At 36.8% G+C, this 56,744-nt stretch overlaps 4 protein-coding genes and 1 long non-coding RNA gene across 6 annotated transcripts; 2 read left to right on the forward strand and 3 right to left on the reverse strand.

The window, feature by feature from the left end:
• Positions 1 to 730: 730 nt before the first annotated feature.
• Positions 731 to 10,652, forward strand: dcun1d4 (DCN1, defective in cullin neddylation 1, domain containing 4; the record flags this gene model as incomplete). The annotated part of the gene is given in 12 exon segments (XM_079474848.1): positions 731 to 776; positions 779 to 826; positions 2,536 to 2,606; positions 3,875 to 3,914; positions 4,103 to 4,190; positions 4,973 to 5,061; positions 5,319 to 5,389; positions 5,500 to 5,591; positions 6,469 to 6,577; positions 7,367 to 7,471; positions 8,010 to 8,112; positions 8,208 to 10,652. Coding segments are annotated over 12 exon segments (918 nt in total). The 3' UTR covers positions 8,264 to 10,652.
• A 354-nt stretch (positions 10,653 to 11,006) lies between these two features.
• Positions 11,007 to 14,950, reverse strand: LOC306904767. Of its 2 annotated transcripts, none has more exons than XR_013787662.1 (4): positions 14,770 to 14,950; positions 14,443 to 14,557; positions 14,227 to 14,295; positions 11,007 to 12,636 (listed from the first exon to the last, which is right to left on the reverse strand). It is a non-coding gene; the product is annotated as an uncharacterized lncRNA (long non-coding RNA). The 2 variants fall into 2 exon arrangements; XR_013787663.1 differs by having other exon boundaries at positions 14,443 to 14,531; positions 14,770 to 14,945.
• Positions 14,951 to 16,640: 1,690 nt separating this feature from the next.
• lrrc66 (leucine rich repeat containing 66) lies at positions 16,641 to 28,087 on the reverse strand. Its single transcript, XM_079474847.1, has 5 exons — positions 28,011 to 28,087; positions 26,205 to 26,633; positions 23,979 to 24,148; positions 23,264 to 23,606; positions 16,641 to 23,144 (listed from the first exon to the last, which is right to left on the reverse strand). Exons 2-5 carry the CDS (start codon positions 26,620 to 26,622, stop codon positions 17,752 to 17,754), a joined length of 6,324 nt encoding a protein of 2,107 aa, XP_079330973.1. The 5' UTR covers positions 26,623 to 26,633; positions 28,011 to 28,087; the 3' UTR covers positions 16,641 to 17,751.
• Positions 28,088 to 28,631: 544 nt separating this feature from the next.
• Positions 28,632 to 33,140, reverse strand: sgcb (sarcoglycan, beta (dystrophin-associated glycoprotein)). The gene is made up of 6 exons (XM_079474087.1): positions 33,089 to 33,140; positions 31,640 to 31,849; positions 31,135 to 31,320; positions 30,856 to 31,047; positions 30,378 to 30,509; positions 28,632 to 30,258 (listed from the first exon to the last, which is right to left on the reverse strand). The coding sequence occupies exons 1-6, from the start codon at positions 33,101 to 33,103 to the stop codon at positions 30,052 to 30,054; spliced, it is 942 nt and encodes a 313-aa protein (XP_079330213.1). The 5' UTR covers positions 33,104 to 33,140; the 3' UTR covers positions 28,632 to 30,051.
• Positions 33,141 to 33,710: 570 nt separating this feature from the next.
• Positions 33,711 to 40,420, forward strand: spata18 (spermatogenesis associated 18). The gene is made up of 12 exons (XM_079475303.1): positions 33,711 to 34,096; positions 34,822 to 34,927; positions 35,465 to 35,580; positions 35,744 to 35,841; positions 36,077 to 36,172; positions 36,877 to 37,011; positions 37,094 to 37,325; positions 37,477 to 37,635; positions 37,784 to 37,959; positions 38,129 to 38,252; positions 38,819 to 38,890; positions 39,392 to 40,420. The coding sequence occupies exons 1-12, from the start codon at positions 34,010 to 34,012 to the stop codon at positions 39,440 to 39,442; spliced, it is 1,452 nt and encodes a 483-aa protein (XP_079331429.1). The 5' UTR covers positions 33,711 to 34,009; the 3' UTR covers positions 39,443 to 40,420.
• The last annotated feature ends 16,324 nt before the right edge of the window (positions 40,421 to 56,744 follow it).

The following is a 56,744-nucleotide window of genomic DNA, read 5'->3' on the forward strand; positions in this document are numbered from 1 at the left end:
AAGCCTTGTTTCACAGCTCTCATAAGTCTTTACATTCTCAGCCTTTAACTTTGTTCTTGTCTGACTTCGTCATTCCTGAGGTTTGGTTTCTGTTGAAATTCAACAACATACAAGAAATTAAAGACACACAGTTTGCCCTCATTGTTTTACTCATGTCGGTATATCGGTCTGTCCATTTTCTGCACATTTTATCATTAAACAATGCAAATCCATTTTTACATCAGTGTAAATCAATATCCCACATCTTCTCATAAAATGAAATAATAATTAAGCATCTGTCTGCCTTTCTTCAATTTATACATCTTGCCATTTAAAACCAACTTTTCTAAGTTTTCAAAGGGATGTTTAGGAGCACCGTAACGCATACTGCATTCACAAACAAATTGCAAGTAACTGTCTCGTCTGGTAATGTTGTATTGTGCTATTTCCATTGTTAAGTGAGTTCAAGTGGGTTGTCTGTTGCGCAGCTGAGCCAATAGCATGTCATCGTGGGTTGGCTTTCTTCTATGCACGAGGAAACTATCATAAGTGATGGGTTCGGACGTACTTGTCGGCCAATAATATGCTCTGAGAGGAGGGAGTATAAACAAGCATCAACCAATCCTGTCCGTATAAAGACGGTAAGCACGCAATCCTCTCTGCGCGCGTTATTTGACACGCCTCTCGACCAATCGTTCGCAGATATGGGCGTGGCGACCACGATCGTCGTCCACCTAAATCATTTGTGGGCATGTATAATTTTGACGTGTCCCGCCCACTGGCCGGTCTGCAGACTCTCGCACAAATACAGTTGTGTGTTTCATAAAAATGCACTCAGATGCGTCAAGTAAGTACAACAGTACATTTTCAAAGCTATTCTTATGCTGGCGACCAGTGTTGACATTTAAGACCGTGCTGTATCCTGACAGGTCGACGTGACATTTTGTAACTCGCCCGGTTCGCTTTATTGACGCATTTGGGAGTAAAGTAGCCGTTACCGGAGAGAGCATACAAATCATTAGATTGACTCTGAGCTTGCTGGCGCTCTCTCTTTGTGTGTGTACTCCGATGTCTTTGGTGCTTACAAGCGACAGCGAGCTTGCAAGTGTTGTCGCAGGCGTTGCATTTTGGGCTTAAATTTGCACGAGTATTTAGACACTTCGTGAAAGCAATCTGAGAGGTATCTGATTCTATATACACAATGCACGTATACACTAATTACCTTTAATACCCAAGTAATCTAAGGGTGGCCATCTCTTCACAAGTGGAACGAGCAACGCAAACCCATCGAAAAACATGTCAAAGGGTCAGTTAAACGGGTCAGTTTTTCGTGGAAATGCGGAGGAAAATGACAGAGGCTGAGAATTTTGACGCAGTTGTGTAACATTTTAGTGCTTGAAAACATGTCGTGTGTGTTTTTGCGCATTACTGTACGCCTGCCCGACATACCAACTACGTCTTGACTTGGAAAATGTACGATTTGAACAAGAAAATATGTCTTTTCTTTGCATCATTTGGGTCGGTTTCATCAGTTGGGGTGAGTGTCAGGAGAGTACTGATTGAAATTATGATTTGGGGAACTCTGGGAAATGTGGTTTGTTCCGCCGAACCATTTTATTGGCAAACGCGGGCGTTGTACGCCAATTAGACTACATCCCCCAGAAGTCGTTTAGACTCTCCAGATACTTTGTAAAGTCGTTGCAAGTTGTGTGTGTGTATATAGTTATATGTTATAAATGTGGCAGATCCGGTCTGAAAATCTTCATTTAGAGCGAATACAACACAGAGCTGCGAATGGTTTAAACGTTAAAGGTGTACATTTGTGTAATGCGGTTTCCTAAATGTTTGTTGTGTTTTAACGTTACATCTGCTGGTATTTCTGATAACTGCGTCACAGGTTCACAAATAGTCTCATATTATATCGAGTTTGCTTAAATGTAATGCACTAAAATAGATTGCGGACATTATTCGAAACGTATCTATGATCATATCTAAATGTATGTTATTTTGGATGCTTATGCTCGATTATTGCTGATATATAAGGCCTCTATCACGATAGTTATTTTTTAACCCGGATAACGATCATGCATTATGGAATTGTATTTTGTGCGAAGTATATCCTATGCATACGTCATGTCTCTATAGTGAATCGTTGCTGGTTTTCCGTTTCTCTGTAATAAATGCTGTGGATGAGATGAAACCTAATTTTCATGCTCCAAATATATAGTTTACCTCCATCTTAACGACGAAACCATATCGTTTAGTGTAAGAAAGAGAAACAGAGGATTTGAATGCTTCCTATAGATGTGTATATGTTTTATTATAAAATCTTTATGATCTCGGATGTCCTCTCCTGTTTCCATCACTCTGCAAGCTGACTGAGAAGATGCTTCTGTCCCCTATTCCTAACTTGACATACAGACCGATGAATGTAATAGTGTGTACAACGATACATATATGTTCCACTTCTAAGAGCCCATGTACATACTAATCGTATAGCTTACATATGTACATGCCAGGAGTAACAGACATGTTTTTTTTATATCTTCCTCCCAGATTTCCAGCTGAACTCCCATTTGTCCACACTGGCCAGTATCCACAAGATCTACCACACCCTGCACAGGCTGGTGAATATGACCGCCGTGTGTTGCACATTATCATTAGTTTGGGGTTTTAAATGCAAGATCTAAACGAGGAGCATATATACATAGAGGGCTTGTGCCATCCACATGTGTGTGTTTTGCTTGTCACTGTGAGCAGAGAATTGATTGTTGATTCTGACATATCAACATGATTCAGGTACAACAGGAAAGTCAACAGAGAGTTCACTGATCAACATATGTGCCTTTCAGTCCATACAAAAGTGTACCAATGTGATAATGTTTCACATGTATTGAATTATGCTAATTCAGTTGATGGAAACACGGAGGGTTTTTCCCCAAAAAATCTTTACGTGTTTGTATATGTGACCCTGGATCACAAAACCAGTCTGAAGTAGCACCGGAACATTTTTAGTAAAAGCCAAAAGTACATTGTGTGGGTCAAAATTATAGATTTTTCTTTTATGCCAAAAATCATTAGGATATTAAGTAAAGATCATGTTCCATAAAGATATTTTGTACATTTTCAACCCAAAATATATAAAAACTTAATTTTTGTGAGTGGATGGCCTGGTACAGTGCCTCGGATTAACAACTTCAAAGGTGATTTTCTCAATATTTAGATTTTTTGCACCCTTCACTTCCAGAGTTTTACACTCTTGTATCTCCACCAGATATTGTCCCATCTTAACAACCAATATATCAATAAAAAGCTTAACTATTCAGCTTTCAGTTGATGTAAAAATTGACCCATAAGACTGGTTTTGTTGTCCTGGGTCACATATGTGAGAACGCAGAAAACAATTATTGAACAAATGTGCATGTGATGCTCGGCCTCCAAACTGTTAAAACATCAAATTGAAGAAAAGGAATGATTGGCAGAATTGGAAAAGTTGGTAGATTACGTATCACCCCTGATAGATTGTAGGAGTCAATTATTGTTATCTTTTATTAAGATGCGAGAGCTGACAGTGCTGTGTTGTACACAACTGTCTAGCAGTGAAGGATATTGTGAGACACTAGAGATTCAGACGGTCAATCGTGTACCGTCGGTTGGATCATAACAGACATTTACATAAATAACTACCTTCATAAAAGCTTATTCTGACCGAATTGTGCTCTCCATGAGCTTATTTCCAGAACCCTCATCCACAACGTCTTATCTGTGAGAAAGCTGCACCGACAGCATCTGTAAAGGTTACAGCTTAGGAAAATTAAGACTTTTCTGCTGCACCATGTTGTTTGAGTGAGAGAGATGAGTGAGTCTGTTGAAAGCAGTTTCTTTCTCTCTGTAGAACCTGACAGAAGACGTCGGCCCAGAGACCAACGCCACAGGTAGTGACCTCACATCTAACTGGCATGTCCTTTATCTTTCCAGTATTGTAATCTAATAATACTATGCAAATTCTCTGCAGCAATAATTCGTTTAATTGTCACTGCAGCCAGCTGCAACCACAACACCACATCTTATGTTAACTACAAGAGTCACTTTTTTCATCTTTGTATTTTCTCTCTTTCTCCAGCCTGCTGCTCCAGAGCCATGCCCCCCAGGAAAAAGAGAAGACCCACTGCTGGAGATGACTTGTCTGCCAAGAAGAGCAGACAGGACAAGTATGTCCCAAAAAGCCTGTTCATCACCCATTCATGCATCTTTCTAGCGTTTTTTCCTCATCTTTATTTTTCCCTTCTATCTGTGTCTTGACCACCTTCTCATTCACCTAGTCTTCCACACACTCATGATGTGCTGGCATCATCTACCCAGCATTTGATTCAAGGCTAAATAAAGCTGCACATTTAATTCAAATTGAACAGAAATTGTGATAAGCTGTGACAAGCAATGAGTGGTTTATAATAATGTGAAAACTGTAGAACTTGTCTGAACAGCTCTGGGGTGGTGCATTTTTTACTTTAATTTTTTTGCTAGTGTTGTTTTACTATACAAATCTTGCTTTGGTGGTTTTAAAGAATTAGAAACGGTTGGATTCATTGTCAACTGTACAGTAAGCACAATGTGTATAAAAGGGACCTTAAATAATTTTCACTCTAATTAAATTTTGAGCCATGATATCTAAACGGCTAAAATGCTACATGGGTGTCATATTGCAGATCAATTTCATGTTAATCACTTTTTTAGTGGTGGTCTACTGAGGCACTGATAGTAATAGTAATTTAAAAATAATCCTCAACATAAATAGCAGTCCAGTTTTAAAGAACAGGGACCACTTGTGCTGAAAGTGAACTAATGTGTTTTATTTCCACTTGCATTCATACTGACATGGCTCTTTCCACGCCCTCAAAACCAAGCTTACATATTCACACCTGTCAATCGCTCCATTGGTTCCTATAACGTGTGTATTTATGGCCTTTGCAGACTTCTGCTTATTTCTTCACAGTGTTTACAGAAAGCAGGAGACTTTACAAATCCAGGAGGCTGAGGCTTTCTCTAGCAAGAGATGTCTGGAGTGGTTCTATGAATATGCAGGTACAGGCCCAAATTTATAAGTTTTTCATCATGTAATGGATGAGTGGTTCTCAAACTGTTTTATGGAAACCATGAGAAACGTAGTGGTTCTCAGATTATTACTTTCTCAGAAAATTACTTCTAGGAAAGATTGGCATTAGGGTGCAGGAAGATCATAAATTGGTAGATTGACAGATTTTGAAATATTATTTTAAAATGATATGCATAATTTGTATATAAAAAAAATGTGATCAGACACAAATGTGTGTGTGTTTCAGGGTGTGATGATGTGGTGGGACCCGAGGGGATGGAGAAATTCTGTGAAGACATTGGAGTGGAACCAGAAAATGTTAGAAGCTGATCTGATTTTAATTTGTATTTTAATCTGAATTTAATCTAAATTTTAATCTGAATTTTCTTTTTCATCAGTGGTAATTGAACTGTAATGTTTGTATGCAGGTGGTGATGCTGGTATTGGCCTGGAAGCTTGATGCACAGAGTATGGGTTACTTCACTTTACAGGAGTGGCTCAAGGGAATGGGCTCATTGCAGTATGTTTGGCTAAATATGAACACAACATCCCTTCTTCTGTGTAACACTGTCAATTTAGTTTTATTAACGCTGTGTTGCTAAATGCATTGGGTGATTATCTGGGATAAAAGATAAGGTGAAGGCATTAAATTGATCACTATATGTTACCCTGGACAACAAAGCCAGTCTTAAGTGTTTATTCTTTTTTTTTAATTGTGATTTTTACATCATCTGAAAGCTGATAAATAAGAATTCTATTTATGGTTTGTCAGGATAAGACAATATTTGGTTGAAACATAACTATTTAAAACTCTGGAACCTGGGGGTGCAAAAAACAAACATATTGAGAAAATGGCCTTTGACTTTGATAATCAGATGAGCTGTAGCAGGCCGTTGCTAAGAAGAAACATGTTTGTTTTAATGATCCGTTTTGTCTTACTGCTGTAATGCCGTTGTGGAGAACAGGAACACGAAAGCTGAATGCCTAAGCTTTACACAGATACCAAGCCTGAGTGGGTTATTCTCAAAGAGCGGGCAGCAGCTGGCATCTTGTCAGCGATTTTGCTGCATCCACTCGCAAAAATAAAGTTTTTATATATTTACGGTAGGAAATTTATAAAATATCTAAATGGAACATGATCTTGAATAAATATCCTAATGTTTCATTGGCATAAAAGAAAAATCAAAAATCTTGACCCATACAATGTATTTTTGGCTATTGCCAAATTTACCCATTCTACTTATATGACAGTTTTTTTGGTCCAGGGTCACAAATATTGATATGTATTAAACTATTTTAATACTGTTGCTACAATGTTACAGTTCTTAGAACATTAAAATGTTTAGTTTTGCTACATTCCCAACATTCACTTTTCTTTCTCTTCCTTTTTTATGCAGGTGTGACTCTACTGAAAAACTCAGGAACTCTCTAGACTACCTGAGGTCTGTCCTCAACGACGCCACCAGTTTCAAGCTCATTTACCGATATGCCTTCGACTTTGCCAGGGTAAGCGTGTGTGCATTAGGACAGATGATTGATGAACACCAATTTTCTGCCGCTGTACTACAAACATCACTGTTAAATGCTTGCTTGTGGGTGTACATCTGTGTCTGTTTTGTTTCATTGTTTTTTATGTGCAGCGGAGAAGCTCGAGATTTTTGAGAGATGCTACTATTTTGGGCTTCCCCATCTCTTTGTCTGCTCAGCCAAAGTATTTTTTGTTCTTGATTTATAATTTTTCTGTTTTATTGGTGCGAGCTGTGAAGTGAACGGAGCTTTGCTGAGCGAGACTTTTACTGGAGCCATTCGATAGGGCCAATAAAGTGGAGGAGACAAATAAATAGCTTGTGGCAACCTTGAATGGATAACGTTACGTTTATAGATAAAACTGAGTTGTTAGTATCTGGGCTCATCCTGTATTGACCATTAAACCCACTCTTCTACAGTAATGCTGCATTTAGTATCGCTGTGTAAAAGGTTTTGAAAATGAAAATCTAGTTGAATTATCTGGTTATCTTTTCTTTTAACAACCGGACATGGAGAAATTGACAAGCGCTGTTAATGTCATGCAGGATTTACATTCTGTACTGTAAGGCATGTGAGACAAAGACAGAGAGAAATTTGAGATATTAGGTTATGACTATCGTCTCTGTAAACCAAGAGTCTTCTAGGAGCCAACATAAGGAATTTCTTTGGCTTTAGAGTTCGTTTACAGGTCGATTTCCCTCCTCCAGTATTTGTTTTTCCATATGAATGTTTTGTAATAATGCTCATTTTGTTTCTCCCCCCTTGCAGGAGAAGGATCAGAGGAGTTTAGACTTGAATACTGCCAAGTGCATGCTGGGACTTCTGCTTGGGAAGACCTGGCCACTGTTTCCAGTGTTTAACCAGTTTCTAGAAGTAAATATGAATTCATTATTTTTTCAGACTCATTTTAAATATTCTACCCTACTAGTCAAAAGTTTGATCACATTTATTCATTCTTATCTAATATTAAATGCGATAATTCTCTTTCTGTGTGTAATTTTACAGTGACCAAAGAAAATGTTATACAAATCAAATATATTTTAGCCTCCACAAAGCCTCAACACACAACCAACTTCATGTTGTGCTGTGCTTCTTTCATCGCTTGAACGCTATTATATTATGGAAATAAGGTTTTGTGTATTGTCCTTAATATTTCTTAAGCAAAAGATAAATTAAAAGCGTCTGCTTAACTAATACATGTAAATGTAAAGTTGGACACCTGTTATCTGTTTTTGTTTTTTATTTAAATTGATTTATAAATCAGTTAATCAAAATGTTTTTTTAAATCATGCAAAACTAATTTAGTCAAGTATGTCCAATCTTTGACAGGTAACATGCACAAATATTTGCACATTTGCAACGGTCATATATTTCTTGTTTAAATCCTTTTTTGTTCTTTGCCCCCCCACAGCAATCTAAGTATAAGGTTATAAATAAAGATCAATGGTGCAATGTTCTAGAATTCAGTAGGACTATCAACCTTGACCTCAGTAACTATGACGAGGACGGGGCTTGTAAGTATAAGCAGACACACTTAAACATTTCTTTATACCTATAAATACTGTACATTCTCGAATAGATTTGCATTCATGCGATTGTCTCTGTTCAGGGCCAGTGCTGTTGGATGAGTTTGTGGAATGGTATAAAGACAGAGAAATGTCGTAGCGACAACTTCCCCGTTCACCTCCATCACCAACTAGAAATCAATCACCACGACAATGACGACAGAAACGGCTTTGAAACAAACATCTAGAAAACAAAGTACAAATGAAAACCGAAGAGTTTGGGACACTGTTGGTGGCCCCTGGCAGTGAGGGCCAAGCGTATGAGTGTTTGCATAGAATGTAATTAATGCACATGTTTGTATGTTGCCCTTTTAGCCAGGGCCATAGGAGGGTCACTGGTGGTTGTGTGTTGGAGAAACAACATCCCACCAGCGTCACCTAGCCCCTCTAGCCCACATTGCATTGTGAGCAAGCACACGGCCAGCTTTTTGGCCGCCTTCCCACCCCACTGTGATGTTTCATATTGCTGTGAATGTTTCCACAGGCTCTTGTGTGGAGGATGCATAAGACAGGGTAGATAAAACTCCCATATTGTCTGAGGTCTTAAGGAAGGAAGGAAAAAGTTAGAACATCTGCTTGGCTGTTTTACTGAAGTAACCTGTGAGAGTGTTGCTCTGCTGATGTGGTCCAAACACTGTTTACTATGGTTTGCATGTTGGAAGATGAGGACAGTCAGAACATGCTACCATAGCTATATAGTGACCTTTGCCATTCTTTTTTTAGTCCGGTCTTACCGGATTTTGTTGTCACTTAATAAATGCACCACATGTAAGCGTGTAGGTGACATCATGTAGAAGCACTTCCTTTGGTGTTTGTATCAATATCACAACACCGGTTTCTTTTCTTATTACTGATTACAAGTTCAAAGAGAAGAGCTTTCCTGGTCACATGTGAAATAACGGAGGCTATGCTTATTCCTTACTTTAGTCAGCCTTGGCTACAAGTATTAACAGTTTACCAAAATATACTGTAAAACTACAGGACATAAAATATAGATTCACAATGTATGGCTTACAGATAATGGAACAGTACCATTGCATAGGGAGCAGAAAAACATATGTAAACTTCACCCACTTGTTCTAGACCAATCTGTGATCTGTGCTCCATACCTGTGATCTGTGATCTGAAAGAGCATGGGAAGCGTGTTAAGATGTGCTATTGGAATGTGGTCCGGTGCTAAGGTTAAGTTACAGAGTGAGTGTATGTCTTCCCTTTTAATATCTACTGTACGTAGAGGCCAGTGTTCATTTTCTTCCCAAACAACACGCACACCTGGGTAGATATGGCCGTTTTGCCAAAGAGTGCAAGCAGATTCTTAAAGGTACTGCTGTTTATATTCACTGTGTCACTTGATCACATTTAATTGGTTCTTGATCAAACTTTTAGCAATGTAACGACACTGGACATAATACAAGATAGGAAACAAAAAAGATGGGCAGCAAGAAAGCGTTAAAGTGCACTTTTGATTTCTGTGATAAATTGCCACAATAATTGAGTAGATAATAGATATCCCGCCTTAAAGCGCTGATGGTTCTCTGGACACACCCTCTTCCACAGATCTTGTGGACAAATGTGATCACCTTAACCCATAGTGACCAATGCCTAGCTAACTATTTAACATTCTAGTTATGGTTGTAAAACTGTTAAGTTTTGTCTATGGCTTTGGCGTGAAGCTTATAAGTATACTTGTCACCCGAACCAGAAAAAGGCATGCATGCATTCTGCAATTACACTGTAAAAAAAAAACCCGTAAAAAAACGGTAAATCTCTGGCAGCAAAGTTGCCAGAGGTATTCCGTCAAATTACAGTAAAAGAATGTTTTTCAAAATTACATGCAAAAACCGTAAAAATACAGAGAATATTTTACAGTCATAATTCGTTTAATTACAGTGTATTACTGTTAATAATTGTTATTTAACTGTAGAAAAACAGATAAATTGTGTGAAAATACATTAAAAACAACTACCTTTCAGGTTAATCTCTGTAAATATATGGCTTTTATTTGTTACTTTATCAAGTTTCTCTGTATTTATACAGTAATATTCTTTCAAAATACAGTTTATCTTTGTAAAATAAGTAAAAAGACATGTAAGAAAACGTAATAATTATGTGAAAATACAATAAAAACAACTACCTTTCAGGTTAATCTCTGTAAATATATGGCTTTTATTTGTTACTTTATCAAGTTTCTCTGTATTTATACAGGAATTTTCTTTCAAAATAATGTTTATCTTTGTAAAATAAGTAAAAAGACATGTAAGAAAGCGTAATAATTATGTGAAAATACATTAAAAACAACTACCTTTCAGGTTAATCTCTGTAAATATATGGCTTTTATTTGTTACTTTATCAAGTTTCTCTGTATTTATACAGGAATTTTCTTTCAAAATAATGTTTATCTTTGTAAAATAAGTAAAAAGACATGTAAGAAAACGTAATAATTATGTGAAAATACAATAAAAACAACTACCTTTCAGGTTAATCTCTGTAAATATATGGCTTTTATTTGTTAATTTCAAAATACAGTTTATCTTTGTAAAAGAACTAAGAACAATCGATAAAACCCCAATAAGTACATAAAATCAAAGACAAAAATATTACATAAATATATTTTTAAATTATTGGCCATTGCAAAAATAATCATAGTACGTTAAAAATACCTTAAAATTAGCTACATACATAATCTGTAAATTAAGGTATTTAGTTGTCGTTATATGAAACAATATTTTGTGTTAAAATATAGCCAATCTAATGTATAGTAACTAAGAAATGTTGTTTCTACCAGTAAAACAAAATCTATAAAAATGTAATGGGTACCTCCAATAAAACAGAACAGTCATTTTAGTGAATTGCAAACAAACGTTTAATGTTAATTGGACAGTAGAAATACAAGCAGAGCATGAAAAAATAGCTACATTATGATAATTAAGTGATTGTCAAATAAAATGTTTTAATGGATAAATAAAAACATTTAAAGGAATTAAAATACACAATATTTTGAACTATGCATGGGTCTAAATAAAGTGTTTTCACTATCCGTATGAGTGAGTGAGAGTGAGTGAGTGTTTTTTGCTATTTTGATGGTAACTTTTTTTAAGACACTAACATGTCAGCCAGAAGAATCAATGAATGAATATCTGCTAAATTTATTTTACAAATTTACTGACACTGTAAGGTGATGCTCACAGTTAAATCATACCAAAGCTACTTTTATCATGGTTCTCAAAGAAAAGCATACCCATAGAGTAGGAAAGGCCTTCCTGTATTACCAGACAGATATTAGTGAACTTCTGTTTTTTTAAAGCAATTACTGAAACATTTTCTTGGTCCAGAGTTAAAAATACTTTTTAAAGGGTTAGCTAAAGTGAACAGGTGCTTCTGTTTTGAAGTCCATAAAAGTGCATCTATCCATCATAAAAACAATCACAGGGCTCTGGGGGGGTTAAAGATTTAGTTCACCTCAAAATTAATTTCCTGATAATTTACTCACCCCAATGCCATCCAAGATATCCATGCCTTTCATAAGTGTAAAAGAAATTAAGTTTGAGGAAAACATTTCAGGACTTTTCTCCACTCAACGGACTTCAAACGCAACCAAAATGTTGAAATCCAAATCAATGCAGTTTCAAGGGATGTGCACGATCGCACCTGAGAAATAGGGTCATAAAGTATCTAGCGAAACAGTTTTTTTTTATTAAATGAACAATTGTGGTTAAAAAGTATATAAATGTTTGTCTTGTGCTGGTCTGCAACGCGCCAGGCATTATGTCATCACGTTGGAAACGTCGCAATTTTTTTTAAATAAATAAAAAAAGATGTCGGACGATTTTGAAATTGGAGGACAAAATGAGATGGAATTTGTCGCACTTCCCTGCCTTTTTAAACCGGAGTACACCGATAAATGACATGACGGGTGACGATTCCAACGTGATGACGTAATGCCCAGCGAGGTGCAACACAAGCACAAGTCGAATAATTGTGGTTAAAAAGTATATACATGTTGTGTGTCTGTTTTTTTTTTTAAATTACCAATCGTTTCGCTAAATAAGACCCTATTCCTGACGTCCACAGCCATTTGAAACTGCATTGCGATTGAATTCCATTGTGTTGATAAAAATGCTGAAATGTTTTCCTCAAACTTAATTTCTCTTCCACTGAAGAAAGAAAGACATGGACATCTTGGATGGCATTGGGGTGAGTAAACTCAAGAAATTCATTTTGAGGTAGACTAATCCTTTAATAAAGGCCTTCTGAAGCAAAGAGATGCATTTGTGTAAGAAAAACATCCATATTTATAACTTTATAATCAAAATTATCTAGCTTCTGCCAGACGACCGTATGCATTCATATGGTGTCAGAAGAATCGTTCATCATAGATTACACAGATTTCAGATTAAAAACAGTCCCCTATTTCCACACCTGGGTTGTCATGGTCATCTGATGTAGATCCACAAGCACAGGTTTATCTATAACCTGAAATCACAAAAGGAGGACATATTTTAAAATACTATTTAAATTTAGGGTTAGGACTTCCCCTATCCATGAATGACTCTTACATAGTGCACCTTTAAGGTGTAATGGATTAGTTTAAGCTTCTTTTAAATTTACAAACTCATTATGGAGTAAACACTGATACCCCTTTTCCACCAAGGCAGAGCTGGTCTGAACCAGCACCCGGTTCTTGTTGGTGGAAAAGGGGTATGAAACAACCTGTTATGATTGATATTAAAGGATTAGTTCACCTCAAAATGAATTTCTTAAGTTTACTCACCCCAATGCCATCCAAGATATCCATGTCTTTCTGTCCTCAGTGGAAGAGAAATAACGTTTTTTTAGGAAAACATTTCTGGACTTTTCTTCACAGAATGTAGTTTAATGGCACCCAATGTTTCTCAGTTCATATCCATGCAGTTTCAAAGGTCTTTGAAGTGCTTCAACGGGCTCAGCACGATACCAGCTGAGGACGAGGGGGTTTTCTAGCGAAACGATCGATTATTTTTATTATAAAAAAATTATATACTTTATATACAATAGTTCGGATTGAGCTCAAGACTGAATAAGCCGGGAACTACGACATCATGCTCAACGGCGCATGCACGTGCGGAAGTACCGCACCACTGTTTACAAACTGAACTTATATATATGGGTACAATGCCGGTGCCATCCAAGCATGAGGACGTAGTTCCCAGCTTCTTCAGTCTTGAGCTCAATCCGAACTATTGTATATAAAGTATATAATTTTTTTATAATAAAAATAATCGATCGTTTCGCTAGAAAACCCCCTCGTCCTCAGCTGGTATCGTGCTGAGCCCGTTGAAGCACTTCAAAGACCTTTGAAACTGCATGGATATGAACTGAGAAACATTGGGTGCCATTAAACTACATTCTGTGAAGAAAAGTCCAGAAATGTTTTCCTTTAAAAAAAAACGTTATTTTTCTTCCACTGAGAAACGAAAGACATGGATATTTTGTATGGCATTGGTAGTTCACCCAAAAATGACATTTAGCCTGTGATTTACTCACCCTCAAGCAATCCTAGGTGTATATGACATTCATCTTTCAGACAAATACAATCGGAGTTATATTAAAGTGCCCCTATTATAGAATTTTGAAAATTACCTTTCATAGCTTTCGTGTGTAACAGATCTAAGTGAACGAAAACATCCAGAGTTTCACTTTTATCACGGATAGATGCACTTTTACACCCATTCACTTCCATTATAAAGCTGGGAAGAGCCAGGGCATTTGTTAATATGAATGTATTCGTCTGAAAGGTTATATACACTTAGAATGTGAGTAAATCATGGGCTAATTTTCATTTCAGGGTGAACTATCGCTTTAAGACTAGAATATGCAAATGATTTATTATGCTAATGAAACAATTACAATGCCATACGTATTCACTACATTTAGAACCTACACCATGTGCAGGCCTCACCACGTGCGTCATGCACAGCACGAATCATTCAAATGGATTCTTAAAACACTATGTACAATACATGTTTATTAACAGTCAACCAGATCTATTTTCTTTCATAAATTTTAAATTATCAAACAACATACCTGTTAACAGACCACATCATCAGTGGATCAACGGGGCAATGGCTTCTCTCTCATGCTCTCCTGTAGACACTGGGCGTAATAATATAATTATAAGCACATTATGAATTTCATAATCTTATTACAATTAAACACTTCATCACAACCAACACGATCAAATGCTGTTATCACTTAAATCACACTGGAGCAAAAACTTGCATTAAATAAAACTCAGCTTACCAGAGAAACGTCCTCGAGAAAAACAACGTGCATGCGATCGCACGTTGTATGGAGAAACCCCGCGATGTTTCACCGATGACGCTCCCACTCTAAACGAAGACTCGAAGAAAAGTTCCTTTAATTTAACGTTATATTCTCTTACTTGTGAACAGTAATATGAACAAAATTGTGTGAGATTCATTAATCCATTTGAATTATAAAACAGAAAACAACAGTAGTATAACAAGTAAATTCAAGAAAATTATACAATAAAGGGGGAAAACTATTCAAATATTTCACACCAGTTACAAATGCATACTTTTTATATCGCGCTGAAAACACTCTTACCTTCGTTCGAAACGCAGGAGAAAACATTACATTCCTTATTCCAAAATGCCAATGCAGCTCGATGATATCCGAGGATGGCTCACCTAAAAGCATTGAATTGAAAACACCCGCGCAAACCCGTTGAGAAGACGTCTCTGACAACCGTTTGTCAATTCAAATGTCTAAAACATGTGACCAAATCATTGCTCTTTCAGCTGTTATGACCTATGACACATTCGACGTTGTGGGCGGGAATTGGCGGCAAATTTGAATCTGTGTCGCACACAAACAACAAGATGCATCTGAATAAACGTGTGAATGTTAAATAGTTGTATGGAGTTGAAAGTAGAATAATATTATTTTCATTATTCTGTGGAAATATTTTTCAACAAAAGTTACAATAACAATTTTTATATATATGTGCAAATACGTAGTAGCAATATGTTTTATATATATAGTTATATAGTTATATATAGTTTAACCATTAGGATTTGTTGGTGTTTTTCTGTGCACGTGTAAAACATAGGCTATCTGGAAAATTCCACAAGGAAAGATTCTGTTGGTGCTCCCGTATGACTGTTGGCCCCATACTTCACTACATCCACCCTATTTTTCAACATGGACAAAGCAATTTCATACGAGATAATTTAATGTATGAGACTTCGGTTTCATTAGTCACTAGGTTAACAGCCTGAAAAAAACAAGAGTGTAGTAAAAAATTACTTGTGCTTTATGATTATCGTGTGTTTATGATTATGATTACGAACTTTGTTATCACTTGCTGCACTGGATAAATTAAAATCTCTGAGAACTGTGGGTAGGATAATTAAGTGTGTTAGGGATGCTTTGCCCCATGCATTGTCTTGCATGAACTCAGCCCTGGTACATGGCACAGTAAACAAGAGATGATCTGTCAAATTATGATTGATGCTGGCGTAATACAATGTTTTGTATGAATAAAATGCTTCAGAAATATGGAGTTGTCTAAGTTCTGAAATTTGAAATTGTAAATTTTATAATAATCATTGAAGGAACCATGGACAACAAAAAGTTAAGCTCTTTGAGAACTTTGATCCAGGAGACATAGGCATTGCCTGCCAGGGCATGGTGAAACCCTAAATAAACCACATTTTACATTGTTGATAATTTATCAAAATAATATAGTTCATTTGGAGTTTGCTATAATGTGCTATTATTATATTAACAGACATTGCACCCTGGAGAAAGTTATTCCTGGAGGGAACATTCTCAAGGGGGATACATTTAAAACACTTTCAATTCACTGATTTATGTAATTTTACATACATTTTTGTCATGAACAGGAAAATAATCAATAAAACATTTACAATAATTGTCTGTAAAAATACATCTTTTAAATCTGTAAAAATCAACTGTAATTTTCTGTAAAAATAAATTTTTAATCTGTAAAAATAGTATGAAATGCCTTTAAAAAACATAATTTTTATGTAATTGTTATTTACAATGAAACACTGTCATTTTAATGGTAAAACTTTTAATTACAGCAAATATCTGTTAAACAACAGCATTTTACTGTTTAATGAAAAAATGGGGAAATTCTGTAAAAAAATACAGAATATTACCTGTAAAATAACGTTTTTTTTTTACAGTGTAGAGCCGTCTTTGTGAATGAATGAGATTTTTTATGGTTGTTTTTCTTTTTTGTACAGGTATTTGTAGACTTTTTTGTGCTTAGTTTTGTTATCTGCAGTCATGCAGTCCTAACGCTTAATGAGAAACATGATCGTGTGATGGTATTTAGAGCTTAAACACACCTGTAACCTCATATGTTGAGAAGTTCCACTCTGCATTGCCTATTCCACCATCTCCACCAAGTGCTAAACTACCATCTGACTCCACAATCTACAAATCCATGACTTTTGAGTTTGTTTGAAGTTTAATGCAATAAAAAAATTGAAGTACATACATTTTAATAATTGTCAACCTTCCTTAAAATGTAACCAGGAAACAACTGTTAACGACAAAGACAAGATGCGTGTTTAATTGTTTTTTCCAAGGTAACGTCTTAAATTATTTTTTAAGTACAAAGTGCATCCGACCAGTTTCTGAGGAATTAGCAGTCTATGTATGCTGTGCATGCTGGTCACAATCCATCTGGATAGTATCTTTGGACACACATCACAGTACCATTCATCTGCACCCGTTTGTGCCTGAGGGACATTTATGAAGGATTTGAACTTTGAGCTCAGAGTTTCTGTATGTGGTTATGACTGTTGTTTTTGTTGGGGGACTATGTAATGCAGAGGGTTGAGCATTCTCATCTGACTGTATATATGTATGGATGTGTGTACATGTGTCTGTTTTCACTGTAACCTATCTACATATATAAAGGGGTTTATTAACTAAACATGTAGTAGTAATTTTAACCTGTTCTGAATTTATATTAGCTATTTGGAAGTGTCCAATAGGGCATAGTTCCACCATCATTGTGTTTTTAGTGATTAACTCTTGACAAATGTTGACTACAAATTTATACCCTCATCATGATTTATTTATTTTCAACTTTACTGAAAAAATGGACAAAATGTGTTTATAATTATTATCATTCTTGCATAACTATCTATATAAGTTTATACTATTTTCTTAATATGTAATACGCTCTTCAAAGAAAATGTGCTTAAAATGGTTCTCCATAGTGCCATAGAACCATTTTTGTTTGCCCAATGAACCATGTCTTTCTTACCTTTTATATTCTACAGAACCCTATTTATACTATAAATGATGTTTTGTGGAACAGAAAGGTTCTTTGGATGTCCTTATGGAACAATACATTCCAAAATGGTTATTCTGTGGCATTGTGAAGCACAAAGCGAGAATACAGAGTACAACACATGAAATTTAGACAGTTTAGCATAATAGATAAACTTAAGTGTATTTACAATACAATCCCACAGTCCCACTCCAACACCCCTTAGTTATACAAAGCCTGCATTTTAAGGATTAATTAACATAACATTCTTAAATCTAAATTAAAAATTCTTTATATTTTGTATTTACAGAGTCTACTGGTGACTTTGAACTGTGTGCTGAAATATTCTTAGTCTTAAGACCCTGCAAAACTGGGACTGCAGCTACCTCAGAGCGACTGTATGTGACTCTATTTGCTGTAGATGCACTGCCATAATCCACCTGTGAGCCACTGTGCTGCTTGACACCCTCTTGTTTGATGGAGGACAGAGAGGTGATGCCAAACTCTTCCATCGCCTTTCTTCTTTGCTGAAGTAATCGCCTCCGTTCTTGCCTTTGACGCACCTCAGAATTTTCTCTTAGATACTCTCTTGCATGTTCTTGTTCTTGGTAGGAAGGAAGAGGTGTTTGTGGAACTGTTGGTGGATTGTTTTGTGGTGGTGGTACATCCATAACCACATGTTCAACTAAATTTCTGCTGGCGCTAGAGAAGTAACCTGACTTCTTCAATTCTGGTTTTAGGCTAGTCTGTTTTATAGACTGTTTTGTTTTGATGTTGTGTTTGTAATGGGATTCAGACATCAGTGAATCAGAACCAGTCTTGATGACCAAAGCAGATCCTTTTTTCATTGAGCCAGGAGGTGATGTCTCAAATGATGGACTGGACCATCTTGTTTCTAAATCTGCCTTTGCTTTAGGTGTAGAGTTTGTTTTTATTGATGTCGTAAATAACTTGTTGAGTTCTGTGTTGAGTTTGATATCGTCAACTGAGCGGTTGGCAGGGAAAGAGGGGTCATGTTGTTTGAACTCAATGTATCTTTTCACCTTTGGTGGCTGACTGATAGATGCCCCAATTTGTCTGTATGACATGATATTACCATCATTTGTAGATGGTTTAACATCTTCCTTAGATGAAGTACTTGACTTCCTCATTTCTTGAATTCTCCCAGATATTCCAACACTTTGAGAAGTGGATGGCTGAGCATGGAAATGTCGTTCAGGTTGTGTAAAATTAATATATCTTCTGACCTTTGGTATCCTTTCAAGATATATTCCTGTTTGTCCTCTAAAATTGTTGTCCGTAGCAGTTAATGTGGTATCGTCCTCAGATGAAATGCTCTGTCTCATTGTTTCTATTGTGTTCTCACTGGTGGCTGGTTGTACATCAATCTTAGCTGATTCGGTTTCAGTCACCTTTTTGGATTTTACAGATGGCAGACCTAGGGAATCTTCAGATTGTGTGAATTTAACATATCTCTTTACTTTTGGGATTTTTACAAAGGATTCACCTGTTTTTCTAGTCATATTATCATCATTAGTAGATAGTTTGACATCAACTTTATCCTCAGATGAAGTGCTTGGTTTTCTTGTTTTATGAACTACAACAGATTTGGTGACTCTCTGAGAAGTTGTTGATGAAGCAGGGAACTGACTCTCAGGCTGTGTGAAATTAATATATCTCTTAACTTTTGGTATTCTATCAAGAGATGCTCCCGTTTGCCTAAATGCATTATCTTCTTGTGCAGTTAGTACATTGTCATCTTCAGATGAAGTGCTCAGTTTCCTTGATTCTACTTTTGTTTTATTCTCAGGTGTGACATGTAATTTATTCAAGGTAGTAGGTGGTACAACTGAGAGATAAGGAACATGTTGTTTAAATTGAAGATTTCTCTTTACTTGTGGTAGTCTATCTAACGAAACGCTTGTTAGACCAAATAATTCGTTATCCTTTGGTGTGGGAATAACTCCCTCTTCAGATAAGCTGCTGGACTGCGATGATTGTATCACTGCTCCAGTTGTGGCCTCAGTTTTTGTTGAAGGGCTGGATACAGACAGAGTTGGGGAAGTATGTTCCAAGTGTTTAAATGCAATATATCTCTTCACCTTTGAAACTCCATCAGAATATATTTTCTGTTCTTCCCCAGGTATCAGTTTCCCTTCATCCTCAGATGATGATGTGCTTGATCTTCTTGCTTCAACCATAACCTTTTTATTGATTGGGGAAGGTGATGGTGTTAGAGTTTGAGAAAGCGGTTCAGACTGCTTAAAATGAATGTATCTTTTAACTTTTGGAATTTTGTCAACAGAGACCTTGGCTTGTGTGAAGTAACTAGCTTCCCCGGGGGATGTGTCAACTTTTGCATCTGTTTTCACCTCTATCTCAGGTGTGACATTCTCCTTTGTTGAGGATTGAGACAAAGATGGCCGATTTGAGGAAGGAGGTTTGAACTGTGTAAATTCAATGTACTTATTAACCTTTGGTACTGTATCAAGATACACACCTATTTGCCCAAAGACATTATCTCCTTCACGATCAGATTTTAAATTTGACTTAACAGGTGTGCTTGAACTTTTCTCCACCATTTCAGATGATGATGAACTTGACCTCCTGGAAACAGGTGGTGCCACTACTTTTGCTGGGATGCTTTGTTTGTTCACTTTATGTGTCGTTGAAGATGGTTCAGTGCGTGAGAATTCAATGTATCTATTTATTTTGAAGTTTTTAATTTCAGTAGATTTTACATCATCTTCAGATGAGGAGCTAGATCTCCTTGACTCAGTCTTTGCTATCAAGTCAGCTGTGACAACCCCGATGGTTGAAGGAGGAGCAGAATGAGAAAACTGAAGGTACCTCTTGACTTTAGGTAGGTGGTCATGCGATAAACTCTTTCTCAAGATAATGGGCTCTTCATGCTGAGAACTGATTCTGCCTCCCTCAGAGGAGGAACTTGAGCTGGATCTTATGGATTTTAATTCTGCCCTTTCCTCATGTGTGTTTCCTCTCCTGTCTGCAGGATGAGATGATAATTGGTCTGATGATTGAGGATCATAGATAGTAAACGCAAGTGATTTTGTAGGTCTTTTTAACTGATCAAAAGACAATCCAATATCGGCAACGAAGCTGCCCTCGTTGGTGGTTTGTTGTACTGTGTCCTCAGTTAACTTGGAGTGTGTTTTGTAAGACAGATCCAGAGCTTCCCCAGTTGACCCAGTTTCATTTTCACGTCTGTTAAAGAATCTAGTACCTAAGAGTTTTAGTCTTGCTAGACCTTTAAGTTGTTTCTTCTCAAGTACATCTGTGTTGCTGGAGGAGTTATCAAAGTCAATGTAGAGCACTGTATCTGTATTTTCGTCTGAAGTGATGAGTTCTTTTTTAATCACAGGTTCAGTTTTGAACTCTAGTTTTCTTGGGTATGCTAAAAATGTATCTTCATCCTCACTGGAACTCTCACTACTTGTTCGTTCAGTGTCACGGCCTCTGTTAAGTGTGCTTTGATTTATCCTATAGGTAGGATGCACATTGTATAGTGGCAGTCCCTCAGGACTGAAATTTGATGGATTTCTCTGATCAGTCAGATGTATTTGTCCCGATATATCAACCTTTGTCGTGGCCTTAATTTTAGGTGAAGGACTGGAAACTAATAGATTAGGTTCACATTGCTTAAATGTAATGTATCTTTTTACTTTCGGTAGTCCATCAGAGGACATGTCTCTTTTGCTGAATAATTTATTTTCCTCAAAGGTCAGTTTTCCTTCATCCTCAGATGATAATGTGCTAGATATTCTTGCCTCCACCCTAACATCTTTAATGATTGAGGATGGTGAGGGTGCAAGAGTTGGAGAATGAGTTTCGGACTGCTTAAAATGAATGTATCTTTTTACTTTCGGAATTTCTTCAACAGATACCTTGACTTGTGTTAAGGAACTAGGTTCTCTAGGGGATGAGTCAACTTTAGCTTCTGTTTTCAATTCTATCTCAGGTCCAACATTCTTTTTTGTTGAGGAAGGAGACAATGATGGCAGCGATGAGGATTGAGGTTTGGACTGTTTAAATTGAATAAATCGCTTAACCTTTGGAACGACATCGACAGACACATTTGCCCAGCTACCAAATATACATTCACTTATCTTCGGAGTCTCATCAATATGCATACCCTCATCAACAGTTTCTTCATGAGTAAAAGTCAAATGTATGTCTGATGGGTCCAAGGTGATGGTCTCTTGTCTGATAAAAATACCAGCACCGGGTTGTGACTCATCTTCAGGAGTCCATTCTGAATCTGTTTTCCTGTACAATTCCTTTAAGATCACAGATTTCTCCTGTAAATCTGGATTTACAGTATAACTGTTTGGTTCCTCACTATCATCACTTTCACTCGAACTAGAGGAGCTTAATGTCTCACGCTTCTTTACATCATCAACAGAGACTTCTTTACCAAATGGTATGTCAACCCCAGGTGATTCTATGTTGCCTTGCCTTCTTGTGTCCTCGTCATCTATGGGGTGCCCTAAAGCAGAGCTGGAGAGATCTCTTTCAGACTCTTCACTGAAAGAAAAACTCTCTCCACTATCATTCCAGAATTCTGTGTCCAAACCATCAACATTCTGTTCTGTCGAACTTTCTGGCCACCCTGACTCTTTAGTAAATCCAAGAAACGGATCATCTGTTGTTGTTTTAGTGACAGATGCAGTGACAGGAGGAGGGTCAATGCTTTGTTCAATGGATTCCCGAACTTCACCTGAAAAGTTTTCAATCTGAGTTTGTCTTGAGTGAGAGGATGATGATGATGAAGAAGAAGATGATGATTTACTGCTCAGTCTGCTTGGTTGGTAAACATCACCATCAGGAATTGGCTCAAATTCCAACACTGTGTTTGAGTTGGGTGCCAGTGTTTTATTGGTTGTTACCAAAACATTAACTTCGCCCTCCTGTGTTGACCTGCTGCTGATGCGGTTTGCTCTTCCTCTGTGATGATCCATCTCAAGGGCCTGCTCTCTCCATTCAGACTGTTTATTTTTCTCTGTATTCTCATATACATTCTCAACCTCTGTGTTGCTCTCAGAGGAGCCATCTGAATGGACATCCTCTACGGTGACATAGTAAGGCTCGTTACTGCCTTGGTCCCCTACTTCTGTGATTTCACCAAATGTAACTCTTGATCCCACTTTTGTGACTCGTTCTTGGTCACCTGCATCAGAATACCCTTCATTCGCATATACCTGAGACCCTGTGGAAGAAGCTCTAGATGTTGTTGGTGATGGACTGGATTGTTTTTTTGATCGTATTCTCCTCCATAATTTGTCTAAAAGTGGTCTCAAAAGAATACCAAGGATAAAGGCCACAATGAATGTGATGAAGACAGAGAGGCAGACAGCAGTAACAAATTCTGAATGGGTCTCTGTTCCTTGTCGTGCCAAAGGGTTATTCCCAGGCACATTTGAATTGTCTTGCTCAACACGTTCATCCTGGATAATTGCTTCTCGCCGTGGTCTGTGGTCACTGGGTTTTGTATAGACTTGTAGATCAAAAACCGATATGTGCTCCCCTTGGAGACCTGAAACACATATATAAAGTCCTTCATGCTGCTCTGTGATGTCCTTAATTAGAAGCTGTGATTGGGGTTCTGTGACTTGGCCATGTGGAGTCCACCAATGAACTTGCATTTCATCTACAAACAACAACAGGGAATTTATTTCCAAATGTAATTAGATTTTATATTCACACTGGTTTTAGAAGTGCTTTTGAGACTAGAGCAAATCTACTCAATAACTAAAGTAAAATCAACACCTTGAATGTCATTGAGGCAGGAAATTAATATCTGCGCCCCTTCATCCACAAGCATGTTATGATAGCGATCAGATGTACTGTATTCATGTGTTGGACAAGTGAGATCTGAGTCCTTCAGATGAAGCAGATCTTTCCCGGCATGCTGCGATGGAGAATCACACACAACTTTCCAGGAATCATCACCCACTTCGGTATCCAAACTTATCCATCTTCTCAAGGTCTTCATGTTGCAGTCACACGCCCATCTGTTGAAGGAGACGTTCACCAAACCATTCAGGCTCCGTAGAGACTGATAGGCAGGAATGGGTATGGTGGCCAACTGGTTATAGCTCAGATCCAGAACCTGGAATGATCAAGACGTTGTGAATGTTTAGTTTCTTGCGAAGGTAAATGTTTTCGCATATAATCAGGAGCTGTGAGGATTACTTTTGTGTTGCTTCTATCTACTTTTTTGAGTTACAGACAAACCACCTGTGGACTTGAATTTTATCAATCTTTTTTTTTTAAATCTGCTGTTCTAACAGTGTCGTCCAAATTTCCGGTGAGTAAAATAGCCAATTTTCATTATTCCGTGTACTAATGCTTTAGAAGTATAAAAACAAATCAAAAAATGTATTACAATAATTTATTAATATCATAAGTGTATTGGTTTATTTGTAAGTTCCCACTAGGTGGCGCACGAATCCAAACAGGTGTAATAGTTTTGAGATGTTACCTCCAGCTGTTTCAGGTCAATAAAGGCATGTGAGTGAATGGTTCTGATGCAGTTATGATGGAGATGGAGCTCTTTCAGACTAGTGGAGTTGGTCAGGTCATAAGGGCCTATTTCAGGTATCTGGTTATAAGACAGGTGAAGAATCTGCAGAGACTTCAGGCAGTGCAATCCTTTGAGGAGAAATAACATATGACATAAGTAATAACAACCATATAATCTTCTGTACTGTTCTGTACCCAAGATTAACATCTGTACCTTTTCAGCCTTCCCTGCCCTTAACCCCCAAAAACACAAACACCTGGTTGCGCCAATATCTGAGGCCATAGCAATAACTTACATAACGCTGCACAGTTACAGTGTAACCCTGTGAATGAAATTCAGGTTTTGCAGTTAATGTTGAATTGCATTGATCATTTTATAAACATAATACTTAAACAAAAACTATATACAGCACTTTAAATAGATGCAGAACCAACCAGCACATCTGGAAGCTTTGCTCATAACATTTTAACAGCAAAGGCTGTTGTGTAGGGAAATAGATTTTCTGGGCTATTTTAAGAACCGTGTTGACTGCTGAGCAAGGGACTGCTGGACATGGATTTATCAAAGAACAGAGGAGCTGTGCTATGAATCACAACAAGCTGTAAGACTGGGACACCATCAACTGCCTGAAGGCTTCTGGATTGGGTTCTGTTAGGGCTTTTGATTTAGGTCACCATATTAAACATAATTCTAAACCCTCTAGTTGGACTTTTGATAAGAAATTTATCAAAGCTGAAGGTAATATATCTTAGAATAGCCAGTAAATAAATAAAATAGAAGGATTAAGCCTATAGTCACAGATTAATGTACATGTTTGAGCTGCTTAATGTCAAACAATCTAATTTGTAACGAAACGGAGTGTTTTTTTTAAAAGCCGCTTAAAAGCGGAACATTGATTAAACATTAGGCAGTTGTCACATTATCATTTAGGCAAAGGCTTATGACAGACAATACCATACTGCACTGTAATACACCTTTGGACACTAGAATCCCATTTGAAAGGGTTTGTCAGAATACAAGGCCATGACAAACGTGACTTTGGTATGTGACTTCAATCATTATTACCCCTTTACAACCTGTTATATGGTAGATGAATGCCAGTGCCCATCCCATATGACTAAATCACATGTGATTTTTTACCTGAAGGTGGATCCTCTGTTTAAAAGGAATCTAAGAACTTGTAATCGCACTGAGCAAAGTTCTCCTGGTGATACAGTATTTAACATGGGGTTGGAATGTTTGTGTGCAAGAGAAAGAGAGAGGCCTTTGGTTCACAGAAATGCAAGCTTGAACAGAAAAAAGCAATACTTTTAGAGTTTTATATCTAAACCCACACACCAGGTATGCATTTAATTCTAAAATTCTCAGCTATGAAGAATGAATGCTGTTACTTGTCATTACACACAAACCCAATGCAAGAGATCATAATACTAAAACCTGTCTATATAGAAGGCATTATAAAAGGGATAGTTCACCCAAAAAGGATATTCTTTCATTATTTACTCAGCCTCAACTTGTTCCAGACCTGTATAAATTACTTTGTTCTGTTGAACACAAAGGAAGATATTTGCAAGAATATCTGGAACGCAGTTTTCAGTTCTGGGACATCATTGACTTGAGGGTAAGTAATTCATGACAGAATTTTCATTTTTGCGTGAACTGTTCCTTTAACAATAAAATGATGTCAATCAAGGAGAAATACCCACATTTAAACTCATATTGTTCACGCAGGCTCTGGCTCTGAATTAATTTTAGTTTCTTTTTTGAGTGTAACACCTGGAGCCATCATGTGAATATTTATTAATTATAATATTTAATAGTTAATAAACTGTAAAGATGTGAATGTCACAAGTTAAACAGTGTGACGTATAGTAAGGCCACTTTGATTCCTAGTTTAATGTGTTTGGTAGGAATTCGTAACTATTTTACGAGATGGCTAATTCATGTCAATCATAGTAAAATATACGATTATTCTGAAAAAAATGATAAAGTCCCCCCCTTAACCACATCCCTAAACCTAACTTAAACCTCATAGTTCATAGAATTTAGCCATCTTGTAAAATAGTACAATAGTGTTTGTTTTTCGTAACTATTGCTATTACACTGAAAAAGAAGATAAATTACTAATGCTGGTTGGTAAAGTATTATGTTTTACAAGCATTGATATTCTTCTGCTGCACATACCCCTTGGTAGATGTTTTAGATGGTTTCTTTCAGCAGACAGCAACTGAAGGTCAGGTGCCCAAGCCCTGCATTCCTGCTCTCCACTTGACTGTGTCCTAGTGCCTGGTATATTTATATTCATATCCAAATGTTCTAAAGAATTACTTCCCACCCAGAGGTGCAATAGTCCCTTCAATTTCACATGACCAGAACTGAGAGGTGCCAGAGAACGCAGTGCATTATGGGATATGTTCAAGGAAACTGCAGTTGCTGGAATGCGTACGGGAGTCTTGGTCAGACCCAAAGAGGAGCAGTTGAAGAGAGGACCTCGCTGACACAGGCAGGGAACAGGACAGGACTGAGAGGTGGGGAAGGAGTGCGTCGTCCAGAGGTGGATGAGCAACACTGCCACACCAAGAACAGAGCTGTATGCTGACATTATGCTCAGCCCTAAACAGAAGAGACAATGATGGATTTTTTTTAATTTTGGTTCACACAAACAACTTCCACATCAAAACAATACATATAACAAAAAAAGGTGTAGGCAGAAGCCTTTGCTTGTTTAGACTACCCTTTTTACATAGTCATCTGATTAGCGGCACTACTTCACCAAGTAGTATGACATAACACAACATATTTATCCAAAAGAAAAGGAAAAAAAGAAAGATACAAAATATTTAGTTGAATATGATTTCCAGATGTCAATCATATAATTAATACAGCAATGCATATTTATTAAATCATATAATTGATTATCATCCTATTTCTTCAAAGTGACTTGCCCTCTTGATTATACAAACTTTCTTTTAATTGGAACAGCCTCAGAATACTAAGTGGCAGTAAATTATTGTAAACTTAATACATTAACTGAGCAGTATAAAAATTATGAACAATTTAAGAGCATACAAATCAAAACAAAATTATTTGTTGGTTTGTAATAATCAACCAGTTTTATAATCCTTATTGCTTTTTTTCTGTATATTGAACTTATATTAGTTTTGTGTGTCTGACCCCCCACCTCCACACAATAAGTAATGTATGGAACTATTCAAATATGTTTTGTCCTATTTAGTATTGCAAAAGATTTAGACATTTTAGTTTCTTCATAATTTATATGTGATTTCCAACATGATTTGTGATCTATTATAACAGCCAAACATTTGTTCTCATAGTTCTATTTCTTCATTATTAATCCTTATTAATGCTATATTGTTAATTTGTTGTTTGCAAAATACTATGAACTTTGTTTTATTGAAGAGAGTCTATTATCGTCAAAGCATTTTATAAACAATCAATTCAATTTCAACTGTATTTAGAAGCTGCTCCAAATCTTTCCCTGAACAAAATAAAGTTGTACCATCAGCAAACAATACCATTTTTTATATTGTATACACTTTACAAATAGAATTTATTTACAATACAAACGATTTAGGACCTAACATTGATGCTTGTGGAACTCCCAAGTAACTTTTATTAAGTCTGATTTAACATTGTTTGATTCGACGTATTGGTATCTGTCATTAAGAAAACTTTTTAGCCAAGAAAAGCATTCCCTCTGATACCATATCGCTCATCATTAATAAACCTTGATCAATAGTGTCTTTTTAAATCCATAAACACCCCCAGAGGATATTCCTTATTATCAATTGAAGTGGAATTACATAATATTATAGCTTTGTTACTGGCAACACAGAATAAGCATACAAAAATGAATTGATATGGAGCAATGCCAACTCTTAGCTATTACATACCACCTTTATATGCCGAAACACAAGTAAACTTTAAAAAGTATGTTAAAAATCAAGGTTGAATATGTTCAAAACGTACCCTTTCGATTGTAACAATGCTCTGCTCGGCTCAGGCAATCTTGTGACTGTAGCTCTGTGCAATTGAGCAACTCAGAAATTCCTTGACTTTAACTTCAACTTCCCTTAGATCAAAGTCTGAATAATGTTATGGCACCTGGCATACACACACACCAAACAATTGTTCAATCACTCACTCGAGTAAGTTAATGTCTTACCTTGGATTGCTTCATCCCGACCATGATGCAGTTTACAAAAACATGTTTTCGTTATTTAACGTAAAAGGTAAATGAGAACAAATAGCATTTTTATTTTTAATAGAAGTTTGTTCTTTTGTCAACAAATGATTTATTAACATGAATTATTGACAAGTATATTAATATCTTAACTCAGTGGTCACATGATATAATAATCAACAGCAAAACCATGTCTAATATTTGTTATCTTTGAGATCAGCATATTTTTCTTAGACTGTAAAATGTAATAGGGCACTGTGTACTACACGTTTTATATGTTTTTCCAGTATTTTGTATTTGGACTGCATATGCTGTGGTCTAAGGTAACTAAAATGTCAATATAAAAATAATGGATACATTTCCTTGCATTTTTTCCTTTTTGTAATAACAGTCCAAGCTCCCACATTGCACTTATTGCATTTCAAGTTTATTAACAAAAACACTTCAATATGAAAGCCAAGATTTAGTTTTTTTTCGTTTAAATATGCTTTTGACAAAACACAGTTTTTTAAACATTTGATAAGATAATTAGTGATTTAATGCAACAATTCATCCAATGGACAAAAAATATTTTACAGTTGCAGTCTCTTACTGTACGTAAGGATGATTGTTAGCGAAAAAAAGGTTTAGACATCACAATAATACATAGCTGAGAAACAACAAAAACCTCAAATAAATACCACTCCTGTGCCTAGATGAACAAGGTCAAAACATTTAAGTTAAGGTTATATTGCACAAAATCTCACACTCTTACAACTCATATATGATGGAGATTTCCTCATCTTATCAAAAGATAATGCATTGATACACACCTCCAAACATGAAAAAGTTATTTTTAGTTCATAACAATCTGAAAAAGTTAAAAGAAACTGGGCACTATAATAAAAACCATTTAGATGTGTGCCACAAATCACTTCATGAAGTTCACACTGACATTATTACTTACATATGCTGATCTTGTTTCATACAAAACAGAAAGAATATGACCAAAAGCCAAAAATCAGACAGTAAACAAGATGTTAAAAAAACCCTGAATGAATCTTAATGACGTCTGAGCTTCCATGCGATATTGACCAAATGTCTGCTAAAACCACATTGTCCAGACCTGTCATTAATGTATATATTTGAACCAGAACACAACACTAGTAATCTCATTGCCAAAAATGTACAGATCAAGAAAAAGTGTTGCTCAAGATCTATATTGGTATTATACTCTGACTTTGTATTATAAACGGCACATGGAAAAATAAAATGAAAAAAAAGTGGTTTGAAAATTGAAATGTTACACGCAAGTGAATGCTACTGTACAAACTGCTGCATAACAAACATGTTGTTATGTGTCCATTTGATGACAGATGTCAATAATAAAAATATGTACTTTGATAACATGCAATAATAAAACAATAGCATCAATTATTCCACTATATTACAATATAAAAGCACATGCAGTGAAGGCTGAAAGTTGGCAGCTTAATGGCTATAAAACACTGATATGAGCCAATTATAATGAACAGGGAACTCTGGGCAAGGCAATTACAGTAAAGAAAACTGGACTAGCTGTGCTGGGCCAGGTTTATGGTTTTAAGGGAGTGATTATTATCATAGAGGTGTTCACCATGTGTCTGAGACCGTAGGCGTGTAGAAGAAACCGTCCTTGTGGAAGGAAGAGTGAGGGTGGACAGTGTGTGTTTTTTGTGTATTGCTTGTATACACTTATATTATAATACTCCTCATCTTTGTCTCTTTGGGAATTCATTCAAAATGCGCATATGAATTCAGTGTTAATAATCATGTATTTGTTTTCCAGCGTTATTCTTCTCTCTGGCATTAGTGTGCTGCTCCACAGGGGTTGTCGGAGGTTTGGCATCCCATGTTGGAGTATTTGACCTGAACTCTGAAGAGGGTCCCGTCCGCACACATGCACAGTTTATACCTCTCCTGCCCCTCGTTAAAGTACAGATCTCCTCCCGGAGCTATGTTGGGTATATGTGATGGACTGAGCATCACTGAACCGTTTAGAATGATGTTGTTTTCCTGTACACAAAATGGCCAAACGAAATAAAAGTATAGTATATACAATCAATATAAAATACAGGATACATCAAGTGAAGAAATGCATTTTCAAGACTTCATAATTAACCTGTTGTACTTACCGCTTTTAGCTCAATGCCCCCACCCACGTTGAACTCCACAGTTTTGCCCATGATGTACACTCCCTCATTACCACGGATAATGGCTTTACCATCTCCTTTGATAGTGAGGTCAGAGGACGCATTACTGGTGATCTGCCAAAGGAATGCAATGAGTCACTATGCAAACAGACCACTTTAATGTGACTAATTAAATGATTATTGCACAGATCTTTGGATTCTGATTGGTCGATTGTGACACTAATGGCTGCTCTGCTGTATGTTTGGCCGCTGTACATAGCCGCAAACTCTCCTACCTGTGCTACTTTAAGATACTCTCATATCTTTGTCTCTGAATGAATCTTTTCACATTTTTACACAATGCAGACAATGCTGTTTTTAATGGATAAAGTATAATTTAACAAAGTAGAGAAAGTCATGTTTGATATGTTAGCAATCTAGAGAAATTAAACTCTAAATACAGATTATTTAATGCACTTACTCTCTCAGTAGAGGCTTTCTTCACGTTGAGAACTTTAACCTCTTTGGGCAGGTGGAACTCATGGGTGTCAAAATCTGTGCTGAAGTAAGTAGTCTGAGTGCGGGGGTCAGTGAATGAGACTCCTAAGTCGCTGACGATAGACGTCTTTTCTTCTTCTACGCTTAGCTTAGTGTTGCCCTGCTTGAAAACCACCTGTAACACAGAAATCAATCATCTATAAATTTTCCATTTTTCAGTAATGTTTAACACAGATACATTTTAGATAGTGTATTGACTGACTGGGTTATTGTTGCCTGTGATGATAAGGTCTTGGTCTTTCCTGCCGCCCACCGTGCTCTTATGCAGTGGGTGAACCACACCCATATCAGCCTTCTGTTTGAAGCGTAGCAGTCCACTCTCGTGAAACTCCATACTTTGACAACCTCCAGGACCTATGCGTATAACCGTCCATATCACCAGAGTTATCTGTAAAACAAACAAAGGACTCCTACTCATATTGTGCAATGATGTTTTTTTTTTACTTAAATTTATTGACTTTAATTAATAATTACATTAAATATTTCATTACAATCATAACTATATGTAAAAAATTAAATACATCAAATCACAAGGTTGAAATTAGACACAACTGATTCTTGGCCAGGAAAGTATATATAATAGAATATGAACAGTGTGAAACAAACACAACGGAATTTGACTTGTAATGTGCAAATCATTAATATAATAATTTAAGTGCATCATAATATATTCATATCACAGACATAAAAACAGCCAAAAAACTCACAATAAGGTTGATGAGTGCAAGCAGAAAAAGTAGAATGATAATGGCGATAGCAATGATGCCCTTGCGACCCCTCAGTCCGGTCTTATGAAGCCTCTCCTCTTCAATAGGAATATAGCCAGCCTTAAAATTACTATTGTGTTCTTTATTTACTGTTCTGCGCTCTATAGCCTTCTCCCTCATGGACTTCTTCACTGGCGCGTTTGAGATTTCCTATTAAAACATGGAAATAAGAAGATTACAATGACTGAATGTTGCCGCACAGTCCACAGTCTATCAATAGACAACACCAACATGTATAGACAACATGTTTATTAAATGTGTGATTCAATATTGTTTAAATTAAAATATGTGATATGACACACATATGATATGTGTGACTTTTGCCAAAACTTCAAACTAGTCAGTTCCAACGTATTTTATGTGTGGACTCGATGGCTTCATGTTCATACATGTGTTCTAGCAAAGTAACTATGAATAGTAAATGCAGTGCCTCCCATTTACTGAATTACTGTCCAGTAGCAACAAGAACGTATATACATTGCATTATGAATGACCACCAAGACTAGTGTTTACTATTCAACAACACACTATTTAACGTAAAGCAACTTTACACTGTATGAGTACCACCACACGTCTATAACATCAACTTGTTGCATGTCAGCATTACTGCAAAATGCCACATTGGCACAATATTGTCAGTGAGGCCAATGCTGCTACAACATCTACATTGGTCTTTATGAATGGTCATATGTTTATTTGTATATTTACTTACACTATTATATTTAATCTTTCTGATTTCGTTTTTTTGTATTTTAATTATTTGGAGTAATATATTTATCTTAATATTTTTCTTAATCAAATTTAATTTATTTTCTACTTTCTCTATCGTTACATGTCATGATTGTCAATAAAACGATGAGAACAATGTCTACTGAGTGCCATGTCTCTGTCTGATCTCATAACAAGTCATCCTTATTTCAAAAGGCTCTTTTTTTTAAATAAATGAACAATAGACACAAATTCACACAGTATTACAGCGGTTGCTAAATAAGAAACTCAGTGGTACTGTGTCGGGAATGAATACGACTCCTTCCGTCTGTCTGTACATCTAAAAATAAATGACACGCACTCGTTCCCGTGTAATAAATATGAACACACGCTTTAACACAGAAAATACTTTGCATCTAAAGAAGAAACATTATTGAATCCATGTTTTACACTAAACAACAACAGGCACAAACGGAAACCTGCAATAACAAGTCATTTTTTCCATAAACGCGCCTCTGGCCATAAATAGCGCAGATGATCATTACTGATTTAACTGACATGCCGTAGACATCGACGCAAAGTTGCACTATTGCATTGTTTCACTCAGCGTATTATAAAGCAAATAATCGCTTGCAGTGAAGGAATGCAGTACAGAAAACACAGAAAACATAAAAACCAGACCTGCTCTGACGCCATGTTGACCCTCCCTCTCCCAGATCACTGTACTACTGCCTCTGACAGTCTCGCGCAGCCCGAGGAGCAAACCATTGAGAGAAAACCGTTATCCTTATAATACTCATCAATAAATACACTTTGGCGTGTCGTATTATTTCTTTACGCGGAAAAAATATACTCTGAATAATGTAGACACTGCTCAAGATGAAGGTGAGTTATTAGAGCAGGCAACAATTTAGTATAAATGTCAGATGGTTTGTTCCTTCGCTATAAAGAACCAATTGTGAATAAATACAAGTAGACTCGCCATATAAGGAAAGAACAAATAAAGAAACGCTCAGCGTTCAGAAACAAATACTTTTTATTTTTAATTATTTTCATTTATTTGTATGTTTTTCATTTTTACTTTTTTACACTGTTATTTTTTTAAATAAAAAACAATCTCTTCGTGGTTGACTTGAATTTTTGATCACTGATGGTATGTCGGAAAATCCATTAACGCATAACACTGACCTGTTCTTTTAAAAACGGGTGTAAATAAAGATCTTCCTGCCCTTGACATCCGACACCTTGTGTCGTTTGACAGTGTGAGATTTCATCACTGAGAAGTTAACTGAGCTTCACCTTCAGACACCTTCAGACATACACACTGTAGTAACAATAAGTGCCCATGTTAAAAAACAGGTTCCGTTTGTCCGTCCGAGCTCTACGTAAACAACTATATTTCCTTAAGATGAGAGATGCAGAAAGCCAGCATCGTTGCTACAACTAAAAGCGCGTCCATAGTTTCAATGAAGTTCAAGGTGCGCGTATGGTGGGCTTTTACAACCAGTATAAATACGACGCGCGCACTCGCGATGCTAGATTAAGTCCCGCGGCGGCACCGGGACATCCTGAAGACGGATTAAAGCAGTTCAAACTGTAGCCATGGCGGACAATTTACGAAGACTGGTGAACTCTTCCCCCTACAGTGTTTTGCAGGATAAACTTGAAGCCTTGTACCAAGACTACCACGTAAGTTATCAACAATTCAATGAGGTTTTAATCTGTGATCAGCCACCTACTGTAGCCTGTGCCCGTTTGTTTGTGCGGTTACTGGTTTGTATACGAATACGAATTTGGTAATTGTACATTCTTGATAGGCCTACTGGCTGGGGACTGTATGACTTTATGTAGAAACTATTCGGGTGACTGCAGTTTTGCACACATCCAAATGCATTAACAGTTCACATATATTTATAAAAATGGGTTGCACTTTTAGGTCAAAGGTTGCATCCTGTATTTATATTCTATCGTTCTATATTGGAATATTTTCCTTATTGCATTGATTTTACGCAAAGTTTGGTTACTATGGACGCTCGTTGTCAGGACAACGGCGCTGGCATTCCTGGGCAGACTTGACAGGCTGACGCAGCGTGCGCGCTCCCGTCACACTTGCTTTTGGAATGTCCCGTAAAAACTTTACTGACATCTTCTTTAAAGGTCCTTTTATTAACCTCTCAAATCAGTGTGAAAAAAACCAAACATGTTGACGTTAGTGAGATTGTTTTGGTGTAGCCTATTGATTGTCAACGATAAACAAATAATTTAATTCACATAAATTAACACGGTCGAGAAATGGAATATCCCCTTGCTGCTGATCGGTTCCTAACGTTTGCTTTTTATTTCTTTACTTTTAAACTCCAGGTTGCATATAAACGCACTGTTTCATATCAGTACTTGGTCGTGTTTTCTCTCAGGTGCTTTCTTGTGACCAGAATCTGAACCGGTGCTGTGAACTGGTGGAACTCACCTCTAAAATTCAGGGTCAATTGTTCACCATATTCAACCTTACAGCACAAGAGGGTAACAAACTCTTCTTGTCCTTTCTTTCCGCTTATTCCATGTCTCCTTGCACGTCTGAATTCCCTATTCCTATACCTATATCTTCTATATGATTTATTATATTTCTTCTTTCTGACCCTTCAGGTTTTCCATCACACTTAGAATGTGAAATGCAAGTGTAGCCTACTTCATGCAGCTGTTGTCCTGTGTCCCCTCTAAGGTTTCTCTGATATAGGCAATAGTACATACTGTGTCCAGAGCCAGCGGGACCACTTATTAATAAATTCATAAAGCCCTAGCTGTATTTTAGCCTACTGTTAGGCACACAAGAAGAACATTTATTTGAACTTTTATTGTTAAAATACTAACATGATGAAATAAATAGGCCTACAGTTGTTTAATTAAATGTACTCATCATCTTGTTCTTAATTTCCCTGCCAATTATTTTCTTCCATCGTGTTAAAGTTACATTATGACTTTAATTATTACTAAAACCACATTCGCTTATGACTTTAATTATTACTAAAACCACATTCGCTATACTTTTTCTTGCTTCAGGGGGACATTATGCAGGGATTGACACTCTGAAGTCTCGTTTTTTACCGTGGCTTGGCTCCTGCTTCACTATTGCAGCTTCCTCCATCTCCACGGATACCAGCCTCAGTCTCATGCAGGTCAGTGAGATATCCCAGAATCCTTTACAAGTTTTTTTCTACTTGGGCTGTATTTGTGTTTCACGGTGAAATTGGGTTCACGAGTGAAACAATGCTTTTGAGCAGCCATACTGCTTTATGTGTATACTATTTGTGCTTGTGTACTCCTATATATGCTGATTAGGAATCTTCGGAGAAAGAGCGCAAGATTCGTGAAATGTCCTCTGCTCATGATAGTGACATGCAGAAAATAGAAGACCAGCTGTGTTCAGTTAAGCAGGAGTCAGTACCAATTTTAATAACAAGACTACATTGCTATACTTATGTTTTATTTGAAATAATATTCACTTTTATCATTCACATCATATGTTACTTCTATATATTCATTTAAATTGACATTGTAATACATTCACATTTGTACAGAAAACTTGACAAGCTCTTGAAGTCAGTGTTCAACCATTTCATACACCATATAAATAAATCAGAAATAATTTTCTGTGCTGTTATTTGATTTCAGACTGGCTGACACTCAGATTGAACTGGATTCTACAAAGAATAAATCAGCAACCACACTGCTGGCCACAGAGGATGAAATACTACATCTAAAGGCAGAGTGAGTTAAAAGCTTTTTTTTAATTCATGATTTTTTTGTAATGTTGAGTGTTCAATGGACTTAAGTGATTTGCGCGACTTAATTACATACAATGTAAATGGAAAGACACGAATAGATGCAAATTTACGCTGGGCGAGGCGAATTATGCAAATCAGGTGGCTTGATTTAATGCCCATTCACATTGCTTGAAATGTATTCTTCATCAGCGCCATCTACCATGCGGGCGTCAAATAGAAGAGAGCGAACATTTGTTTTGTCATTGATATGAAAGCTTGATTTGTCAGGTATTCCTTTTGCCCCAACACAGCATTATGCAATCGCGCCGCCTGATTCGCATCTATTCGCGTCTTTGCATTGTCTTTGTATGTAATTTACTCGCGCAAATTTCTTAATTCGCGTTTGGTGTGAATAAAGCATAACTTTTTGCCAACATTCCCTAAAAGTTCTCTGCAAAAAAAGTTCTTGCAGTAACATTTAAAGAGCATTTATTCAATGGTATATGTAATTGCAAAATGTTTTTAAAATGTTATAAAAACCTTGATATAAAAAAAATGTTTTTACAATGTCAGTGGAACGTTACAGGAATGTTAGCAGGATATTTTGTTAGCTGGGGTGTCTTCGTGATATTTGTATCACGAAGTGTAGAGGAATTATTTTCAATATAAAAACTTTTCTTAAATTATCGAAATACTGGTTTGTGTTAGATTGCGAGCAGCTCAAGATCAGGTTTCTTCATATAAGAGAAAGTTGGATGTTTTGGATGACCATGATAGGCAGGTCAGAATCCTAAAAGATGAGGTCTCTTTCCTCACAGTGGAGAAATCTGTGCTGCAGGACAGGTATGTTTAGTATGAAAATGTCACACTAAAAAAATATTTTTCGCAAGTTTGGATTCACATGGTGAGTAAACCTCACTTTCAGACTGGTCAGGAGCCGTTCACCTAGTCCTCTTCCCCGCCGGAGTCGCTCGGTCAGCCCTGTGAGGGGCGAGTCTCCCACACGCGCCCAGCTCACCAGCTCCTCGCGTCACGCCCGGCTGGTCTCTCGTTTCTCAGACCTGTATGCCACTGAGAGGTTGGAGTCCCAGAGTCTCCTGCACAGATACATTGATGACCAGGACACAGTCCAGATGATTATTTTCATTGCTGTTGTGGTGAGAAGACCTTTGATTATTCATTACCATCAATCATGACTGACAACTGTTAGTGTAGGACAGTAACAATAACCAGGTCAGGTCAATACTCAATAATAAAAACTGATTTCTTTAGTGTCATTGAGTCTTTAGTTGTTGGTTTTGTCCAAAGGAATCTTTCCAGGCTGCTAAACTGGCCTATCGGCAGTTCAAGATACGTGTGAAGAAGACACTTTCCTCCCCACACATTGGTCATGAGAATCTAGAGGATGCAGTGGTGGATTACATTGTGCGAAATCTGGACCTGTATGATGTGCAAACCAGCGTTAATGTATGTTCAGCAGCTCCACACTGAAACATTTTTGTAATTACAAATCTATCAATCCTCACAACAATGTGTTTGTCAACAAGAGTTTGCTTGAGAAACTTTCTGTTTTCATTAAATTTTCAGAATAATTGTTCAATTTTCATCTATTCAGGACGTCATAAACGCGATGAACGTAAACCCGCGCATCTCCTTCCCTCCGGAGGTCGACTTTGTTCTGATCAGCAGCTTTATCAGGGAAGCGTGCAGAATAGCTTTCGCCATGCAGACTCTGGATCCACCTCTAGATCTGGCCTTCAGCTCAGATGGAGAACTTTACAGCGATGTGAAGTCAGTGGAGCTCAACAAAAATGAAACACATTCCCATACATTCATTACTTCCTCAATACTAGTTATAAGATTTGTGTTACGCTGATACTTTTTCAAGGTCAAAACAAACCGAGATGCACACAAATGAAACTTGGGGCTTTTGCAGACACACACTCTCTCTTCTTGTCAGGTACAGACGCAGTTTTGATTCAGAGTTCACAGCTCCTCTGGTGGTGTATCACGTGTGGCCGGCGCTGGTGGAGGGAGATTCTGTCATACTAAAAGGAGAGGCAGTCACTAAAAGAGGAGCGCTGGTATGTTAAAGACATTCAATGAAATTCAATCAAAAATGATAACACAGATGTGAATAAACTATAGGACTATTCATTAAAGGAATTTTCCGTGGAGATGTTTGTTAATGATTAAGTGTACGGTTAAAGTATAACAATTCTGGCATCATTTATTCACCTTCGAGTTGTTCCAAATCTGTATACATTTCTTTGTTCTGATGAACACAGAGAAAGATATTTGGAAGAATGCTTGTAACCAAACAGATCTTGCCCCCCATTGACTCCCACAGTAGGAAATGTTACTTTAAATTTTTTTTGTTGCGTTGAACACAAAAGAAGACATTTTGAAGAACGTAGGATGGCAAACAGTTCTGGGGCACTTTTGACTACCATTGTATTATAAATCTGTCGGGTTATAAGCATTCTTACACATATCTTTACATATCCATACGGATTTGGAACAACTCGAAGGTGAGTAAATGATAACAAAATTGTTGGGTGAAGTATCCCTTTAATGTTCTTTTGGCAGTAAATCATTCAAAGAGTTTAAAACAGATGGATCAATGTGGATCATTGTAATTTTTTTCTAGTGGAGAAGCAGGAGTCGTAGCTCAAGTCCTGTTCGCTCCAAATCTCGCTCAGGAAGCCCCACACGCACATTTGTGAGTTTCTGTGATGACTGAAAACACCCTTCAATTCATCATATATACTGTATACAGAATAATTAATCGTATTTCTGTGTCTTAGTTTAAGTGTTAAGTTTTTCCATACATGTTTCATAAATATGGTGCACTTTATGGGATTAAAGGGCACAAATCCCAAATTATTTTGGAACAATTACATATTAGGTACCCTACAATAGACATAGCATGTAAAATATAAATAAAAGTTGCCCTCCTGGGTCGAGTCAAATATTGAAATATATAGAAATTAACATGCATATGCATATTTAGTCTTACCACCTTTCGTTGTTTAAATTGTTTGTGAAGTAGAATTTCCTTTCACTGAAAAAAAAACAATACTTTATACTCTCTTCATGGAGTATATGCCTTTATACTATTTTAAATATAAATATTTTTCTAGCTTTGTGACCTGTCTCTCTCTCTCTCTCTCTCTCTCTCTCTCTCTCTCTCTCTCTTTCTCTCTGTCTGTCTGTCTGTCAGATGGCCAGTCGCAGTCCCTCCCCTGGACGTCTCTCCAGTAGTCGACTGTAAACTCTAACACCTGACCTCAACACTCTTTACACAGGTTACAAGATCAAAACGCTTTATGTGTTGTCAACAGTATATTTACATAATTTCTTCAAATGTAGAAAATAAAAATGATATGGGATGAAATATAACATTTATCAGTTGTCTTTCCAAAAACCTATGACTATTTTAAAACTTTTTATGATAGATCAACCTCAACCCTAACATTTTCTGATTGTACTGCATTTCAGTGAGAAGGCCCATGATTGGCCAGCTTCTGTTTTAAACACGAGTTTGTAAGTCTACATGATATTGCAGAAGTCTGCAGAAATTGGCTTATTAAGGTGCTCTGTTCATCTGTGCGACGATTGAACAAATCATTTAAGGTGCTATACTTTGTTTGTTTTTGTATGAAATTATTTATGTTTTTCATAAATTTAGACATGTGATTTGGATTTTTCCTCTATAATAGAAATTGTGTTTAAAGCGAAATTGTGTTCTCTTCTTTGAAGTCACACCTGCACATCAGCATTTTTGTAATTTGGAATCGAGTGGGTGCTTTGTATAAAAATCTGTATTTCTGTTATTACTCTGAATATCAGTGCTGTGGGTCAAGTCAAGGATGTTCTTAATCGTTATATCTACGTATTTTAATTTCTATATAAGTTACAATTCTTAACATAGACACTGTAATAGCATCTTCCATCACCTGCAATACATTTTCCCATTGTGAGGTGTGTTTGTGAATTGTATGCATTGAAGTTTTTCAGAAAGCCATTAGCCCTTTTTTCTATTAATGGTGGTGCTAAAAAAGTTTACTTCATACCGAACCGTGTGTCTATCTGCAATGGTTAACACAGTTTATGCAAAACCTCAATTTTACATTATGTTTTAAAGGAGGTGCTCTGTCTACACGTCTGAATCTGTTAACTAATCAATTGCTTTTTTTAACACATGATTTTGTCTGCGAAAAAAATATGTCAATAAAAACATTCTGCAAGCACTTTGTTTCACCGGCAGGGGGCACTCACTTCCCACTTAAGATGGACCAGAAAAGGCACTTAAAAAGTATTCTATTACTTTAATGTGCATAATTAAACATATTTTCACAGTATCCAAAGTGAAATTATTTATTAAATAAACCAAGCAGCACTCCTTTCATAAGTTTTAACTTTGAAAGCTACCCAAAACACTATGAATAAAATCCAAACACTAGAAGACTTTGAAACCTGTTTAAATTTGTGCATTACCGTGACAAATCAAGTTGTGTTTAAAGACTTCAGGGCAGGAGGAGATAATATCTAATCTGTATGGTAATAACAAAAATATCCAACTATCATTTTTGATCATGAGTATAATGTATTTATACTATACTATAGATAAAACTGTAAGAGGAACAAAGACAAACAAGAGTGTTTTTTATAGTAAAACCCTTAAATTAGATCAATTGTTAGGTGGACACATGCATGGTTACAGGAGAACATTCTCAACCACACACACATGCACCATAAGGAGACATGCTGGTTAAGAGATATCCGTTTCAGATTGCAAATGAAAGCAGCATTATATAGTTGCTATGGTGTTGGATAATCTCCTGCTGTCATACGGCGAGCCAGGAAGAGAAAATGATGAGCAGAGTAATTGCAGAATTACTTCAAGGCCAAATCGTGCTGGCAAATTATAAAGCACGGACCGGTAATACAGTCAGATGCAGGATGAACTCATACTCAAGGGCTACTTCTAATGTTCCTGAAATAAACACATGCTGTATTTTGCTTCCACGTCCTGGAAAAACCTCAAGCAGCAGTTATTTTGAGCACAGTTGCTGTCTGACCTGAACTTTTCCTCTCCTCTGTTGAGTTTCTCGACTTGCATGCTGAGATCTGAGAGAAGATGAGGGTTAAATAAAGCCAAACGTGCAAACCTGAATTTTGCGTTGTGCAGGTCAACTTTATGGTGCTTTTTGTCATGATTGTGCAATCCAAATGCAGACAGGAGATGGTGGAAAACAAGGACTTTATTTAAAATCACAAAGCAAGAACCCACGAGGGGGTAAAACAACAATGACAGGGGGAATATAACTCTAAGACTCGACAGGACTACTAAACTGGACTAATTCGCCAAGACTAACCAATTTGGAAGGACCAGACCAGGCTTAGCAGCAAATCGAACAGGCACAGGACAGCAAACACAAGGGCATTATATAGGGATACAAATCAAGGAACAGTTGCAGGCATTAAATCCTTAACAATTAATAATGAGGAAACTAGGGGGGGAGAGCGCATGGCATGCCAAAACAAACAAAGCCATGTCTCTCTCCACACTAGAGAGATCTCTGGTATGATCCTCCAACAAGACTAAGAAAATCATGACCAATAGAGGCAGAATCATGACACGTTTTTGCATTTTGAAGTGTAATTACAACTCCAAATTAATTTCATTAAAATGAATCTAAAATTTGTAAAACATTTATGGTGTGTGCTCGATAAAATAAAATAACTGTTGTCTAACTGCTATTTGTGTTTTGAATGAGCATGAAACTATATCTAAAAATACAAGAACAGCAAAGACAGAATGTTTTCACCGATGGGATGCGAAGCCTTTCACAAACCGTTTGACTGCAGAAAGTCTTGCTTTATTATTTTGATTTCTAGTCAGAGAAATCAAACTTATCCACCCAAATAGAGTTACAACAAATGCTGTCAGTTTTCTTCTTGACTTGCCAGGTTCAAGGTCTACCAGTCAACTACAGACCAATGTTTATTTACCTTCCGACAAGAGAAATATGAGATGTTAAAGACAACAGAAATAAATAAATTTGTATAAATCATATATAAAGTGCAGTCTTTCAGAGTGTTTGTAGTTCATTTGAATGTATGTTCAGGAGGCTGGACAACTTTCATCGTGATGCCCTGAGTTCATTAAAGCCTGAAGGTGATGCCAGCATGAGTGTGGAAACAGTGTTACCAACTGCTAATTAACACCAGCATATACACATGATAATGAGCAGAACCGTTCAGTCCTCGTAATGAGCCCAACTTGGCAACCTTTCCAGGGCTTTTGCTCACAGAAAGACTTTAGAGAAAGGAAAATCAGGATGGATGAACGAAAGCTTCATTAGGATGTTGGGTGAATGAAAGGGCACATAACAAATGTTTACTGCAGACACAAGTGAATCATCATGGACTTTTATTTGAAGGGTGCGTAGTGCAAGTTATTGTATGACCAATTTTTAATACTTTTATAATAGTTTCGATTTATATAAGCTTACATGATCAAAATATGAATTAAGAAAACTATCTGCAGAAAGAACTTGATTGGAGTCACTAAATTTAGACATGTCAGTTGAATATTTCTGACACAGCATTGAAGACAAGCCATACTTTGTGATGTGTTCAAGAGGAATCCTCTGAAATATCTGACATGCCCTTAAAATGATCCTGGACACAAGCTAAGAATAACTATAAGTAGATCATTATCAAATCTTGTAATTTTTTTATTTTAAGGCAGCTGGGTCACCAGAAACATACAGTTTTTCCTGTATTTTCGAAACAGTTTTTACAGTATTTACAATGCATGCACTTTTATTCTGATCACAGTGCATTTAAAGGTAAAGATCTACAAGAACTGAATGTGCATGTGTATCTGAAGTAGCAAAAAAGGCTTCGAACTCAGTATGTGTAGCTCAATAAAGCAGAGGTCTGAGTTCATCTCAAACCCTTGTGTGTATATCGGATTGATTCAAATACTTCTTTGTCAGTCTGCAAGCGTGGCCAGAGACATCACTCTTACATGTGAATTATAAGTCTTTTTAGCGTATTGCCTTTAAAACTATTACATGCAGGACTTTGCATCTTGCAATTTTAAGTTATGTTGTTTTTCTCGGCTAGGTTTTTATGTTGGCCATGTACTGGATCATGTTTTTTGGCTACATAATTCTACAAGAAGTATGAAACCAAATATGTCCTCTGACACAAACCCAAAAATGGTTCACAGGGAAATGTGTCTGTTGCTCCAAACCACAGTTTATTCCGGAAAGGTTAAAAGATTTTGAACTGTTACATGTCACAATGCAGTGTTTTGTTAAATACATAATTTTTCTTGTTATCTCTTTGGGTAAGGTTATCACATTCAACCTGCGTTGCCTATCTTTAGCCAAACTGTCCCTTTATTCTTCACATTTGTGTTCCTGTCTTTTCACTGGGGGTCTGTAGAAAAAACCTTCCAGGATGCACGTTTTGGATCTCAGTGATGGAAACAGCAGCCCTGTATTTACACACCCAAACGTTGTCTGCGAAGTATGGGGTGAAGCGCTTTAACAGGGGTCGGGTTGGAAGGCTTGGTGTGGTTGGATGTAGGTCATTTCAGACGTGTCGGTCTGATCAGATCTGGACAGTTCACAGTCTGATACGTTTCCAGAGGAATGTTCTCCCAGTTGTGGGGTGGTTTGACAGTCTTGAGAAAGTAACCGCAGAGACATCCTTCTTGTACACTGGTGGTGAGCTCTGCAGGGACCTGTAACTCACTGGCTTTTGAGGGGGATAAATTACTGTATATACTCATGTACATCAGTAAAACCGGTTACCTGCGATGAACCAATGACACAGTCTAAACCTGAGAGGCTCAAATGTTGAAGTCAAATTGTGACATACCAATTCCTGAGGCCAAGTGCAGCATTCAGACCATCAAAGCCTTAAAGATCTGCAGTCAGCTCCCATAAACACAACTAATGGCCACTTGAGGCACATTTCCTGCCTTCAAAGTGCTCTCTACAACCAAAACACTTTACCTGTTTCGACACCCCTACACGCACACACACATTCTTTCTTCTAGCTTTGCACAAAAATGCTTCAACCCATTGATGAGATCTCTCTGGCCTGTAGGAGAAGTATTAGGTATTAGGTATGATGTCATTGATAAACGATATGTATATTCTGGGCATTGTCTAACTCTAAATCTTCTTAAATTTTTATGTTACTCTCTATCCTTTTGTAAGCACATCTTGAAATCCTCCAGTTTTTTATTCAGCTCCAAAACATTATATGAGCACAACCAAACTCCCTCCATTTTCTCTTTATCTCACACTCCCTCAATCTCTCTGTGTCATGAGGCTTTTGGGACTCTCCAGATGGGAGAAAACTGGGATGAACCCCAAAGTCCAGTATTAACACATCTATATATCACTGCACAGAGAGGGATACGGGTGACTGCACCTCACTGTGTAAATCACATGTGATCATGAGGGGGGGATGAGGTCAGAATGATGTTGGGCAACAGAAAGGACAAAACCAAAAAAGTGAAAACATCAAACATGAACAAAAACACAACGACTTATTGAAAAATAAAAGACACAAGCACATTACACTGGTTGATAAGGATGTCTGAGATGATGGAAAGTGGAAATCCATCGAACTCTAGTTAATTTTAAATAAAGTAATAGGTTTAAATCAGCAAATATACAAAATATCAGGCCTCTCCAAATCATAAATCTCCAAATCTAGCGACTGGTTGCATAAAAAATGTAGCTCAAAGTTTTGTAAATTTAAGGAACAAACTATTGTGTAACAAAGAATAACAATTGAGAATTGTGGCAAAAAAAAGTAGATGGAAGTCCCAAAAAAAGAGTGGATTTTTTTCTTTTTAATGTGTACCACAATAATTAAAGTACATATTGTAGACCAATACAATATTTACAGCTTTGGTAGCTGTTAAAGACAGTTTAATGACTGTGATTATAGTCATAAACTCTTATTGTTGGTGGTTTGACAGAATACAATACACTACACGTGTTATTGAATAACTTTGAAAATTATGTTTGGAAAGTTTTGCATAAAACACATTTCCTTTTCACACTTACAACATACAAGAACAGATGTAGTAAAAAGCTGCTATGTAACGTTGTGCTAGACGTTTTTTAGTCTAGACGCATACTAAAACACAAAACACTTTGGTAGAACAAAGTCTCTCCAGCTCCTTCTAGGCCCATTAAATCCATCTGGTGACAAATTCTACTGAGTGACCACTTGGCTACATTTTATGACCATCATGAGAGCTGTATAGAAACTAAAAGCATTTTGTTGTAATTTCTTCTGCTGCTCTCAAGCATGCATTTATATGAAAAATCTGATAAGATACCTTAAGTCCCAGCAAGCAAAATTCCAACTATCCCTGACATGACAATTGTCCGGTCCAGAAGGGTCAAGGTCTAACTTCTCCACTGAGATGTAGATTTACACTCATCATCATTCTCCTTTTGGCTTCCTCTCTGAAAACGTCAATGCCTCAAAAAGCTCTTTGGTCACACTTTTTTAGAAAAGCATCTCATGTCACATCTGCTAGTTTTCACAGGCCTGTAGGGCTCATGTGGTCACCTTTATCCCATTGGAAATGCCCCCGTTCACTTGCCTATGAGTTAAAATGCTTTGAAGCTCTTGCATGGTTTCTATAAACTGGAAAAAGGGCCGTAACTAGGAAAAAAGGCTTTGTCACTCAGACGAGACATTTATAGGAATGTTTCTTCTTTCTAGTTGTCACACCTCTCAGCAGCTTAAAAGAGGTGGATACGGTGGAGCTGACCGGCTTGGCTTGGAAAACTGTGGACATTTTTGCAAAAATAGTTAAAAGAATATAAAAATAAATAATATATAAATAAAAATTTTGATCTTGGGGATTCACAAAAGTACATTTTTATGTCAAAATTGAGCTGCATCTGTTGTAACACAAATAATATATTGACATGTGGTTCAGTGAGAAGGCTTCACATTGCCTGGAATGAACACACATAAGTTGGTTAACTTGGTTAAACTTCTGATTCTTGGACCCCTTTCATTTAGAAAAGAAATGCATTGAAAATGTGTCTCTGTAAAGTTTAAATGAGAAATCTCATAATGTTGTGTACTGCCATCCTCAGGCACCAAACACAACCTGTTGCATTTGATAGCCGTTAGTGTTGGACCCTCACCATTGCCCTGATAAGAAACATATGGAGGATTCTGGTGATGGAGAAAACAGAGGTGTGAGGAGGGTGAGTATCCAGGTGTGAGTCTCTCTGCTTACAGCACTCAAGAGATTTTAGTGAACAGGCTAATTTGGTTTTTGCACGGAAAGCAGGCTCAAGCACCCCAACTCGATGTCAAACAGAAATGACACATAAACACAGGGTATTGAATACTTGACAGACACATGGAAAAATAAAAAAAAGTACACTAACCCTCTTCTCTCCACAGGTAGTGGTCTAGCTTTTGTTGAAACTAGTAACTTTGTATTAGCACCTATTGTATTATTGCTCTTTTATGACATATCGCTTCTTGCTCCCCGAACTCTTTGTAAGTCGCTTTGGATAAAAGCGTCTGCTAAATGACTAAATGTAAATAAAAGGGAGTTTGGTTTTGGTTACTAGGCGGAGTTACAGAGAGTGATAATAACTTGGATTGAATAAAGAGAGGGCAATATATCACAAGGAAGGAAAAGAGGTGAACGTGGTGAGGGAGGAGAGGTGCAGACATAATAAACTCCATCACATTCAAATCCATTTACTAAGTTATACGACCGCAGTCAGAAGCCACTGACAGAGTTACAGCAACAAGATTTTATAGACCCAGCTGCTAAAGCACTCATTAAAAATTCCATCATTGTGGACAAAAGAAACCGTTAGAGACTGTATTTATTACCAATATTGATCCTATTCTATATTCTAATAGAATCTATAGATCAGCCTATGCACATGTTTTCTTTTTTTACAAAAGGAAATAATCTCGCCCGACGCATTATGAATGTGGCAAAAAAGGACCCAATTTCTGAGAGGACACTTCGTAAGAATTCTTTTCATGAAAATGCACAAAAATCAACAAAAGGATGGCTATGTGCCAGTTTATAAGGAATTTGGACCATTATGAAAGCTTGAAAGCTGCACTTACCTGACTGTGGAAAAACATGCTTAAATGCTTTATAATGCTTAGATTTTTCCAAGGAAAATATTTTGACATCAGGCCTGCTGTCTCCAATGTATACATAATGTAAAAAATCTCCCTTTTAAAGGTTTTTGTCATTCTTATATGAAAAGGCTTTGCAAAAGTATGCAATAGTGGATTGTTTCTCACTAAGCAGTTCAAAAAGAAGCACATAACAGTCAATTGACTCATTCAAGTTCATTCAAGAACACTTAAATAACAGTAACAGGTTTATAATAATTAAGTACACTGCGTACTGTATAAAAAAGTGCTACACTGAGGAAATGGATTTGTGCAAAAATCATGCCGAAACCACATCAGCTATTAAAACAGCACAAAAGAGTGATGGTGAGCGAGTCTTTCGTAGAAGGTCTGGTTATTTCATGTTTTTGGTTTTACTTTGGTCATCCACATGAAAGAATCATGTGATCTTAATGGTAATGCTCTTGCAATAATCAGAAACCACACAGATATTGGTTGAACACGTCAAACAAATGATGGTTCTGAGCATTTGAAAGCTTTATGACCTCACGATAAACAGCTCCATTAAATGTGGGTACCATCTTGTGCTGCTGATGCTAATTTTAGGGGTTGAGGTTTGTTTCAGTCTGGAACACTGTTTTCCCAGCATCCGTGAGAAGAATTGAATTTGTTTTCGGTTTTGCTTGTTAAAGGTTAGAGATTACGAGCTTTCGTTTAAATTGACCACAGCAAAGAAGAAGCTCATGAGAAAGGGAGGAAAGAGTCAGATTGAAATAGGAAAGAAAATCATTAAGAAATAAGACAAGTATTCAATAAATAAGAGTCTTCCAACTGGAATTTAGATGAAATCTGTAAATGAGCCTTTTCAATTATTCAATGACAATAAGGAGATTTCCAATTTAGGAATCAAATGATTAAAAATTCAATTCAGAGTTATCTTGACAGCAGTTTTAAAAAACTAACTATTATTTATTTGTATATTTAAATAACAAATGTTTCAAGTAACTTAAAGTGCACATTGAAGGCAAAGAATTTGGGGAACATCAAAGCATTGGTGAAATGTTTCCACTTCGTTGGTTTTGCCTACACCGTAGAAAAGAGTTGCAGTTCCAGGCGCCGCCTCCTGATGGCAGCATCATTCCATCCATTCGCTTGTGAATTCTAATAGTAAAAGCAAATTCTGAAGTTGTATGTATTACCTGACACCTGAGATGTCACCTCTGGATGATAAACAAGATCTTTATTGTGCAACCGGATATACACCGGCGTTTGTTTATTCACAGCAATTCAACCTAGTTGACTACTGATGAATAGCTAGCGGATGTATTAGGCTTAACAACATTTCCAATATCAAAAACAACTGAGTCACCAGATCCATGCACCAGACAATACAGAAACATGAAACGTGTGTGAAGTAGCTACACAGAAAGGCTCTTTTTATTTATTTCCACATATTCAAACTTCGTGATGGTAATGGAAATTACTTATCCTGAAAGAGCTGTAGTGATGATGACATTTTGGCATTCATGACAACCATCAAAAGCCGGTAAAAATATGCCTACTTTCCAAACATGGCTTTGGAAAATGTATTTTCAATGAAAAAATAGGATAAAATGTAATCCATGTCTGAAAAATGGCTCATCGGAGATTAAAACCTATTTAGAATATAGTGTGCACTCCAACAATAACACATGCTGTCATGTTCATTTACAAAGCACACAGTGTCCTGTGACGACATTTAATATAGACGCACAATACTACAGGTATCATAACAACAACAAGTCATGATATTAGCCACGATATAAGGAAAAGCTAATGTCCCTCACACACAACACAAACGTCACCTGACATCTGTAGAGTTATACCTAAACTCTTGTCTTTTCCCCAAATCCCATGAAACTCTCCCTTGCTTTCCCCCCACCCGTAAACCCCTCTCAGGGGTCCAAGAGGTTGCCTGAAGTTGGTGACACATGTATTGCTATACTAAAACTACACAAAAGCTCCTTAACATGAACTTTCATTTCTACAGCATCTGCAATTTCAGCAAGTTGAGAAAAATTGCTCAAGCAAGATCGAGACTCATGCTATATAGGAGATTATTAAAACTAGTCAACTAGTCAAATCATCTTTTTCACCTGTACATCCTACAGCCACGAGTACCAAATCATATCCCTAAATACGGTTCTAGATAAATATACAGGCTATCTCAAGATATAGCTTTAGATAAACTGAGAGCAATGTATTTTCAACGGAGGCCTGCTGTGACACCTTAATAAATGTTTCGAGGCTCTATAAGTACAGCCTTGTGCGTCCTTACAACCTTAGAGCGGGATTGTTTTTGGCTCACCGAGGCACTGCTGCTTCAAAGTTACTCTTGTGACAAACAACCCACAATAGCTCCATTGCTGTAAATATAACTCAAAATGAAGTGGAGGCTGTTAGATGAGGGCCAGTGATAAACATCATTTGTTGGATGCTCACGGGGTCCAGCGCTCCCCAAAGGAAGACTGCAAATGGCTTTAACAAAAAGACAAATGTTTCTGTTAGCACAGCTTCCGCTGAAGGTCTCCACACTAGGAGCTCTTGGTCAGTGGTCAAGGTCAGGGCTCAAAGGGTTTGTCTAAATCAGGAAGGTCTTTGACAGGGAACCCATATTAGGATAGATACATCTGGACGGATAACTGTTTTTGAGATCAACATGCTTTATTTGATTTAAAAACAACGAAAACAATAGCTGTGATCTCTGTAAAACCAGATGAACATATTGTTGGGAATACAATTATCCAGATTGCCAAAATACATATTTACTCATAAGTAAACAATAATAATGTCGGGGTGTACCGGAATGTCTGTGTTTATTTTGGACCTGTTAAGGTTGAAGGATGATGTGTTTCGCGTCGGGTTTGGGCAGTATTTGGGTTGGCTAGACTAGAAATCAAGATGGCAATTCATTAAATTCTTCTGTTTATAAGAATGTCAAAACACAAAAACGACTGCAAATGCAGACATAGGAGGACATGCTGCCTGTGTTTTTATAGCTGTAGACTCCATGTGTGCACACGTCACCAGGATTAATAGCCAGTTGAGGGAACACGTGCATGCACATATTAGTGCATATGACCATATGTTTGTTTCACTAGGTGAGGCAATAGGTGTTTAAATGCATGAAGGTAGATATTTGCTCTCTTCTCATTATAATTATTTTTTAAATGTTAAATGAGATATTAAGTATTTTTCATCATATTTTGTTCATCTGGGTGCTATTTTGGCATCTCCATCATTTACGTTTGAACAGGCCAACATTATGAGAGAGGCAGAGAGTAAGATAAAAATGCAGGTTAATTTTGCTTTCAAGTATTCCACCTTTAACTCATCATTAACATCTTATTATAGAACAATAAATATAATTTTAATAATAAATTTTTTTACTATTTTTTAATTAAAGGGCTCTTGCTTTCTATATCAGGTATACATACCTCAGAAAAAGTTTGGCTGCTTTTCCGCAGTAAAGTATAAACTGCAATAGTTTTTTATTACAGCCATTTTTGTTCTATAGTCAATTTGCTAATGGTTTATATTGATCAAAAACCAGCCGATAAATATTATCGGCTGTTATATGAGTGCGTCCCTATTAACTCTTTCGATGCCAACTTTTTTTAAATAAAGTTTCAGCCAGCACAAACATTTTTTATCATCTTCACCTTACTTTCATGGCCCCAGAATATTTTCTTCTATGAATATACTGTATGAACATACAGGGGCGATTTCTCAGGCTTAAGCCTGGTCCCAGACTAACTTAAATGTTAGAGGCTTATTGATCAAAATCAATATCATATCTTAAAATATATCAGTACAATTGTTTTGTTTCAAGATGCACACATGTTTTGTGAAGTATGTTTTTAAAATGACTTAAATATCCTCATTTCACTAAGGTCTAGTCCTGATTCAAGATAATCCCTTTCTGGAAAACCACCCCACAATGTCAAATGAAAGAGCCTCAGCTTTAAAATTCTACATTTATGTTCAGTTCCTTTTTATCAAATAGCAAATGTGGGAAGTTCCCAAAAGCTGTCCAGATCAGATTTGTTTTGGGATCCGTAAATGCTTCACTCTTTTAGAAGATGTATAACAGCACCCCTATTGTATAACACTGTAACAGCTTGAGAAACTAATCGAGTCTTGTCATTAATGACGGAAAATCTTGTCAATGGTGGGGAGGGAGTTAATAACATTCGTATGCAATATTTAACTGTAATATTAAAGTAGAAATAAAAATATGTAAACTCTGCCGTCAATACTGAGAGGAAAAATTAGTGAATTTATGATGAACTTGTAAATAGAAATGAAATAAGAACTTGGATGTATCAAAGTATTTTTGCATTCCAGTTAAATGAACGCATCATGTTTTGTCTGTCAGGGGGTGTTAAAGTTCATTGGACTGGATCTGATCCCAGATCAGATGATGACCTTGGGGTTTAGTGCACCAGCAGGCTCAGTGCCACAAAAACACACTTATGGGTGGAGTCCTGTTATCTCTGGCTCAGTGTAAAGAAAAACAGAACCGGAGTTCAGAACAACACAAAACATCTGCAAGGCCGCAGGATCCGGTGTTGCTATGACAACCCACCAGCCCTGATTCTGGCGGCAATTATGAAGCAGTTAAAACCAATCTGTGCAATCTGTGGATGTTTTGGTTAAATATCAAGTATCACAGGAACGTTTTCACATTGGAGATTTTGTTCTACACACGCACGTGCACGTACGCACACACATGCACACACACACAGACACACACACAGTTAAAAGTGACAGTGCCAGCAATGAATAAATTATTTCCTTTATAACTAGTGCACTTTTATGGGCCTCTGTGTATTTCTTTGACCTGCTTTGGGGTCACATCCATTTCCTGTGACTCAAGATGAAATAGTGGATAATTCTGCCAAAAGTCTCTCTGCTTCGCTGCTTCTGGGACAGAATTACTGTATATTCTTTCAGTTTTGTACCAGTAAAACTCTGTCATCTAGACTTTTCTTCTTTAAAAAGAACCATGTGAATGTCACTCCGTGTAATATATATTTTGAGACTGAAACGTTGAGGGCTGGTATGTTTTAAGAACATCTGCTAACATTCCCATTAAGTTATGAAAACCACCACAATTATCTACTAAATACTTGAGCTCTAGACAAAGACTATTGCATTGGTCTAAAATCATTCACTCACCCCTCGAGTTGTTTCTTATCTGTATTAATTAAAATAAACTGAAAAATTTAAATGGTGGTGAACGTTTTTTTAACTTTCTTCCAAATATCTTAAATTTAAACAATTAAACATTATAAAGCAAATTTTCCTGCTATGGTAGTCAATGGGGGAGGAGATCTGTTTGGTTACTGACATTCTTCCAAACATCTTTCTCTGTGTTCAGCGGAACAAAGAAATGTATCCAGGTTTAGAACAACCTGAGAGTGAACTGTCTCTTTAAATACAAAGTTTATCCACTAGATGGCGTGTCATCAACAGAAACCAAGAGCCACTTAGATGAGTAAAGACAATCGGAAATGTGAAGTAAACATTCTTAACATTGTGTGTTCAGAGGAAGTCCAGAGTAATTTCTGGCGAGCCAGCTGATGAGCTATATATAACCTTGTTTCCAACATAACTGCAGAGACCTGAGTTATGTTTGTGTATGTTAGAGTGGCACAGAAATAGGCATGAGTCAGGACTGAAACCTGCCTGATGGAGCACTACATTCCATAGAAGGCAGGAAGATAAGAGATATGAATGAAGCAATGATTATGTGTTCTACAAAATCAGCACACTGCCTCAAAAGAGCCTTGTGCACTGTAGAGCTGTGTTTGACTGGAATGTGTTATGGTCTGGTCTGCAATGATTCACTGACCTTGAACGCATGACCAATAACTTTATGTTAATAGTAAATCATTGGTGATTACTTATTTTACTGTATGATCTGTTTCTAAGCATGACAACATATCAGAAACACCAGCTGATGGGCAGCAGGGACAACTATCACATGTATTAAAGTACCAGGAAGCTTACATTTGAATGTATATGGCTAGGAAAACTACATACTACATATAATTATATGAATGTACTGATATGAATAGGCTAATACTATGTAGGTTCAATCCCTAATTGGTCTTCTTTGTGCCTCTGGTTTGGGGACGTATTTATATAACATTCAACTTGGCCAAATTTGCAACAAGCAGTAAACAACACTCTCAGGAAAAAAGGTACAAAAGCTGTGACTGGGGCAGTATCCTTTAAATAGTTCATAATGTGTACCATTTATCTGAAGATATGTATACATTTTGAGGTACGAAGAGGTGCAAAAGTGTTCCTTGTGAATGGGTATACCGCAGTGGCAGCTTTGTGGGCCTACCTCTGTTTTTGAGAGTGCATGGATGTCAAAGTCACATAAACTAAAAAATTTAATGTCAAAGCAGAACACAGCCAAACGTTTTAATATATCTATATATTATCTGAAAATGTTTCATCTTTGTAGCTGTTTCACAAAGGTAATTCTCATTTTTGGAGCTTCCACCCAACTCAGGCTTTCTCATTTGTATGTGACAAAAAGATAAGTCCCACCCCTATTTGCGACCTGGCCAAGCTTTTAAGCGTCAGTCAAACAAAGTGTCTCTGTTAGGTCCTGCTGTTTCTTGTCCTGACTCTGGGTAAGAAAGATAAAATTAAGCAGAATGAGCCCCGGTGCACACAGTTTCATTTCAGTAGATGACACTAATTGCTGTTCATTAGAGGTTCAGACACGCGAGCAGCTTATAAGTGTCACATACCTGCTCTCACAGATGCAAAACTGATTGGATGTCCAAAAAACCTTCGAGGTGTTTTCATGCCCGAAGAACTGCAGATTAAATATAAATTCAGAGGAGGCCTGAACAGACGTGCTTACTAAGAGACGACAAAAATATACGACAAATGTCGGAAACAAATGTGATATTTAGGTCATAAACAGTATTACATCAGACATTAAGAATTAAACAGTGTGGAAATATAACTAGTATGGATAACAACTGTATACTGTTTAAGTTAATGGAAAATAGAAAGCATTATTGCTGCTGAGAAAACTGTAATAAAACTGTGTAAAAAGCCCATTCACGTTATGTAAGACTGATGACATCCTGTAGCAGATGCCTATATTTGTATTCACATATCTAAACTTTCTTTAAGCCTAACTGTCTATATGAGAAATCATAATGATGATATAACATATTTTATATTATGTAACTTGCTGCCTTTTTTCATTGATGAAAACATAATCTTCAGTTCTTAAAAATTACTTTTAGTAGTAAGTATTCAACAGTCATTGCACAAACACACAAATGAATTACATTACATAACATTTACATTAAGTCATTTGGCAGACGCTTTTTATCCAAAGTGACTTACAAATGAGGTAAACAATAGAAGCAATTGCAACAACGTAAGGACAACAAAAAGCATAAGTGTAGTATAAGTGCTTTAAGGATAGAAAGAGAAGTAAAGAAACAGGAGACAGAACTAATCGGTCAGGTGTTGAAGATTCTCAAAGATGGCTACAGAATCTGCTGGTCCTGTAACGGCGGGCAGATCATTCCACAAATGTGGAACAGATCCAGAGAAGGTACGTAAGAATGATATTTCCCTTTTTGGGTTGGCACTACAAGACGTTGTTCGTGGGTGTCAAAACAGTGGTGGACTTGTAGGCCAAGAGCAAAGCTTTGAATTTTATGCGAGCGACTATAGGGAGCCAATTTAACTTAATTTTACATTTAGCAGACACTTTTATCCAAAGCAACTTACTTTTTAGCACCATTCCAGAGACACCCACAGCCTTGAGGGCCGACAGGAGGATGTCGTGGTTAACTGTGTCAAAAGCAGCAGATAAATCCAGTAGGATAAGTAAAAATGAATAGTGGAAATGGATCCTTATAAGTCAGCTCCAGTATTCTGTTACCCTCAGGGTTGTTAGGTAGCGTTGCTTTACCAAGGACCTCAGAGCCCTCACAAAAATGCACTTTGCAAAATTGAATGGCCAATTCTTGTGCTTCTGGGAAGTAAGAACACATATGCCAATAATGTTACTGGAATGCTTAGCTTGGTACACAGTTCAGATTAGAGTATTAATTGCTTATTAGCGTTTCAATACATTTGCAGAATAAAGATTACAGCAGAGGATTGATGATAATATGACATTCCTGGCTTTCTGTTATTTGTGCTGATTCGTGTGTGGGTTGATTCGATTTGACGCTGCAACTATTGCACTTCTACTGCCAATGAGAAAAAAAGATTGCAGGATGTAGAGTGTATGTGCCCACTGAGGACAGTAGAGAACAAGTAAGAGAGAAAACTAATAGGCAACAGTTGTTGTTAAAACAAGGTACGCTACAAAATGTCATAATACATTAGATAAACCACAGCACTAACACACACAGACATTTATGTACAGTTTATATACAAAAAATGTATATACAAATGTATACCTTCAAAATTATCACACAACAAAGGATTGTGTGACAAAAACGAAAACAACAGTATAAATAAAGTCAGAAACTTGTAAAAACAAACTTATAAACGCATCATTTATTCATGCTGCAATGCATGGTGGGAGCTCACAATCAACAATGATCAATATGAAATTGCTTACACAATTGGTTACATGCACAACATTTGAGATCATATTTCAGATCTAACATGTGTTTTTATGCATAGATTAAAGAAAAAAAAGTATATTCACTTGTATCTGATTTATAAAGCCCTACAATACTGTATGTAATGTAAGTAGCAATGGTCCACATATGAATTTCTTAGATTTGCAGTCAGACATTCTCTCAGATCAAATAACCCTTCTCTCTATCTCTCGCTCTCTCAGCCTTGAAAGTAAAAATAATCATTCTGCTTTATTTCGTTCATTCACACCCCAGGAAGATAATAATTTCCGGAACATCAGATAATAGCCATTCATTGTCCATTCATTTGAGCCCACTATATGTATTACGCCTACGAGTAAACTCACAATATGATCCAGGATAATGATAAAAAAATGATACAAATCGAACTGTGGTCTGAATCAACCTTAACACATAAAGATAAAACTTCCATCCAAAATGTCCACAATATCTATTGCAAAAAGTGAGCATCACCTCCTCCATCAGATTTTGGATGAATAACAATTATAGCAGACTGAACAGTTAGCAGCCGTTACCTTTCCTGAAGCGTAACCTGTACAGTAATACCTCTTACACTGTATCTGTGTGTATTTTACATTTATTTGTATTTAGAAATTGATTGTTCTCTTCTTTCTTATACTTCTTATATTTATTATTTAGTGAACTATTTGCAGTATCACAACTGAATGTGCCCAATTCCTCACATTCCTC

The sequence above is a fragment of the Barbatula barbatula genome (assembly GCF_947034865.1).
Source record: "Barbatula barbatula genome assembly, chromosome: 15".
Classification (NCBI taxonomy): domain Eukaryota; kingdom Metazoa; phylum Chordata; class Actinopteri; order Cypriniformes; family Nemacheilidae; genus Barbatula; species Barbatula barbatula.

Excerpts from the sequence above, each read along its gene's own strand:
- lrrc66 (XM_079474847.1), bottom strand. The coding sequence starts at position 26,622 with ATGTCAGCATACAGCTCTGTTCTTGGTGTGGCAGTGTTGCTCATCCAC. Across the intron at positions 23,607-23,978 it reads TTGACCTGAAACAGCTGGAG|GTTCTGGATCTGAGCTATAA; the intron begins GTAACATCTCAA and ends TGATCATTCCAG. Across the intron at positions 23,145-23,263 it reads CTGCCTCAATGACATTCAAG|ATGAAATGCAAGTTCATTGG; the intron begins GTGTTGATTTTA and ends TGTTGTTTGTAG.
- sgcb (XM_079474087.1), bottom strand. Across the intron at positions 31,321-31,639 it reads TTGCACTCATCAACCTTATT|ATAACTCTGGTGATATGGAC; the intron begins GTGAGTTTTTTG and ends TTTGTTTTACAG. Across the intron at positions 31,048-31,134 it reads TCACAGGCAACAATAACCCA|GTGGTTTTCAAGCAGGGCAA; the intron begins GTCAGTCAATAC and ends TCTGTGTTACAG.
- spata18 (XM_079475303.1), top strand. The coding sequence starts at position 34,010 with ATGGCGGACAATTTACGAAGACTGGTGAACTCTTCCCCCTACAGTGTT. Across the intron at positions 37,960-38,128 it reads GAACTTTACAGCGATGTGAA|GTACAGACGCAGTTTTGATT; the intron begins GTCAGTGGAGCT and ends TCTTCTTGTCAG. Across the intron at positions 38,253-38,818 it reads TCACTAAAAGAGGAGCGCTG|TGGAGAAGCAGGAGTCGTAG; the intron begins GTATGTTAAAGA and ends ATTTTTTTCTAG.